Below are 70684 nucleotides of genomic sequence, written 5' to 3' on the forward strand. Positions count from 1 at the left end.
TCACAGCCTGGCTCTCAGTTTCGATTCAGGCCTTACCCAGGTAAATCTCTCAGTGAAATCAAGGGAAGGATGCCTTGCCTGAGCAGTACTAAATCAAAACTAGGCAGTGATTCAGAGTATGGCCCTCTGCTTGTGGACTGCGGTTGTGTAAATGTGTAGTAATGTGTAAATGGGTTATACTAGCACACTAGAAACATCCATCAATTGCTCTATATGAGCAGGGGCACATTAATATGTGAAATCCAGAAATCACAGGACCATTTTGTAGTTTTCAAATTCACTATGTGCTGCAAATAAGCCTTTTATATGAAGACAATTTGCAACTGCGTGTATTGTTTTTGGGACTAGACATAAATCTGAGGACCTGACAATTTGCAGTTATTAAATGCTGTGACTAGACCTACTCAAAATTTTTAATTAAAAAGGGACATTTTTGCAAAAATCTAGAAATTTTGGACTTTTTTATAAGAATAGGATTATAATTAAGATGTCCTGGTAGGAATAATTATATTTCACCTACCATTCCTCTTGTATTGTCAAGCGAGGCAGTCATCACTTCTCATGAACTCTTGTGTAGTATTGCTCTGTTCGGTGCTACAGTTGCTGTGTTTTTCCCCAGAGGTGGCTGCACCTCAGTGGTAGGCAAAGTGCTGTCTAATGGCATATGTACTTTTAAAACTCTATAGTAGTGCAGCTGCCCCAGAGGTCACCCAATAAAATTAATAGCAGGTTTAAAACAAAAGGAAGTCCTACTTCACACAACACATAGTCAACCTGTGCAACTCTTTGCCAGGGGATGCTGTGAAGGCCAAAACTATAATAGGGTTTAAAAAAACCCAACCAACTAGATAAGTTCCTGGAGGATAGGTCCATCAATAGCTATTAGCCAGCATGGGCAGGGTGTCCACATGCCCTGGGTGTCCCTAGCCTCTGTTTGCCAGAAGCTGGGAATAGATTGTGATTGCCTGTTCTGTTCATTACCTCTGAAGAACCTGGCACTGGTCACTGTCAGAAGACAGGATACAGGCCTAGATGGACCTTGGCCTGACCCAGTAGGGATGTTATGAAAACACAAAACCACTGTAAGACCGTTCTCATTACAGAAGACATGAATTTTAAAGATTTTAGTCAGCACAGAGCTCCACAGATACAATTCACTTCCAGTTAATCAATTACCCTTGTGCTTTGCAATCATATACATTATTTTACTATCTAACCTCATTTAACTGGAGTCATTTTGACACATGCACAAAACTGGCCATAAAGCACCTATATTATTTTTTTAATTCTAATGTTCAGTATTCTGGACATTTTAGTATTGACTATCCCTTACTTTCTTGTCTCTCCCTATATCTGCCCTCCCAATGTGCAAGAGCTATAAACAGTTTGATATAAAAATCTGTATGGAATTACTACTTTTTGCCCTTTGCACCTTTGCCAGGCTTTTCTTTCCCCTTTTCTTTTCCTTTCTTATCTTTCTTTCCTTTCTTTAACAGTTTTTGAAGCTCAGCAAAAATTCCAAGCCCCTTCTGCACCATCTGTCCACGCCACCAAGCCTGGATCTGAAAGAGAGGATGGAACAATATTGTTACCTCGAGGAGAAGAGGGTGACTTCAAACAATTGAATTGAGCACTATGTCGGCTAGTATTGATGCAAAAAGCTGAATACATTGGGGTCTGCTGGAGTAAACTGGGGTTAAATTCCTGATTAGACTAAATTAATTTAAATTAAGAGGACCTGCCAACCAACTAAATTATATTTTTCAGATTATTTCCATGTGGTATTTTAAAATTAAACTAAAATTTCTCTAAGGGAGGGAACACTGTCGTTGTTCTCTCAACTCTTTGGTCCAGGCAAGGACTTCAAGTGAAGAGAAGTCATCTTCCCAACTTCAGATGTCCCTATTTGGCTGTTACGTTAGCCCATGTACCCACAGCCAATTTGGACCTAGCTAATTGTCCTACATTGGGCCCCATAAAAGGGAAGTTGTTTCCTTTCGGATGTTGGGTAGCAATGTGTTAGAAATAAGAGACAATAACTGTGGGAAGGGAAGAATTTGAAGTACAGGAAAATCAGGGAAGGGAGGACCTGCCCTTTGTTCCTCATCCCCATTTTTTGAGCAGAATGACTTTACTGCCCACTGGTACTGTAGACTGAGCTTCTAATAACCATCTAGGACAGTGATACTCAAACCACAGTGGTTCAGGAGCCAAATTAGCAATCATCATTACCCAAAAGAGCCACAGTAATTCATTGTTTCTTTTTCTCTCTCTCATTTATATTATATAATTAGAATCTCACAACAAAATGACTGACCAAGTATTCTACAATTGGCTAATAACATAGTAAAAGCATCCTGATTGGTTGTTAATTATCATTGTTTTAATATGTGCTACAAAGAGCTGCAGGAGACATACTAAAGAGCCACTTGCAGCTCCTGAGCCTCAGTCTGAGTATCACTGATCTAGGGCTGTTCCAGGCTGAATCTCTGTGCCCCCAGGCTCTACAGTCTTGGGACTAGAGGCTGCAGCTTACAGCTTCTTTCCCAAGCAGGGATTTGGCTTAATGGATCTGCACTGTGCATGGACCCAGTGGCCATCCCCCTGCCAAGCCCACATTCCCCATTTGGCAATGAGATAGATACCTCATTGTGTGCAATGGAGTGTCTGCTGCTTTACTGCCCCACCATAGCTGACACAGAATTTTTAAGATACTTCAGGGCCTTGCATAGCATGCCCTGTAGAATGTTGTGTCAAACACTGAATTATTAATAATGCAGTTTGTGCAGTGTAGTAGATCTCTTATGCCTTGTACCTTTGTAGCCTTGGCCTTTTGATGCCTCTTTTCCCGTAAATACTCCCAGATAGCCAAGTTCCCCTGGCTGCACACCTCAACTGGGGGGTCTGTCATAGGGTTCCCATCCAGCAAGACAAGCTGCAACTTCTGAAGATTGTCCAAGTTTTCTGGGAGTTGGAACAACTGATTGTTCTGAACAAGCAACCTTTGCAAACCTAAACAAATAAAATCACAAAACTGCAATGCACAGACTAATAATAATCTGGAGTGTTTCCCTGGGTATGTTTACAATAAAACAATGTATTGCTGGGGTGTGAAATATTTACTGTGTGTATATAAATATTTCCCAGTACATCAATATATTATTTCATTCTATAGTACAAAGGGCCTAGTTCCCAAACATGGAGAGATTTTTCACAGGACTTCAGTAACACCAATATGTTTGTTCTAATGGTGTGATCAATTTTTTTTTCTACAAAAATATCAACAAGAAGGTTGTTACTGCTGTTGTGCCTTTCTACTTCCACAGCCCTGAGTTATGAGCTTTTAGGCTTAGGCTCAAGGTAATTGCAAGAATACAAAATTGTTTTTCCCCCAAAATAAGAACTAGAGTGAAGCACTCAACAGAAAGCTTCATTTTCTAAATGATATGCCACACCCTGAGGTGGGTCACTGGCAATGAGAACTAGACTTGGGAGCTGGGGATCTTAAAGTATGATCCTCTAAGCTTAAAAGACACCTGTCTGTTAGCCAAGGCTGAAATCAGGCTTATTGACCTCTATTTGTGGCCCAACCATCATTAGGGGAGGAGAGAAGGCCACACTGAGTGGGTGTGGGTTACATAAACACCACCTACACACTGCATCTGTGCCTCATACTCAGGGGAGTTTTGTGAGGCAGCAAAATGCTTTCTTGGTAAGAAAGCTGCAAGAATTGTTAACTGTTCTACTTTGTTATCGACCAATTTAAAAAAACAATGCTATATTGCATCTAAATCTATTAAATAGGGGAAAGTCTTCAACAGATCATCAGACAATAAGAATTTTTAATAATACAGATTACTCTACCTAGTCTCTCATTTGGACCAGGAAAGGTGTCTGGGTGAGAAGAGGAAGACTTTTGAACTCTGAAATCTCTGCTTAAACTTGTGCCCTTACAGACACAAATGCATATGATGTTTTTTCACCTTGTACTTGACATATGGAGTCTGGGAGTTCTTTAAGGAGGTTGTTGTGACAGTCAACTATTTCTAGGTTGCTCAGCAAGCCGATGGAAGGTGGCAGGTACTCCAGACAATTGTTCTCTAGGTACAGCTCTTTCAGATTCTGGAAAAAAATGTGCATGATTTTCTATTTAAAAAAGGATTTGTTTCCTTAGGGAGATCATTGAACAATGCACAACTGAACATCGGCAAAAGCAAAACATACGACTGGGGAGATAGCATTGTTAGGTGCTCAGATACTATGGTAATGAGTGTGATATAACTGGATAAACGTACCCAGCAGTGTTCTCTGAGTTTGAGCATCCCTTTAAAGTGCCGCATGACCTATCAAGGCTTGAGAATTTTCTTCCTTTGCCTTGGTTCATAGTCATGTACATGCACTATGTGGTCCTGTCACTCCTGCATGCTAGCAACCTCTTGAAAGGTATAGCAACTGCTCTGTAGGCAGGCAAAGAGAAGGGAAAACATGAATTCCATCAGCAATTGGAAAGTGGCTTATTGCCTAGGCCTTGGGGGTGATTGAGCACCCAGTAAAACACGGGTTTAACAATGCTACAGCCCTGGTGTAGAGGCCCAACACATTTTATGGGATCAGAAAGATAAACATACATAACCTATTCCACATAAGGAGAAGGAAATAATAGAGAATCTATGTGAAATAGGTTATATATAATATAGATAGATAGAGATACCTAAGTCTTGGGTCCATCAACTTTAACAAGACCTGTTTGTTACAAATGTTTTACCCAATCCTGCCAGACCTCAATGGACCCAGTTCTGCAAGGTGCTGTGTCCCATTGAATTAAATGGGACTTCAGTGTGCTCAGCACCTGCTGTTTCCAGGCCCTGTACACCAAATCCCACTGAAGTCCATGGAAGGTGCACTTGTGGAAGGCCTGTGGGATTGGGATTCATTCTCTTCAAACAGCTTACTTCTTCTGTGCTTCTTTGTGGTACCAGGCAGAGTTATTATTGAGCTCCTCTCCCTCCTCTTTTTCTTACCTGCAGTTTGCTGATGTCTCTTGGAAGAGTCATGAATTTGATCCCTTTATCTTGTCCCAGATATAATTTCTCTAATGACTGAAGGAGAAAAACTTCCTCTGGAAAAACACTGAATCTGTTTCCAGTCAGACCAAGGCATTTTAAGTTAGAGAGTCCCGTCACCTCTGGAGGTATCTAGGCATGTTCCAAAACATACATTTTAAAAAAATACATTTATTTCCGTTAAATAGCTATGTTTGGTTATTTGTTGTTTGCAGTTCTGGGAAATACTCTCTCACATTACTACAGATCAATGAAGAATATCATGCTGGCCACATTCTATTACATTGCCATATTATGGCTGAAATTTTTGCAACATTTCCCTGCCATATTCCGTGACTGAAAGGTGTCTCCATGTAAACTTTATCTGAATTAGGCTATTTCTTAGCATATATGTTCCTTCCAGAAGAGGCTACCTGGAGAATGAAATGTAAGAACAGTTCCTGTGCTTCCCAATTCCTCTGACAGTATCTGTGTATTATAAGATAATTTACGTAAATTAAAATGTTAAATTGGATCATTTGCATATATTACCACTTCCACAAATTTAGCTTTCAAGGGAAAAAAAATAACACAAATCATGATCTCCTGGCAGAAGATGGGGAGGATTGCATTATATCACAAAAGGGAAATGTGTTTGATGCCCTAAGAGCAAGACACCCATTACTGTTGTTCATGTATTGACAGATTTCAGCTGTATAATTGTCCCCTAGGCTAGAGTAAGATAATGGATCTAAAAGCATTAACAATTTGTACATCCATTGTAAACTTGCCTCCTGCTCTGTTTCAAATAGTATGTCACATTTACTGATACTAGGCAAGTGCAATTATCAGACCGTTACTTCAGAAAAAGAGAGGAATAAATGGAGCCAGGCCCTTTTAGCATCTAATCTCTGCTATTCAAAGCAGGTTACCATGTCACTTTTTAGTGGTTTGGTTTTGGTTCCTTTTTTCCTGGCTGAATATCTGCTTGTCAGTGGCAGTTGGTTACAGGGGGTAGTGAGGCTGTCATGCACATCAGCATTAGGAAAGAAACGTTCTGAACATAATAACTATCCGTAGTTTTATTAACTGCAATTTTAATTAAGCTACCGTCACTCATCCGCTCCAATGGCTTTAAGAATGGGTTATTCTAGCACCTTGCTGCCTTTGGGTAGCGTATAGCCGTGTCTCATATCACAAACAGCTTGTACATAATGCCTTATAACAGGGGTGGCCAAACCGCCTCTTGCGAGCTGCATGTAGTTCTTTTATAGTTAAAGTGCAGCTTGTGGAATCCACCATGTCATCCCTCACATTTTCCACTGGGTGTGGGGAGCTCAGGGTTTCAGCCCCACAGTGCAGTGGTCAGGTTAGGAGCGTCTACCCAGCGGGAAGCGGGGTCTCGGGGCATCAGCCCCACAGGAAGCACCTGCAGGAGCTTCAACAGGAGCAGGGCAGAAGCCCCGAGCCTCGGCAGACGCCTCTCCAGGCAGAAGCCCCAAGTCTTGGCAGGCACCTCCTGCAGGGCAGAAGCCTCGAGACCCCCACCGCCCTGCTGCAGGGCAGAAGCCCCAACTCCTGGCAGGCCTGCTAGGTTCTCAAACTTCTGAAGATTATCATCTGCAGCTCCCAGGGTCAGTAAATTTGGCCACCCCGCCTTATAATGAACACTGCACAAGCATCAAAGAAAATATCCTTCAAGTAAAGCACCGAAGTACAATTCTTCCATATCATATCATTCTTGGGCAATCTAGGCTCCCATCCTTTATGAAGCTCATGTTTTGCACCCCAGTACCTGCAAGGACCTTATTACAGGATTGGGGCCATCAAGTACTTAGAGGTGAAAGAATTCTTGATGCCTTGGGATATAGTTTCAAGACTCCCATTAATGTTAAAGGAAAACAATGAATAATTAGAATACCTTAGATAGCTCAATGCCATCCTATACACATGTGTTAAAGAAGAGCGAGCTCTAGCTATCTGAATAGATTAAAAATTAAGTTGCAGGCCAGCTTTGGTATTGACACTCATTGAATGTGGCTAGCAGTGACAGTGAGAACTGCCAGGTTACTGATACCTAACTCCACTGCGTGGTGGAGGGTAGACTGAATCATGATAAACCGGCTCTGAATTGCAATGGAGGAGAAATGAAAAAGGGAAGGTAAATTATATTGCTTCTACCGCTGCCCTCATCCAGTGACTAATGTGGATGAGACCACTCCAGCAAAAGGCATGTCCCTAAATTGGGAAGAGAGAAGAGAAATTACAGTAGGAAGTCTCACTGTATGGGAAGTTGGAAACATTTTGGCTTCTGCATTGGGTAGACCTCTTCCCTGTAAAATAATATTCAACAGTTATAGTGGTGCTTTCCAGCCAAAAATCTCAGAGCCCTTTGCAAAGGAAAGTAAGTATTACCAGTTCTGTTTTAGAGATTGAGAGACTGAGGCAAAGAGGTGAAGTGACCTGCCCAGGATCACACAGCTGGACAATGGCAGAGCCAGGAACAGAATCTTTTGTTTCCTGCTTCCCCAATTAGTGGCATCTCTATGTGGCTGTGCTGCCTGGCATAAGGATTGCTGGTGTTTGCATACCTTAGAGTCTTACATATTCTTGAGTCTCACGTCCTTGAAGTCAGGCTTGTATTATTATTACTATTTATTATTTTAGCATCTAGGAACACCAGTGATGGGCCAAGACCACATTGTGCCAGGTGCTGTACAAACACAGAACAAAAAGATGGATCCTGCCCCAAAAGACCGTGCATATGATTATCTCCCTATGTTGTAGAGTTAAGTGGCTCATACTATTACATTTGAGATGCATATTAGCCTAGTGAATTTGAAGTGTATCTAGAATCCCACGCCAAAAATAAATAAATCAATACCTCATGTATTTGATTGTCATCCAGTGACAATATTTCCAGATTTTCCATAGCACAAATCTCTTTAGGGAATTCATCAAAGAAATTTTCACTGAGATCTAATATCTTGATACAGGTTAATCTGGTAAAGGAAGATGGTAGCATTTGCAAGCCAGTGTTTTTCAAATAAATGAGGCAAAGGGACATCCAGTGGCAAATCTGACGTGGAAACTTTTCCAAGTTGTTACCAGACAGACCAAGCTCGTTCATTTCTGTGAGCTGCTTGAAGCTAGGAGGGAGCCTACGCAGGAGGTTATTAGACAAATCAAGCACAGTCAGTCTCCGGCAGTGATGCAATGTATCAGGGACTGATAACAGGTTATTGAAAGCTAAAAATAGTTTCACTAAGTTTGTTAAAGATACAATCTCTTCCGGGACAAAACTCACTCGATTTTGTTCCAGATCTAGTATTTCCAGGTTAAGAAGGTGACAAAGCTCCAGGGGAAAGCTTTCAAATCTGTTTTTTTGCAGGTAGATCTCTTTAAGTTGTCTCAGATTCACTACTTCTTTAGGCAGATACCTTAGATTATTGCCAGAGAGTCCAAGCAGCTCAACATGATGGAGGCATTTACAGATCTCCACTGGGAACTCATCCAAGTTTACATCATAGAGCCTGAGCTGACGGAGAGCCTGCAGTTTGCTGATTATATGCAGCGAACTGTAAGAGAGTGGATTGCTACTTAAATCTAAGCTCTGAAGATATTTCAGCTCCCCAAGTTCTTCACATACGTTGTGTATGTAGTTCTTATTCAGATAGAGAACTTTCACCTTCTTAAGACGATGGATATCACCTGGGATGTTTTCAATTAAGTTTTTTTCCAAGTGCAATTCTTCCAGATCTTCCAGTTCAAAGATTTGTAAAGGGATAGTTGTCTGTTGCTTATTGGCTAAATCAATAAAAAATATCCGATCTGTGACGTGTACAGGTAGAGCATCCTCCTCTAGTTCTTTAGTCTCTTGTGTTTCCTGTGAAATCTGCAAACTGTCATTCTCAAGAATTGTGGTATCTGCCCTTGAGAAATGAACATTCACTGTGATGGCATCAGGGCTCTGCTGAATCTCAACCATCTGTGCTACTTATTTTTAACTCTAAAGAGAAAACAATAAGGAATCAGTAATACTCCAACTTTAACCCACTTAAATAAATAACAATCAAAGGATGAAATAGTTCAATATTTAGGGGCAGATTCTGACTTCAGATGCACCCATACCACTGAAGCTGATGTTACTCACTGACATCCAAAGCTTGAAAGAATGAAAATAAAGGCATTTTTTGGCCCTTAGTGTATTGGTAAAGGCACAAAGGGCCAAATTCAGTGGATGAAATGCTACTGAAGTCAACAGAGATGCATCTGCTTACACCATGACTGAATTTAGCCCAATGCGCCAGAAAGTCCTAGGTATAAAATTATTTGGACCAAATTTTGTTCTCAGCTACACCAGTGTAAATTTGGAGTAATGTCATTGAAGCTAAAGCAGTTACTGCAATTTATACCAGTGTAACCAAGAGCAGAATTTGGCCCTATATTGTCAAGTGATTTTAAATTGAATAAACAGTTCTTACATAGGTTTCAGAGTAGCAGCCGTGTTAGTCTCTATTCGCAAAAAGAAAAGGAGTACTTGTGGCACCTTAGAGACTAACAAATTTATTTGAGCATGAGCTTTCGTGAGCTACAGCTCACTTCATTGGATGCATTCAGTGTGTTCTGAAATAAATTCAACACCTTTTTTGAAGTAAGTTTTATGTGGCAGATCCTCATTTGGTGTAAATCAGCATAGCTCCATTGAGCTATAAAAGTTTATACCAGCAGAGGAAATGTGCTCATATTCTTAAAATGTTTTCAGTACAGATCAATTTGGATTTCTCCTCCCAAAATTCAGTGTTTTTTTCAAAGTTTCCAGTTTACTGGAGCACCAAACAGTGATACCTCCTGGAAATTAGATCTTTTCTATCATTAAAGTGTCCCGATTTTCATATTCTAGTATTGCTTTGGAATTTTTGCTCAACTGGGGCATGATCTTGATTTCAATGGGAGTTGATGAACCTAAGAAGCATCACGCCTTTATAGGCTCAAAGGCAGCAAAACACTTAATTTAAAGCATGTGCCTATGTGCTTTGCTGAATAGGAACAGGATTATCCACATTCAGGCTAAGGATGTGTTTAAATGCTTTGCTGAATCAGGACCAGAGAGTTGTCCTATGGGTTTTGTGCAACAGGCACCATGTTGGATATAGTTTTATGATTATACTGCCCCTAGCATAATGGCCTCCAGATCTCAGCTCAGGCCTCTGACCACTACTATATTAAATAATAATTCAATAATAGCAGAGTTTTACAAATTATATCACCATTTTACATGACATTTATTACTTCTATAGTTTCTGACCAATATGGACAAGGTACGTGTCATTTGAATCATATGTATATACGCATTTAAAATCCTAGGATTGCAGAATGTTACTGAATAAAGGAAAATAGGGAATAATAGGAAGAGGAGGGGATTAGCTCACTTGCATCTGATGTCTTAAACCTACTGGGGTGGACGTCATGATCCCACAAGTCAATGTTCAAAGAGTAGCAGCAGCAGCAGAGAAAGCAATGGGAGGAAAAACCAAGAGGCTGGTGGCTGACTCATTTACCTCTACATCATAATCTCACTTGAAAGGATGTCATAATCCCAAAGATGAGCTGTTTGCAAGCATCAGCAGAAAGAGAGAGAGGAATGAAAAATATACAAAATAACAAGTGGTATAGAGAAATTGGATTCAGAATGTCTGTTGCCCCATCTCATAAAACAAGAACAAGGGAACAATCAATTAAATTGAAAGGCAGCAAATTCAAAGCTGATAAAAGGAAATACTTTTTCACACAAGCCGTAAATTAGACTGCAGAACTCATTGTCACAGGATGCCCTTGAAGCCAAGAAATTAGCAAGATTCAAAAAGAGATTGGACACTTATAACAAGAATATCAAGAATTATAATAGTAAATGCTAAAAAAAAAAAAAAAAGTTTTGGAAGGCATATAAAATCTCATGACTTGGGATTTAAACCAATCTCTGACTATTAGGGGCTAAGAGGAGAATTTTTAGGGAGCAAATTATCCCTCATCTGCCTACTGCAGCATTTCTTGCATGTTCTTCTGAAGAATCCAGTGCTGGCCACTCCCTCAGCAGGATATTGGACTGGATGGACCACATATCTGATCCAGTATGGTGATTCTTGTGTTCCTATGAATGGAAAAAGAGATGGGGGGGAGAGAGGGAAAGAAGCTCAGATTTGGAGACAAAGCAGTAGCCATCATAACCATGCAGTTTGGGATAAGTTGGAATAGTTCCAAACATGCAGGTTGGAATAGTTTTCTATTTTTGATGTAGAACCAAAGTTCGTGCACTGTCATACACCCTGCTTCTGCCCTGTGAGAGGCAGCAGCACATGTCCTGTATACAAGGGTAATATTAAGACAGTGACAGACAGCAGAAAAATGTATTAAATGAGAGGGACTGATACAGACACCTGTGTGAACAGACTGGTCTGCCCCTTTAAGGATGTCAGGAGGCCTGGGACCAACCTGTCCTGGTCAATCATCAGACACAGTGCAGAAGGGGCAGGAGCTCCTTATAAAGCTCAGCTGGAGGCCTGCAGAGTGTTGGGTGTGGTGGTCATTAGTCCTTCCTAGGTGGGGGAGACAGACCAGTAGCATACATGTGGTGGAGAACACAGGTTGGTGAAGAAGATGGTCCAGGGGTTACAGGACCTTGCTACCTGCTAGTTGTGTGAAGACAATTATTGACTGGTGGTTCTGGACCAATTCTTGGAGATCCTGCCTATGGGAGCCCAAAGTTGGGTCAGGCAGTTTTGGCCATCATCCGGGGAGAGACCTGAACAGAGCGGGAGTGTCCGGGGGGAAGAGCAAGAATGGGAGGTTGGGGGAAGCTCTCAAGGGGTCAGACTCCTGCCTAGCCCTAGATGTAGGGTTTCAGAATGGTTCAGCTCCACAGTGTTGGAGAATTTCCCTTGAGGGGGGAGAAGTCCTGGGGGTAGGTTACTGATCCAGCAAACCTGGGCACATCAAGAGAGATTGCCCAGTAATAACGTGCAATTATGCAGGGTGCTATTTCATCCAAGGGGTAGGGGGTTGGGACTGCCTCCTAGCAATTCCTCCATTAAGCAACATGTAAGGCATCCATTAAAAGGACACACAAAGTGGGTCAGAGCACCAGAAAAAGGAATATTTCCAGTGAAGCCTGTTAGGGGCACCCCTATCAACCCTCCAATTTCATGGTTCTGAGAAATTGATGCCATCACAGGATGAGACTCAACCAATTCCAAGGCTTGTGTGAGGGGGAGAGGGAGGTAGGCAGTTTGTGGCTTTGCAGGGAGGACCCCAATCAAACATCCTCCTGTGGAGGGAACCCCAAGTTTGTGGCTTTTCAGAATGAACTCCTCTGTATGGAGAGGTATTTTCATGGCTGTGTAGGGGGACTCTGCTCCCATATGTTCTTCACGGGGAGGGATCCCCAGGCTCACGGCATTGCAGAGCACCCCAGTTCAGTGCATTCACAGGGCCAGTTTCACCCCGTTGCAGAGCGCCCCTGGGAGGGGTCCCCAGTTTCATGGCGCTCCGGGGATACCCCAAGCTAATGCATGGCATGTCTCGCAAGCGAGGGGCTTTGCTGGCACAGGGAAGGCTCCGCGCCAGCAACCGCTGGGTCTCGGAATCAGCCCGCCCTGCGCGGGGGCGTGCGAGGGTGACCCTCGACCAGGGGCAGGCTCGCTCAGCGCCTTCCCTCGCAGTGCCCGCGGGGGTCGTTCCTTACCTGAGTGGGACGAGGGGACGCAGGCGCACTGGAGAACCTTCCGGCCGCACGAGAAGCGCGTGCGGTCGCTGTCCCCACGGCAACCGCGGCCGGGGACCTGAGCTCGCGGCGGGGGCAGCGCTCGGGAACCCCCATGGCAGCGGCCGCAGGTAGCCACGGGGGGGGGGCTGCCGCGTGCCGCCGGGGCCCCCGGACTCTGACCCCCCAGCCCCGGGGAGCCCCAGGCATTCAGGGCGCAGGGGCCCGCCGGCCGGGGAGACCCCAGCCTGGCGTCACGGGGGCAGGAGGCCCGGTGCGCCGCAGGGGTGGGGGGCTCACGCCGCCGCGTTTCGTGGGAGACCCCGGTGCGTAGGGTGCAGAAGCAAAGGCGGGGGAGGATATTCTCCACGGCGCCTCTGGGCGTGATCGGATCTGCCGCCCCCCTTGCGTGCAGGGGGAGAGACCGGCCAGGTGGGGCACGGCTGGAAAGGACCCACAGGCACGTAGCCCAGGGCCCCATTCTGCCGGCCCAGCGGCGCTTCCTCGTGGGCACAATGGGGCTGCCTCCATCCGCCGTGAAGGCGATGCACGCTCGGCTGGATCGGGCCCCTACCCGGTGAGCTGTGCTTTGCTACGCCTGATTTTTTTTTTTTTTTTAAAAAAACTTCTTTGAAACTAAAACCTGTGAGGCATATCGTTAATGTTTGAAGCATCCACTTGTAATGGGCAAACAAGCGACTCTTACAAGCCCAACAGAAATAAGGGGAAAGCCTTTAGAAGAGATGGGTGTGTGTGTTTGGCTGTTTGTAGAAGGGGAATTGATTTATTTTTTAATATTAGGCTATTCCCCCCCCCATAGTGTGACATCAGAGTTGGCAGTGAGAGCACCTAGAGAGCAGTGTGATTTTTGTGAAATGACAGCTCACTCCTCTGAAGGTAACTTTATTGCTAGAAAAGTTATGCCATAAGTTAATATGTAATTTGTGTTGAAATTCTCCACTGCTGCATATTGACACACATTATTTATTATTTAAGGAAATATCAATATAAGATACAGGCCTTTAAGAGTATAGTCTAATTTAAAAGTAGATTAAAGATGATCAAGTATGTTGGAACAGTGAAATCTATCTCTTGGTTTTGCTTAGTAAAATTCAGTACTCACACCCTTGGGCTTGTTATTTTGCCATGGAGGAAAGAATGTCTGGGTAGTCTACACTGCAGCTGGTCACAGGCAGACACACTTGTGCTAGTCAGGCTTGAGCTATCGCACAAAAAATATCAGTGTGGATTTTGTGGCTTGGGCTCTCAGGCACTCCCAACCCCCTGGATCTTAGCTAGGGTGGCTAGCCTGCCTCTCCACCAGGGCCAACCATGCTGCTATTTTTACATGCTAGTTCAAGCTTAACTAGCATGAGTCTGTCTACCTGCCCTGGGAGGGTAGCTCCCAGCTGCAGTGTAGAAATACCCTATATGTACAATCCTATAGTAAACATTGTGGGAAGATTCTCTCAAGCATCCAAGATTTGTTCAGTGCAGTAGAGCAGAGGAGTGGTTCCTGATTCTGTGGGCTTGTCTGCATCAGCCCCTGTGTGAGTTAGGGCCTTGTCTTCAAGGTCTGACCCGTAGCCTTTAACAGGCCAATCTGTTAATTTATGTAAAAACTCCAAACTGCCTTGTCTTCACTAGAGTTTTACTTCGAGGTAGGAACATGCCATTTTTTCCCCTAGTGAAGACAAGGGCCTGCCTTGAGTGCTCAGGAATGTATGAATAAACATGTACATATGCAAGGACAAAATATAACTCTAAACTGGACGAAGGATGCTTAAGTGGTTGTTTTGCCTTTCATCTGTATTACGCTGTCATTTGCCTGATGCTGAATATTGATTAAAAGTGCCAAGTCTAGAGTCTTTCTACCAAGGTGGTATTTTTTGTCCCCCCCCTCCCCCCAAGTTTGGAGATGGGATCAATCTTGCTATCAGAACTGCTGACTGTTGAACCTCAGCCCAAAAGGGGAAAATTGCTCTGTTGTTTATTTGTCAGCAGAGTTGCAGTTATTTTTAATTGACTTATTTTAAAAGTTTGAGTGTGTCTGCAACGTTCACATCTCAAGCTCACTACATCATTTTGAGGAACTTTTATTTCACTCTCTGAGTATCTGCCTCTCAGGACTGGTCTATACTACAAAGTTAGGTTGATGTAAGTTGCCTTGCATCAACCTAGTTTTGCATGAGATACAAATTTGTCTCCTGCGTATGTAAACACCCTGTTACAGCAACGCAGTAACTCCACCTGCCCAAATGGCATCAAGCCATGGTGGACGTACTGTGGTTGATCGAATACAGTGTAGATACATTGACCCTAACAGTCCTCCAGCAGCTGTCCCACAATGCTTGAAACTCACTGCTTTGGTCAGAAGTGTGAACTCTGCTGCCCAGGGGTTACAGAGATCCGAAGCTACCCACCCACCCTCACTAAAAACCTCACGTGTTTTTGAAATGCCTTTTCCTGATTGCCCAGCTTGTGAACACAGCATGCACATTGTTGTGTGCAACTGCCAAACCGACCATGCTGGCTACATGCTCCAGATGCATTCCTGCCTGGAATAGACAAGAGGCATCAGATCTCCTTGGCCTGTGGGGAAAAGAGGCTGTTGAGGCTTGGAACAGCCACAAAAATGTGACAGATTACATGGGGGATGCAGGTGAAGGGGTATGACAGGAATCAGCAGCGATGACATGTGAAAGCTAAGAAACTGCAGGAGGCATACCAGAAGGCATGGGGACCCAACAGTTGATCTAGTGCTGAGCTACAGACCTGCTGCTGTTACAATAAGCTGCATGCCATACTTGCCGAGGAGCCTGAGAGACAGACCCCCCGCTGTGAACAGTGAGGAGGAGGATGGGGGACATGCGGTCAGGGGTGTCCAACTATGCTGCGAGCCAGGACCCATTGGAGGCTCCACCGCCGTCTAGTCAGTGGCAGCAGCAGAGCTCGGGCGAGTGGGGAAAGGAGCCTCGGGTAAATGTGTGAATGCAGTTCCCATGACAGTGACTAAATGTACAGATGGTGCCTGACCCAGTGCAGCAGGAAGCAGGTATTGACTTTTCATTAATTTACTCCTCCTAGAAGAGGTAGTGGAACATCAAACCAGAGGTAGAGTTATCTAGTTTTCATTTCCTTGTAGAGTCAGGCAAGGGAGGCCATGCAGAGCAGTTTGTTTATGTACACAGGGATGTCCCTTGAATCCTCCTGAGAGATCTCGATGAAACTTTCATACTCCGCAATCCTCTCCCAAAGCTTTCTAGGGATGGCAGTCTCATTTCTTCCTCTGCAGTAGGACACTTTCCCACGCTAGTCTGCAGTGACTTCAGCAGGCACCATGGCGGTAAATAGGCTAGCAGCATATGGGCCCAAGTGGCTTCGGGATGCCAGCAGCAGCTGTGCTCTCTGTGCCTTGGTGAACCTCAGAAGCAAGAGACCAGCTAAAATCACCACTGCCTGTGGAAAATAGTGCCAGTACTCAGCACCATTGCCCTGCATTCATACCCATGGGGGCCAAAATGTTATTGTTTCATCCTACAGAACAATTCCCTCCTCATTTCCCCCATGGCCCTGCTGGGCCATGCTCACCATGGCTGGAGCTGGAGAGCAGTGCTGGGCACAGGCACTCTGGAGCTGAAGTGTCAATAAGCATGTCTTGTTTAAAACTTAAGGAGAGCAACGGAAGGGAGTTCTGAAACTTAACTTTCACTTTATAAATACGATACCGCTGGGTATTTTTTCTGTGTCTGCTACGGTTGTGGCCTGGAGGGGTCCCCCTCCACACTTGTTGAAAGCCTGACCTGGATAAAGAGGAAAAAGAAGATGACTCAGAAGGATATGTTCTCTGAGATCCTGCAAGACAGTGCCGTTTCGGACTGTGAGCAGAGGGGCTGGTGGGTGAATATATCTGACAGCATGGAGAAAGGCCCAGGAGTCCCAGCAGTAAAAGGAGAGGGAGGGAGCTGCACTAGGGCATAATGGGGCTTCTCCAGCAGCAAACACAGATGCTGCAGCCTCTTGATCTACAGGTTCAACAAGCATGGGCTCACCTCCCTTTGCAGTCAATGGAGAACTCCATGTTAGCACCTTCCTAGGCCCCCAACTTTCCATGTGGCATCAGGGGCTGTGTCTCTATGCCTCCCACTCCATGCTGGAGGACAGTAAGAACAGCTTAACATAAACTGACCTGAGAGCGCCCCAGTTGCTGTTTGTGTGGGCAAAATGGACTGAAATGGACATAAACATTCTTTCCCCTTGTAAGTTCTGTTAATTTATTTAGGAATTTTTTACTGTATTTGTTTTTTAATTGCACATAGGTTTTTTGCACTAGTTTTGGGACGCAATAAAATTCTATTTTTTGGCATCTTTATTACTTCACAACATATGCTGCAGAATGTCTGGAACTACTGAAAGCACCCACAACTTCTTATTATACAGAACAACAGAACTCATAGGATCAGTGACAAACATAGTGTAATAATTATAAAGTTACAGCTAGCACTGCATATTAATAGGTGCATTAACAGAGAGTGTTACATTCATAAATGTACATCAACCACCACACAGGACCCCGCAGCCCCCAAAACTTCAGGACCAGGTAGAGAGCACAATCCACAACACCATATTACAGTACTGTGGTTAACTGTTAAAGGGCTCTTTCAAGGCCTCCTTCAGCTGCATAACTCCATGTTGAGCTCTTCTGATAGCTCTTGTGTCTGGCATTCAGCATTCATTCTAATAGCTCTTGTGTCTGGCATTCATTCAAATTCAGCAGACAGCCACTCCACCTCCACCCTGGTGGCAACGTTTCTCCCTTTGCCTCACAGATATTATGCAAGATATGACTGGCAGCTACAACCAGTTGGGATGTTTCTCTTACTGAGATCCAATCATGATAATAAACATGGCCAGATTCCCCTCAATCTATCATAAGCACATTCAGCTGTCATTCTGCACCTGCTTTCCTTGGTGCTTTTGAGATGGCTGGCTTCATAAGCAAGGGGTAGGCTGGGTCCCCCGGGATCACTACTGGCATTTCAGCATCGCCAATGGTAATCTGCTGGTCAGGAAAGAATGTCCTTGGGTGCAACTTTCTTGAACAGTCCTCTGTTCTTAAAGATGTAAGCGTTGTGCATCATCGCTGACCAGCCAATACTGATAGTGGGGAAGTGTCTCGGGTGAGCCCCCAATGCTTGTATTACCATAGAAAAGCTTTTCTGTTGATGTAGTCTTTGGCAAGATGGTCTGTTGCCAAAATAGGGATATACATGCCATCTGTCACCCCACAACAGTTTGGGAACTGCACTGATGCAAATCCATCCATTATGTCATGCACATTACTAAGAGTCCAGTCCTGTGTAGCAGGAGACGATTAATGGCCCTGCACACTTGCATGACAGCTGCCCGCACTGTGGATTTTCCAACTCCAAAATAATTTCCCACTGACTGGTAGCAATCTAGTGTTGCAAGTTTCCACAGTGCGATCACTTCTCAACTGTCCATGCAGCTCTAATTCTGCTGTCCCTGTGCTGGAGGGCTGGGGATTCAGCATACAGATCCAGAAATGTGGCCTTTCACATCAGAAAATTCTGCAGCCAAGCCTTGTCTTCCCAAATCTGCATTAAGATATAATCCCCCAGTTAGTGTTCGTTTCTCGGGCTCAGAAGCAGCATTCCACCATCTGCAGCTGCTCCGTGAACTCCACCAACAACACTGAATTGGTTCTCGCTATGTTCCACAATAATCTGTGCTCCAATAAATGTTTATATCCTCTGCTACTGTAGTTCTTCTTGAAGCTCTGCAAATATCAGAGGATCATACATCCTTGCATTTGCAATGCTCGTGACAAGAGTGTAGAGCTTTGTGGGCTCCATGCTTCAGCGATGGCAGACAGTGAGAAATACTGTGCAGTTTTGTAGGATTTTTTTAAAAGGCACCAAAATGATGGGATATGGATGGCATTATGGGATAGAGAAAGTTGCATGATGAGAACTTGACCCTTTGCTCCCAGTCATCCCTGCACAACTTATTCCTGCCCCACCAGGCACTGCTAGAATTTCCCAAAAGACAGTGTGCTGGATGATGGTGAGTCGCACACTGGAATAACTATGCACGGTGCATTGCTGTGCATCAGTACAAGCACTCCTGGTGAATATGCAGAGCACTGATGCAAGGAGCCAACATAATAACTGTGGCAGCTTTATGCTTGCGTTGACCAAAGTTTGTAGTGTAGACACGGCCGAAAAGTCAAGATGGCTCATAGTCCCAGATCGTAATACTTGACCTTGATGCTCGAAAAGGAGTAGCCTGAAATGCATTTTTCCATCCAGAAATGGCTAAGTGATTGAACTATTCCCCTGTGTTGTGGCCTTATCACAGATATTCATGCATGTGAATCCTCCAGACTGCATTATTGCAACACACACTCTTACCTGCTGTTAACGCTAAAGATCACTCTGGGCTTGTCTGTATGGAGAGTTAGTGCGTGGGAAATAGTGTAAATCTACAGTGCTCTAGCCTGCCATGTACTAACTGGCCATATGGAAACTCCTGTAGCACACTAAAAGTCTGTAGCGTGCTTTGACTTACTGCTGTCTCTCAGTTTTGTAGAGGCCCCAGATTCTATATGATGGGCACATTAGAAATGCATAAAACTGTCTACTAAATTGCTTTTATTTTCAAGCTGTCATGTCAACTCATCTAAGTCTCCATAAACAGTATTTGCAAGCCTGCCAAGAGTCGAGCCAACCAGAAAACCCTTTCATTGCACACATGCTTGAAGAAGCTGAGAAAGCAGATATAACGTAAGGAAATAATAAATAGCATTTTTTAAATACTTCTGAAAGCTTTGGACAGTGTAACAGGACCAGGAGTGGAATGATGAAAAAGGACAGTTCTCTGGAGTTTAAATACAAATCACCCTTTTTGGGTTTAGGTTTTATTGCAGGAGTTCTGGTTTAATTCAAGTTGACAACAGCTTGGCAAAAGTCTGTAGCTGCATATTCCTTCCAGGCAGAAAACTTAAAATGTACAAAACATTTAGGGCAGTGGTTTCCAAACTACGGAAGCTCTCATCAACAGGTACCTGAGAAAAATCCTGTAATGGCGGACAACACATTTTATTTAGTACAGAGGTTCTCAAACTGGAGCATGCCCTGGAGGAATGTTCAGGGTGGGGGAGTGCGAGCAGCGACGCCAGGTGGCTTGGGCCGGCCCAAAGTGGTGGGGCTCAGGGAGGGACTCCCACCTCCACTGCCTGACTCACCGGGGGCCAGCCCCAGGCAGCGGCGCTTGGTGGGTGGGGGGAGCGCCACCTCCACCCTGACTCACCTCAGCAAGCCACCCAAATTTGAGCTGAGCCTCCCCTTTGAGTTACAATTTTTGGATGTGCTCCCCAACCCAGACAGACCTGGCGTTGCCGCTCACCCCTCTGAACGTTCTCTGCCCCCCACGGTTTGAAAACCTTTAGAAGCTGTTGCTAAATGGAAAGCAGAAATCTGGAGGGACATGTGACCCCATGTGCCCCTTCCGCCATGCATCACCTCTGATCCCAGAAGGGGGGACATGGAGGACTACATTATTTGGAAAGGGTATGCAGCCTAAAAAGTTTGAAAACCATTGATTTAGGGTAACACCTCTGTTTTTCCTGGAGCAGTCTCTCCTGGCTTCTGATTAAGACATACCCCTTTTTATCCCTCTCTCCATACAGTTTATGCCCTTCTTTGTTGAGCCTAAGGCTATGTCTGCACTAGGACTTTTGGCAGTCAGGGGTGTGAAAAAAACACACCCTGACTGACAAAATTTTCACCGACAAAAGCTACTGCCACTTGTTGGGGTGGTTTAATTATGTTGGCAGGAGAGGTCTCTTCCGCTGGCACAGAGTGGCTACGCGGGTCCATAGTGTAGATATAGCCTTAATAGGTTCAACTGCACCTGATTAGCTACAGTTGGTTCGCTGAGCCATTCCTTTCTGGGAATTAAACACTAAATTCTAGCCCATTGTCTGACTTGATAGAGCTTCCTCCTAGGAACACCACTGGGGCAAGAGATAACTACCCTTTAGGCAGAGAAGTATGCAGTGTAGTTGTAGCCATGTTGGTCCCAGGATATTAGAGAGACAAAGTGGGTGAGGTAATATATTTTATTGGACCAACTTCTGTTGGTGAGAGAGACAAGATTTCGAGTCACGCAGAGCTCTTCAGGTTCTGGTGGGAAAGGTATTTCAAGTAACACAGCTAAATGCAAGATGGAACCGACTATTTAACATAAGTACTCAGCACATGTTCTAAGCGATCATTCAAGGTAGAGTCGCTCGTTAACACCTCTGCAGTCATCGGATAAAAAGAAAGGGTTAGTGGGTAACAGATGGTTGTAATAAGCCATAAATCCACTGTCTCTGATTTTTGATATCTGACAGAGTAATGAATTTAAGCTCCAAGGCTCATCTTTTGAAAGCAGGTTTTCTTTGAGGATGAGGACTGATATGTCAGATATAGCGTGACTGTTTTGTGAAAAGTGTTCACCCACAGGTGATAGGGTGTTTTTGTCCTTTATCATTTCTCTGTGTGAGTTCATTCGAGAGCATAGTGATTGTCTGGTTTCACACATGTAATTGTTATTTGAGCATTTAGTGCACTGGATGATTTGATGGGCATGTATAGGACCCATGGATCTTGAAAGGTGTGTTGATTATTGTGGCAGTGGAAATATCTCTGCAGGTTTTGCATCTGTTGTTCTGGCAGGATCTGGTACTGCTTTGAGTTGGTGTATCCTGGTCTGTGGAGAGTTTGCTTCTGATGATGAGCTTGGAGAGGTTGGGGGCATAGGCGCCGACTCCGTGGGTGCTCTGGAGCTGGAGCACCCATGGGGAAAAATTGTTGGGTGCTCTGCACCCACCGGCAGCTCCCCGCCCCAGCTCACCTCCGCCCTGCCTCCTCCCCTGAGCGTGCCACCGCGTCCTGCTTCTTCCCCCTCCCTCCCAGCGCTTGCGCCGTGAAACAGCTGTTTCGTGCGGCAAGCACTGGGAGGGAGGGGGGAGGAGGAGGAACGCGGTGCACTTGCTTGGGGGAAGAGGCAGGGCCAGCGCACGGATTTGGGGAGCAGTCCAATAGGGCAGGGAGAGGGTAGAGTCGGGGTGGCGGGGCCCCCACCGGTGCCAACAAAAGTTGGCTCCTGTGGTTGGGGGGTAGTTTGAAGGCCAGAAGTGGAAGTTCAGGAAAGATTTCTTTCAGGATGCGGGGGTCCCAATTGAGTCTGGGTTGTGGTTGTTTGATGGCACTGTGTATGGGTTCCAGTGTGGGTGCAGGAGGACAAGTAGGGGTGTGTTGTCAGACAGGGTTTTATTTCCGCATTGAAGCAGGTTCTCTTGGGGTATTTGGGTGGTCCGTTCCATGACTTGATCTACTTTGGTGGAGTTTCCCTTGTTTGGTGAAGGCAGTTTTAAGTGTGCTAAGGTGTGTATCCAGGACTTTCTCCTTGGAGCATATTCTGTGTCATCTGAGTGCCTGGCTATAGATAACAGATTTCTTCCGTGTTTGGGGAGGTCTGAGGAAAGATGATGTAGAGAAAATGGAAAGAAGAATTGCTTTCTTCTGTGCTCAATTATTGAGAGTGGAGTGGAATAAAACAAAGGAAAGGGGATAAGGAAAAAGGTGAGAATGAACCTTTCAGAATAAGCTCCTGAATCATTTTGCTGCTAAAATTCTAAGTGGGATCTTGTGGCAGTACAGTGTATCAAGCCGCCAAAATGAACAATTATGAATTACAGCTAGTATAGCATAGTGCTCCATGGATTTTTTTGATCCAGATTTCACAATCCTGATAAATATACTAGTGGAGGGAAAGCACCATTGCATCTCAGTCCCGTGATACATATAGAACTAATACTTTTGTATAGTGTTTCTTTCTCCTGCCATCCTTATGTTTCAAAGTATTACTACATTACAACAGATTGACAAAAGGGATCACATTAAAAATAGCTGGAAATAACCGCTTGCTGCCAGTACAGAAGGTTACGGATGAGGATTTTCGAATGCTTGCCTGCATCTTAAGCAATAACACATTTGTTACAGGTAAGTTGTCTCATTACTTCATATCTCTTTATAAATTGGAAACAAGAAACATTTTTGAGTATTGGTTCTTTCTTCTTACCTTTCATGTGGAGATCAATTAGTTATTAATAAGTGTTGTTAGTCTTATTTATTTCTGTATTCTTTGCCTTTCAGGGCTGGACCTTAGATATAATGTATTAACTGATGATGGAGCAGAGCATGCTGCAAAATTCCTTCAGGTAGTTTTCTCTGTGCCAAAATATTTGATTTTTACCTCAAGTTTGTGGTTTCATTGGCCATGATAACATTTATGTACAATATATTGGTGACAGTATGTGTGGTTTTGGAAAAATTCCAGAAATCTTGGCTTTTCATATCCAAATCCATGAATTTAGAATATCAGATTGCATTCATCATAACATTTTTGCAGTTGTTTCAATATATGTGGTTTTTACAGTACAGTCTGCAAAAGAGGCATTTGTATAGCATTTTGGTAGTATATTGTGCATGACAAAAAATTAACAGAAATGGACAAAAACATAATGTATATCCTTAGTATGTATGGAAACTTAAAACATAGGCTTCTGGTGCCATCTAGAAGCAAGCTATATATAGAAATCCCTGTAGTCTGCAACTCCACATCTATGGAGTCAGCTCATCGCTGCAGAATCATGCTCCGAACCTAAACTTTCATTTTTAAAAGAAAATGTATGTTTCTAGCTCTAATAGTTGTGTAGAAAATCTTGAAAATGTGATCAGTGTAAACCAATGCAATATTGCTTTCCTGAGTCTGCTGACAGCCTGAAACAGTACCTCTGAGGCACATACTATCCCAGTCTTTTCCCGGGGCTTTGAACTGAAACCTAAGGATGACAATTTAACTATCAACACTATTAACTTTATTACTGATAGTCATTTTAGTAGTATTTTAGCACCAGTATCCCCCGTCCCGAGCTTCCTCCCACACCTCCCCAAGTATCAAAACAAATACTTTCCCACTTGCCTAAACCTCCGATTTGCCCCTTGTCATTTTCTGTGATGAGGTTATTTGTTGTAGGTACAAAAACCTTTGGCATGTTGAAAACTGAATATGCAAATGATAGCAGTTTGAAGCTGGTCTATTGGTTAATAAGGATATTTGTTAGTTTTTGGTTAATCACTACTGTGTTCATTTTTGTGTTACAGTTGTTTTTAAAGGTTTATGCTCAGTACATTAATTATGGAGAAAACTGTTTCTAAATAAAATGTCTTTCAAAACGGTGTGAGGCATCAGCTGTTTAAAATGAAAAATTTCTCTGTAAAATGTATTTTTGAGTTTGGCGTCGGTTTCCTGTTTGTGTACTGCAGGAAAACGCAACCCTGTGCTACTTCAATCTGATGTTTAATGATATTGGCACCAATGGAGCCGAATTGATAGCTAAAGCATTGCATGTAAGTATTAATCGATATACTATAGTAATTTTGACAATAGCATCTGATTTGATATTCTATTTTCTGATGGACAAAACTAACTCTCTCATCAGCATCAAAGTTAATCTAAAAAATCCCTTTTGTCCCCTTATATACAGTATTTTTTGTAACAAAGAGATTGCTTGTCTTCTCAAGACAGACTGTTTCTCTGCTACTTTTAGATCATCTTTCAGAAGAAGAGAAAATTGCCCTCTTCAGCCATTGATATTTATTGATTTCAACTATAAAATAGCTGGATATCTCTTTGTGAAAATTATGAAACTGAAAAATAAAACCAAAATGTCATGTATTTCACCAAAATTTGATGGGGCAAAATTTCATACAAATCCATACATAGCCAAGATTTTTTTTATTTTATTTTTCCATTATGTTCTGAAACTTGCTATTGGATTACTATTATTTTCCTGTTTTTGTTTTTAAATTTTCCTTTTTTATGGTCACCTGATTAGCCTTCACATCAGTTTGTTAAGGACGTCACTGTATAACCTCACATATCAGCGTATAAAATGTGGTTTTTGTAATTTCATATTTAAATTGCTCAGAATGGATTTTTCAGCACAATTTCTGTTACAGTGGCACTGAGGAATTGAAAAGTGAAAATTATTGTGTATACACTACAGCTAGGGCCTGATCCAATGCCCACTGAAGTCTTGTCTACAGTGGACTTTGGATCAAGCCCTTAGTTTGCCAAAAAAGAGGCCAATCTTGCAAAGATCTGCACACAAGCTTAACTGTCTACACATGAGGAATTCCACTGAAGTCAGTTGACTTCAGTGGGATTTGATTACTCATGGGATAAAGGCAGATGAAAGACCTGCAAAATTCTAGTTTTCTACATTACAAAATTCAGCTATTAGCTAAATATGTGAAAAGACAGACATTATAATAAACTATAATGATGAATGGATTTAACTCTATTTTTAAGCAGTTTGTGTCTATGCTATCAATTTAGACACAAATATCAGTCTGGAATTCTTTAATAAACATATGAAAATTGGGAGATTACACTGGAAGCACAGATACCCATAAATAATTCAGAGCCCTCCCACCCTTGCAAACCCTTATGCTCTTGGTAGACTTTACTCAGGCAACTAGTCCCAGTGAAAAGATAGGCAGCTAACTTACTGTTAACAATTGGCTGTGTTCCTTACAGAAGATGACATTCTGTAAGTATGCCACAATTAAAAAATTGGTAGTTAAATGTATAATATCACAGCTTAGATCATTTCAGGAAAATCCTTTTAAACTTTCTTTACTAGAGGAATGAAACGCTCCAACACTTGAGAATGACTGGCAACAAAATTGAAAACAAAGGTGGGATGTACTTTGCTTCAATGCTGCAAATTAATTCGACCTTAGAGAAGTTAGATCTTGGAGACTGTGATTTGGTGAGTAAAGTAAAATTATCAACTTAAACTGCAAACTAATAGCCTTTCAAGTGTATTATAAAGGTCCTGTGGTTAAATTAGTGGAAGATGCCATCTGTTGCCCTTGTTTTATATACTGTGATATCTTCAACTATCACAAAATGTCCTGTTGCAACTAACAAGATGCACTTGGAAGGGCCTGTAGCATAGTGTGTTTATAGGAATATGTGATGTACTACATTATAGCCTCTAACGGTCAGTTCCTTTACAGCCAAAGAGAAAAGAGTCTAATATTTTTTGAGATTCAGTATGTGTTATATACGTCATATCATCTAGAGCTCATCTAATTCATGTAAGAAAGAGATTCCTTATTCTCTAAGGGCTCTTTTCATTCTAAAGAGGCTTCTGGAGGGGTATGAAGCGTTGAAAGGTGCACTCCCTTTCAAGAAGTGCTCTCCTCTCATTATCAGCCACATTGTGTCAAAAGCAATGTTGTGTTAATGTCCATGGGTGCCCCCAGCTTCCCCTAGGTGCACTCACAGACTACCCAGTCTAGTTGTCAGGCCATCCGTATAATGGCAGTGGGTTCTTCCTTGGAGAACAAGGTTGCTAATATAAGTAACGAAAGTTTCTAGTGCAGGGTACTGTCTGAGTGAAGAAACCTATGGAGAATGAGGTTTCATTCTCATAATATTTCTGGTGCTCCCAAACTGGAAGGTGAAAATGCCTTTAAAAATTAAAGGCATTACAAGCATGTATTACTGGGAAGATATAGTCACCACAGATAAACACAGCTCTTAGAAGCTTTGGATAATTGTATTTCTATGCTTGAGTAAAATCAGTTTAAGGGAGTGTCTCCTGCTTCACTATGTGATTATAAAAACAGGAGCATAACCAACTGGCTTGTCAAAAGACAGTGTTCCTTTGACAGTTCAGCGTGTTACAGAAGTATGACTGAGGCGAAAGGAATAAAAGATCAGAACTGGCATCTACAGTAGAACCTCACTAATTTGACTTCACTGATTCACACACTTCATAATTTTCCTGTGGAAGATAATGCATATCCACTTAATATGAAGATAATTAATAGAAGAGTGTTAGCTTTAGTGAGTTCTCATCTACCCTGCCCCTCACCCTTGGCCTGGGGAGCCACGCATACCCACAATCCCCACCTTACCCCAGGGAGCTCTACCCTCCAAAACCCTAGCTAGAGAGGCCAACCCACCTCAATTCCAGCCTTATCTTAGGGACCCCCTACCCATGCTATCCTTTCCCTAAGGGCTATACCTTCCACAACGCCTACCCTAACCCAAGCCGGGGAGCCCCACTCTCTACAACCCTAGTCCGGAGAGGCCTGTTCACTTGAACACTAACCCTGGACCAAGGAGCCCAGTCCTAACGCTAGCCTAGGAGCCCTACCCACCAGAACCCTACCCCTAGCTTTAGGAGTCCTACACTCTTAACCACTAAACTTAGCTGAGAACCCTACACTCCACAACGCTAACCCTAGTGCAGCGACGGCTACTGACCTGAAAGCTCACCTTAGCTCCACATCCCTAATACTAGCCCATTTTAGACATATGCACCTGAACACTAACTCTAGCTCTGGGAAGCCTACCCTCCACAGTCATAGTCCTAGCTGAAGAAGGCTTACTCACCTGAACCCTAACCCTCACCTGGAGAGCCCTGCCCTCCACAACCCTCACCCTAGCTCAGTGAGGCCCACCTACCTGAATCCTAACCTTAGACCAGATAGCCCTGCATTCCATAACCCTATCCCGAACCCGGGGAGCTCTGCCCCCCTACACCCGTGATATTACTAACAGTTTTACCCCATGCATTGCGAAAAATTCTTCTTCTCTAGTTTATCAGATTCTGTTTATTTTTAGCAGGTCTCATAGTAATTCGTGCCTATTAGTTCAGTTCCACTCTCTTAACATCCTTTGCCTGCTGGTATTTCCAGGAAATGTTTGTATGTATTGCAATACTGCAGAGGCAGATGACTACTGAATATCTCCAAAACACATGGAGCTAAAAATAACAGTATTTCTAACTCATGTCAATTTGATATTTATGATCTTCTAAAAATACATCCTGTAAGAAGGCATGGTATCTTTGGTATGTTGCTTTATTTATATATTGAACAGGTTTCCCTAAAGAGTTTATCTGTTTTTGTTTTCAGGGTACACAAAGTCTAATAGCAATAGCAACAGTTATGAGCCATAACAAAGCGATGAAAGCCCTAAACCTAAATCGTCCTATACTGTATAGCCAAGAGGTATGTGTATATACTGTAGGGTCAGTTCAATTAAACAGATATATGCATACATAGACTCAATATTGATAGCTTTATGGAGGCCGATAGTGGTCTTGGACAGCGTGACTCTCTGGGGCTTCTTTATATGCTTGTGTGATAGCTGCCAGAGTTGTTTTTTAAGTCTTTCTGCCCAAGGAAGAGAGAACACCAACAAAAAGGATTGTAGACTCAGACTCAGGGGCCAAGATTTTCATACCTCCTTACCTAGAGTTATGCTCCTGAACCATAATTTAGGCACATGAAGAAACAGCCTTCTTTTCAAAGTGCTCAGTTCTTGACCTCAATAGAAGCAGTTGGATGATCAGCACTTATTTAGGGGTTGTCTAAATGGGAATTGCAGAGTAAGAATGGCTTTTTTTGTTTAGCTTAAACTCCTTCCTAAGTGACATAAACAGAACCAAAGAAATGTCACTCTTAAAATGAGATAAGTGTCCATTTGGGGGGTTCTGACAGTATAACTGCATCAGTTTAAATTCACACCTTGGCTTTTACTGAAAAAACTTTCCTGTGTAGACAAGACCAAAGGTGCCTAATCATGGATTTAGGAGCCTAATTTTAGGCTCCTGCTTTTGAAAAAATCTGAACCAGAATAAACACCATGCTATATTAAGGGCCCAATCCGACACCAATTGAAGATTATGGGAGTCTTCCCATTTGTCACTCCTCTCTGGTCTGTAGGCTTCTCCATTGTGTCTACCTGACTGAAGCCCCTTATAAATTATTGTTTTAACCACAGGTGATAACTTTAAAACCAATTCACTGCCTCTTATAGAGGCAGGATATATGTTTTTTTCTATACTTAATCCCTCTTTCAAAGACTTCTGCTCTTCATAAAATAATTGTTGATACGTATTTCTGTCACACCATTGACGTCAATGGGAACTGGATCAAGTCCTAAAACACTGTGTCATGGAAATTTGGAAAAGAAATGATCAAGGTAGATGAGAGAACTAGTAGTTGTTAGAGTATCGACTTGCCTGAGATTTACACTGCGGGGATATACAGTTCTGTAAATCTGCAGCCACATTTTGGTAATTCATTATTTTCCCAGTGATCACAATAAGAAATTGTTTCCTGACTTTTTGTATATCAATTTGTAATACATCAGAAGGAAGATGAGTTAAGGTCATATTCTGCTCTCGGATATGTGTAAACATCTACCATTGACTGCAGGGAAAGTTGTACTTGTTCCTGGGGCCAAACATCAAAGAGCGGTGTTTGGCCCTAAAAACTGATGGGATGTTAAAATTATAGTTTAACTGAGATTTTATTTTTAGGAAGAGTCCACAGTTCATATATCTCTAATGATGAAAAATAATTCTTGTCTTATGGAACTGCATTTGTGCAAACATGAAATGAAGAACTTCGGTGTGGAGCGACTGTGTGATGCATTGTATGAAAACCGCAGCCTGCGATATCTTGACCTCAGTTGGTAAAAGATTCACCCTCTGATTTTGTTTAAACTACACAAATATAGAGTATATTGTTGCTGGTGAAAACTGTGCACCATGCAATATCAGTATAGCAGTATTGTATGGTACTTGCTACCGTTCCCTCCAGAAAAAATGTGATTTTTCTAGGTGAGATGGAGAGTTGAGGTGGAAGCCATAGTTGGAGGGAATGCAACATTACTAAGGGATAAATTAGTATTTAGCCACAGCTGTGGGGGTGGTGCAGGGCTATGCCACCACAGAAGGAGCACAGAAGGAGAAAACATTCTGCCTCAGGGAGGTGCAATGCCCACTGTGTATATGGAGGAGCAACTGACAACACCCCTTTAAGGAGTGCAGCATCTTCCACCCTCCCCAGCCTGGCTGGTCAACTCTGCTATGACTCTGGCCACAGAAGGAGGGGAAGAGAGGTCTCCCTCTCGCCCCTCCCCCCTCTGCTTAAGGGCTATGCCATAGTCTAATCCTAAATTTACAAGCTTCAGCCTACGTGGTCAGCTATACCTCATTAAATCATTTCCCTGCCTTACAGGGGCCTCAGGCCTGAGTGCATTTCAGTCCCTCCTTCTCTTCTACCCATTGTCACGCAATAGTTTAGTCTCCTGCGGGTTTTAATAGTTTGGTCTAATTCTTGTTGAGGTTGGTGTGGAGGTAGGGTAGCTGGGTGGTGTTGGTGGCCTGTAATATAGAGGATGTTAGACTAGATAATCTGATGGTCCCTTCTGGCCTTAAATTCTGTAGTACTGTACACTTCAGTGAAGAAAGGTTTCAGAGTAACAGCCGTGTTAGTCTGTATTCGCAAAAAGAAAAGGAGTACTTGTGGCACCTTAGAGACTAACCAATTTATTTGAGCATAAGCTTTCGTGAGCTACAGCTCACTTCATCGGATGCATACCGTGGAAACTGCAGCAGACTTCATATATACACAGAGAATGTGAAACAATACCTCCTCCCACCCCACTGTCCTGCTGGTAATAGCTTATCTAAAGTGATCATCAGGTGGGCCATTTCCAGCACAAATCCAGGTTTTCTCACCAGCAGGAGAGTGAATTTGTGTGGGGGGGGGGTGGAGGGTGAGAAAACCTGGATTTGTGCTGGAAATGGCCCACCTGATGATCACTTTAGATAAGCTATTACCAGCAGGACAGTGGGGTGGAAGGAGGTATTGTTTCACATTCTCTGTGTATATATGAAGTCTGCTGCAGTTTCCACGGTATGCATCCGATGAAGTGAGCTGTAGCTCACGAAAGCTTATGCTCAAATAAATTGGTTAGTCTCTAAGGTGCCACAAGTACTCCTTTTCTTTCAGTGAAGAAAGAGCACTTACTCTACAGTACATACTAATCAGACAGTGTCAAATTATGCCACTTTACAGAAGATGTAAAAAATCAAAATTGGAAGAATACAAAAAAAGACATTTAGGACCTGAACCTGTTACCCAGCAACTATTGGAAGTGCCTGCACATGGATTGCAAGAATGGGTTCTAAAAATCCCATTAATCTATTAGCTTGTGTTAATAGGTGCTAGTTTGAGTAAAAATCCAGTTAAAGTATATGTGTTGTAGATTGCTTCAACAGCTGTAAATTTCAGAACAGTTTATTCAGCAGCCTGAGGGGTGTTTTCTGCCTCGGAAGCCGTACTGAAGGTTTCTCAGTAAGATCCCCCCTTTTAAAAAAAATATTTCTCTTTCAGTAATAAAATAACTCGTGATGGTGTGAAATTTCTGGGAGAACTGCTGAAACGGAACCAAATTCTGGAAATCCTAGATCTTAATTCAAACCGGATAGAAGATGATGGAGCCATCTACCTGAGTGAAGCCCTGGCTTTGTACAACAGGACTCTTCAAGCGTTAGTATAGCTAAATCTCCCCAAAAGAGATTGCAGATGTAACTATTGGAAAATCAGAAAATGTGACACAGCAGTATATGAGTTGGTATTGTAGTACATCACTTTTTTATGCTAGTGATCCAAACTGCAAAGTCAAAGAGTTTCCAAAATCACACATGGATGGGGACAGCTGGGGACACTGATGATGACAGACCCATGGTTTCACCTGGGCTCTGGCAGAACCAGTGAAATGCAAGTCCAAGGAATGCTCCCCACTCAGCAAAGCAAACCTGAGTGTCTGGACTGGCTGGGTTGAACTGCTGGGTCAATCTGTGGGAGGGAAGTCACATGGACTCTCCTCTTTTGGGAGAACGGATGCTAGGAACAAGAAAGGCTAGGGGCAGAGGGAAGAGAGGGAGAAACATGAAGAGCTTTGGTATGAAACTGCAGAAAAACCTGAGAGTCTCTGGATTAAGTTTAGAAGTGTGAGCAACAAGGGTGATGTCATGGTGGGAGTCTGCTATAGACTATCAGACCAGGGGGATGAGGTGGACAAGGCTTTCTTCCGGCAACTAATGGACGTTACTAGATTGCAGGCCCTGGTTCTCCTGGGAGACTTCAATCACTCTGATATCCGCTGGGAGAGCAATACAGTGGTGCACAGACAATCCAAGACGTTTTCGGAAAGTGTAGGGGACAATTTCCTGGTGCAAGTGCTCGAGGAACCAACTAGGGGCAGAGCTCTTCTTGACCTGCTGCTCACAAATTGGGAAGAATTTAGTAGGGGAAGCAAAAGTGGATGGGAACCTGGGAGGCAGTGACCATAAGATGGTCGAGTTCAGAATCCTGACACAAGGAAGAAAGGAGAGCAGCAGAATATGGACCCTGGACTTCAGAAAAGCAGACTTTGACTCCCTCAGGTAACTGATGGGCAGGATCCCGTGGGAGAATAGCATGAGGGGGAAAGGGGTCCAGAGAGCTAGCTGTATTTTAAAGAATCCTTATTGAGGTTACAGGAACAAACTATCCCGATGTGTAGAAAGAATAGTAAATATAACAGGCGACCAGCTTGGCTTAACAGTGAAATCCTTGCTGATCTTAAACACAAAAAAGAAGCTTACAAGAAGTGGAAGATTGGACAAATGACCAGGGAGGAGTATAAAAATATTGCTCAGGAATGCAGGAGTGAAATCAGGAAGGCCAAATCACACTTGGACTTGCAGCGAGCAAGAGATGTTAAGAGTAACAAGAAGGGTTTCTTCAGGTATGTTAGCAACAAGAAGAAAGCCAAGGAAAGTATGGGCCCCTTACTGAATAAGGGAGGCAACGTAGTGACAGAGGATGTGGAAAAAGCTAATGTACTCAATGCTTTTTTTGCCTCTGTCTTCACGAACAAGGTCAACTCCCAGACTACTGCACTGGGCAGCACAGCATGGGGAGGAGGCGACCAGCCCTCTGTGGAGAAAGAAGTGGTTCGGGACAATTTAGGAAAGCTGGACGAGCGCAAGTCCATGGGGCTGGATACACTGCATCCGAGGGTGCTAAAGGAGTTGGCGGATGTGATTGCAGAGCCATTGGACATTACCTTTGAAAACTCATGGCGATCGGGGGAGGTCCTGGATGACTGGAAAAAGGCTAATGTAGTGCCCATCTTTAAAAAAGGGAAGGAGGAGGATCCAGGGAACTACAGGCCAGTCAGCCTCACCTCAGTCCCTGGAAAAATCATGGAGCAGGTCCTCAAGGAATCAATTCTGAAGCACTTAGAGGAGAGGAAAGTGATCCGGAACAGTCAGCATGGATTCACCAAGGGCAAGTCATGCCTGACTAATCTAATTGCCTTCTATGATGAGATAACTGGCTCTGTGGATGAGGTGAAAGCAGTGGACGTGTTCTTCCTTGACTTTAGCAAAGCTTTTGACACGGTCTCCCACAGTATTCTTGCCAGCAAGTTAAAGAAGTATGGGCTGGATGAATGGACTATAAGGTGGATAGAAAGCTGGTTAGATCGTTGGGCTCAACGGGTAGCGATCAATGGTTCCATGTCTAGTTGGCAGCCGCTATCAAGCAGAGTGCCCCAAGGGTCAGTCCTGGGGCCAGTTTTGTTCAATATCTTCATTAATGATCTGGAGGATGGCATGGACTGCACCCTCAGCAAGTTTGCAGATTACAGTAAACTGGGAGGAGTGGTAGATACATTGGAGGGTAGGGATGGGATACAGAGGGCCCTAGACAAATTAGAGGATTGGGCCAAAAGAAATCTAATGAAGTTCAACAAAGACAAGTGCAGAGTCAAGCACTTAGGATGGAAGAATCCCACGCACTGCTACAGACTAGGGACCGAATGGCTAGGCAGCAGTTCTGCAAAAAAGGACCTGGGGTTACAGTGGATGAGAAGCTGGATATGAGTCAACAGTGTGCCCTTGTTGCCAAGAAGGCTAACGGCATTTTGGGCTGTATAAGTAGGGGCATTGCCAGCAGATCGAGGGACGTGATCGTTCCTCTCTATTCGACATTGGTGAGGCCTCTTCTGGAGTACTGTGTCCAGTTTTGGGCCCCACATTACAAGAAGGATGTGGAAAAATTGGAAAGCATCCAGCAGAGGGCAACAAAAATGATTAGGGGACTGGAACACATGACTTCTGAGGAGAGGCTGAGAGAACTGGGATTGCTTAAGTCTGCAGAAGAGAAGAAAGAGGGGGGATTTGATAGTTGCTTTCAGCTACCTGAAAGGGGGTTCCAAAGAAGACGGATTTAGACTGTTCTCCGTGGTAGCAGATGACAGAACAAAGCGTAATCGTCTCAAGTTGCAGTGGGGGAGGTTTAGGTTGGATATTGGGAAAAACTTTTTCACTAGGAGGGTGGTGAAGCACTGGAATGTGTTACCTAGGGTGGTGGTGGAATCTCCTTCCTTTGAGGTTTTTTAGGTCATGCTTGACAAAGCCCTGGCTGGGATGATTTAGTTGAGGATTGGTCCTGCTCTGAGCAGGAGTTTGGACTAGATGACCTCCTGAGGTCCCTTCCAACCCTGATATTCTATGGAGATGCTCCCTTCCCACCAGCGACAAAGCCCTAGTAGTTTCCCTACCCAGCTTCTGACCCCTAAATTTGATCATCCACCTGACAAAAGGAGGCCAAACTTTACCTCGTCAGTGACTAAACCCTGGAACACTACTGCTGCCAAGCCCTTCCCTTTATGGCAAAAGTCCTAAACTCTCCTCCCTCCACCAGGCACACTTCCAAGCTGCTAAATTTTCTGGTTTACCCTTCCTACGGCCAATTCTACTAAAAGCCCTTTAAACTTTTTTCCATTTTACTTGTCCCCCCCCCCCTTGGTTTAAGTAATTTGTTGCTATAGAACAGTAGTTTCTCTTCCAAGTGTTTTTGCTGCTTGTTCTCATACTTGTGATATTTTAGCAAGTTCTTCTTTTTCCCTTATGGATGAATCTAAAATTAATTTGATAGTATTTTCCTCTGTATTATATTTGGTTCACAGTACACATCTCGAGTCACTCTAATGAACATATGGCTGTCAGATCTGGTTCTCGATTCATTTTAGTATCTTGACTGTTTAGGCCCTTTCCTGTAAAATGTTTTGCAAACAAAATTCCTAATTGCTGCATGGAGTGCCATTTAAGTCAGCATGACACATTGCAAGAATAAGGGTCTTCTTGTTTCAGGCCTTAAAAATAATTTTTCTTGAAGCCTTTTTATAGTTTATTTCAAGTTCACCAGGAGATTGTCTAATCTCTCCTACAGGATATATTTTATGTCTTGCAGAAAACCATACCTTTGGCTGGAGGTAAGCTCTGATCATAGGTGTTGCCTGAAGCCATTAGTTTTGGGGAGTAAAGATCAAAGGGTCTGCTAGATGCCTCTGAAAAACTCTCAGGTTCACCAATACAAACATACCTCTCCCAGCTCCAGGATCAAAGTTTAACTTGGCTAGAAACCAAGGCCATGCTTTAAAACAGACTAAATATGAGAGCTAGCCACCAAGCATAGGGTCACCTGCTTAGAAGAAATGAATTGTCAAAGTCTTTGGCAACCAAATCAAGGAAGTGCCTTGAGGAATATTAGAATTATATAGGACTTAGTAACAGATTTGAGCTATAAAAATAGTTTTTGTTGCTGATTTGTTCGAAATACTGTACTTAAGTGGTAGGAATCAAATGGCTTGGAATTTACTTATATAATTTGTTTTATTTCTTCTGTTTACTAGGTTAGCAGTAACGAGCAACAATATAAGTGGAAAAGGACTTGTTGCTCTTTCGGATTCAATGAAAACAAACATGGTGCTTTCCTACATTTATATTTGGGGAAACAAACTGGATGAGGCCACCTGTGTCGTAAGTGTTTTCTTCATCACTGATCTTTTCCACAGTTTATCTTCATTTTATACTAGCGCGCTCAGGAAAACTATTTGTAAGACTGATGTGTAGTTCATTACATTTTATTTTATTGTAAAATTATGGTAGTTGTGGCGTAGTCTTCTCATGCCAAACAATTACGGGACAGGAAAAGTATACAAGCGATTAAAATGCCATTTAGTGCTGACCTAGTCTGTATCATCTTCTACTGTTCTGCTTTGCACTTTCTAAGCCTCTGGCAGGCAGAACGTGTTAGAAGAATGTTAAATTTAAATCCTTTGCATTTGTTCATTTCAGGCATTTTCAGACTTAATTAAAACTGGCCGCTTGAAACCAAATTGTACAGACGTGGATCCGTATGAAGTGGATGGGCATGAATATCTTGCAGAACTCTCTCATGGCCTTAAAAGGCATTACTACTGGACACCAAGTTATGGGGAGGTTGATAACAAAGATGCTAATGCCAGTCTTGCAATAGGAGCAGTTGCGGAACATTTGTGAACAAGGTAACAACTTGATGCATTTATATCTATCAGCTTGAGGGTTTTTCTGGCTTATTTCTTTGTAAATCAAAATGATAGTATGTAGTTTCTTGAGGAAGTTATTTTGGAGTGTGCCAATATAAGTTTGAAAAGTACTAGAGATAAAACCAACTCAAACTGAGTCCAACGTGAGCTTTTTAACAAAGTATATATTGTTGCTGTAGGCAGTGGTTCTCAACCTATTTAGCATGGTGGGCCACATATAACACAGAAAGAACTGCATGTGGGCCGCATCCACACAATATACATACTACCTCTATGCCCCTGAGGATGTCATATGGGCCACAGCTGTGTGCTGATGGGGCTGTGGGTTGAGAACCACTGCTGTAGGTAAACAGAAGTTTGGTAAATGATACCCAGACTATGATTAAAGGACTCTTATGATGAAAGTGCATGGATTTAATTGCATTCATTTTTTATATAAGGAGAGAGGACAGTCTCTGTTACAGACTATTGTCTCAAGCTTCTGTCTTTTTCTCTGCCCGCTCATTTAGTCAATATGATCCACCCTCTAACAGAGGAAGAGCAACCAACGGTGATAGCAGTACTTTGCACTAGTATCTTCCCAACGTTCAGCACAAAGTTGGGGGGTTTTTTAAGTGACAGCTTATAATGCCCTTAAATAGAAAGTGTACACTGGCAAGAAAATCAGGCTTCTAAAATAAAGCAAAATTGTCAAGTAGCTACAGCAATGCACTTAGAGAGCAACTATGCAAGAATTATTGTTCGTTTGACTCTTAGTGCCACAACGTTGCTCTCCTAGCGCTTTGGGCCTACTTAGGGCTCCGCTGTATGAGGCAGAAATATCCAAGAGGGTATTGGTACTGATTGTGTGTGCTCACTTAGAATTTACTCTTTGAGTTGCTCTCAAAAATAGTTACACTCATAAGGGGAAGTAACCAAATCTGACTGACGAGATACTAACTAGCCAGTTGCTGTAGAACTATGTGTTACCAAGCAATCGCTAAGCTAATACGGCAAGCTCAGAGGACGGCTTGGGCTTGTCACTCTGTGCTGAGCCAAAACTACTCCTCCTTTTAAGGGTCTTCAAAAAAAGATGAAGGCTAAGATAAAATAGGAAGAATTGGGATGATTTGGTTACATTAGATGGTCATATACTAGCTATGTGGACAAATAACCAAGTTCAAGAATAACCTTGGTTCTCTGTCATTTTAGATTAAGAGAACTGGGGCAGGAGAAACTTATAAATATTCTATCCTGTAAACCAGCTTCTCATTTTCTCTGCAAGACTGTAAATAACTTCAGTACACTTCTTCATTGTTTTTCACATTGAAAGGGTTGGGAAAGCTCATTAAAAATATTTAGCACATTTTATTCAACTTTTTCCCTTTCGTAAAACTTAAGTACTTCAGAACAGAGATGGCCCTACTTAAATATCATAAACATACTTGTTGAGGTTGGACCAAATCAGTTTTACTTCATCTTCCAGACAATAACCACGTATTATCTTGCATTTTATAGAAAGGAGAATGCAATGGAACTTAAAGAATAATTATACAAAACTTACCATTATTTAATAGCATATAAATGATTCTGAAGCAAAGGTGATAAGAGACTGTACTTTAACAGAGAATAGATGCTGTTAGAGTTTGGGACCTGGAAACTGCACCCTCTTTATAATCCCCCAAGATAACAGCTTTACAGGAATAATGCAGCTGGATAGACCTAGGTTCCAACTATCACTCTGAATAGAACACTCAGTGGTGTAGACCCTGGCTGTGGAGTTCCTTGTCAGAGATCAGTATGAGCCCAACCAGTTCATGCCAAGGCATAAAATATGCCTTTTCAATACAGTTTTCCTTCAACACAATTAAAAAAAAAAAGCCATGCACAAAGTTAGCCTTAGCCCTGGAAGTGGAGAGAGACACGTTGGGCTTTTGTGCCTGTTAGATACCATGCAGCTCAGAATCACTGTAATGACTTAGGCCAGTGATTGATCTACTCCAGTATCCTGTCTCCCAGTGTCAATGAGAAAGATGCATGTTGGCCCATAACAGACAGCTATGGAATAGCCTGCTTCCAGATAACATTTCTTCCTATTGCTAGGTAGGCCTGGTCTACACCAGAGTTAGGTTGACGTAAAGCACCTTACGTCAACCTAATTATGTCAGTGTCTACCCTACAGCCTTGCTCCCGCCGATGTAAGTGCCCTACTACACGAACATAATAAGTCCACCTCCACAAGAGGTATAGGGCTTATGTTGGTGTAGTTAGGGTGATGCAGTGTCTGTTACTTACATAGGCTGTTGGCTGTCTTGTCAGTTTCATGGCACGGCCGTGAAATTGACAAGAAAGCGTAGCTAGAGCCCAGCTGTCACCCATCTCCCTGGAGAGCTGGGCATCTGGACCCCACTTCCGGCTGGGAGCCAGGGCCTGAAGCCTAGCGGGCGGGAGGCAAGCCAGGCTCCCAGCAGGGAGCTGCCAGCAGAGTTGAGAGACTGGGCTTCCCACACTGCCCCTCTTAGGTCGGTGGAAGCACTCCTGGTGCGCCACCAACACAAGCAGGGTAGTGTGGACAGGCACCACCAGAATAATTACCATGGTGGCTGTAAGTAGACATAATATAGGTCAACTTAAGTTTCTAGTGTAGACATACCCTTAGTGGTAGGTTTATTTTAGAAGCATGATAGTGTGTTTATATTCTTTGTCAAAATTTAAGGTAGATCATCCTCCCCTTTTGCTGCACATTTATGTTCAAACTACTTCTAATGATTAAATTAACAACTTACGGATTGTTATATAATGATTAATGCTAATGATGGATAATTTTATTCATAAAAGTAATGTAAGCTTAAAATAGGCTGTGATAAGTAACCATGACTCTGCCAAAAGCAGTGTTTTAATTTTAATTGGTTTGATGAGAGCAATAACATCACAAACAAAATGTGAAAGGATAAATGGCATCCAGTTTGAAAATAAGTGATGTGTATTTTCAAAGAACACCTTCACTACACCTCATTATTTAACAGTAAGAGCTTTAGCCTGTGACAGCATTCTGTTCCATTGACATTATCCGCAAAAGTTGTCCACATATCTAACACCACTAATTCCTTCACATACTTTTTATCAGAGAGTGCTATAAGATGACTACTTCTAAATCTGTTACAGTACTTATTTCAGCAGGTTTCTTCAAATTAAAATAGTCAAAATCACAAATTCTGTCCAAGGACTAAGTTATCTTGTATATTTCTGAATAAAAAAATTACTATAGGCAAGAAACTACTACTTTATTCCTGTGAATAAACTGTAATAGCTAAAATGATACCTAGTTCTCATCTTCGGCACTCCAAGCACTTTACAAGGGGAAACTGAGGCACGGGGACGGGCTATGATTTGCCCAAGGTTACTGAGCAAGTCAGTAGCACAGTGCTTTAGCCAACAGGCTCTACTGTCTCCATAGAAAGAAATACAAGTGATTTTTTAAAAAAAATTAAGATATCCTTTGTAGAAGACATTCACTGCAAAGTAGTTTATATCTGCTTTAAAACATGGGGGTAAACTTACATTGTTTTGCACACTGCTTTGCATCTTTCAGTGCTCAAAAATAATTATAGTAAGTAGTATTTAGAACAAATTTTTTGTTCCTTTACACCCAAAATATTGCCTTGTAGCAAGGGACTTGGGTGGTTTTTTTTCTGTTGGAAGGAAAATGTAATGAATGATGCTGTTCCCAAATAACTCCTATACAACTGTATACAATGCTAAGGGCTGTCTCTGAGCCCTCTCTGATGCTAGTGTAGTGTGTTGTGATAGTGGTTATGTTAGACTGCTTCCCTCCTCCTTTAATTACTACCCTTTGTAATTACAAACACCAGACACCAGCTGAGGGAAAATTACAAAACAAGTTTATTAAAGCCTAACATAAACACTGCAACCTAAGTATGTACACCCCCCCGCCCATGGGATTATAAAAAAAGAATTGAACTATATACACATAGCAGAAGGAAAAACACTTTGTATATACAGGAAAAATACTTCAAAAATAACTTAACCCAAATCGATTACTAGTTCTTATCTAGACCTATTTCTGTAAGTCTTACCAACGGCGTCTCAAAGTCCAGTCTTGTAATCCTTACTCTGGGCTTTTCTACACTTGGAACTTACCAAAAAAATTATTGCAGAATAGCTATTCTGGTATAACTCCCCATTCTGGAATAGCTAGCTATTTTGGTAAATTTCCAAGAGTAGACAAGCCCTCAGGCAAAACTTCAATTGAAGTTAGTGGACTTGCTGAGATTTGGATCACACTTGAGATCGTCTTTAGAAGTCTTTTTCAAGATTTTAAAGAAATTTTAATGGTCCCGCTTTCATTTTTCAGAAAGGAGAACTTTGGTTAACTATTAACGGCATTTGACTATTTAAGACGTCCACGTTTTCCCCCATTCACTCTTTACATGGACCATCAATCCTCTTGATATAACTTCCAGCTCCTAATTGAACTTGAGAGCAGTAAGCTGCCACATAAGAGGCATGGAAAGTACTCCAGGCATTGCCACAGATATGCAGGACAGCTCTCTCTCTCAAAGTTCTTCAGCACCCAGCTGGAACACTCCTACACATTTTTTTAAATTATATGTTATATTAAATTAATATATTTAAGGGAAATCAACTCAGCAGCTGAGTCATTTTCATCAAAGTTGAGGATAAGAATTGGTACTCAAGAGTACAGCTCATTAAATTATTGCTGCAAGAGAACAACTTTATCAGAACCTGTGTATTCTGTGAAGAGAGGTTTAAAACCGTTGTCTTGTAAAAATGATGATCCTCCTGTGTATAAAGAAAACTAAATGAGTAATATAAAGCAAATGTCACCTCTATAAATATCTAAACTGGATCCAGTATAAATCTAAGCACTGTTGTTGTTTTTTTTTAAGTCTGACATGTAAGAATACTGTAGTAATCTAAAATTTTAGAAATATAAGAACAGTTGAAACAAACATTCTTATGGAATGCATATTCTACACAGGAATGTGTTTTTCAGAGTTAGTTTGCTCTTCTGGTAACATATGCGTTACTCAGTAATTCTGAACAAGTTAAACTTTTTTTTTAAAAAAGCAGTAAGGACATCAGAAGAGATGTACTTTAGTACATTTAAAGATGAACTTGCCAAAGAGCAGTGTAACCATATAAGTTGGCAGAGCACTTAAGATGGCTTTTCTTTTGTGCAATACTAATTATTGAAACTGCATTCATCTTTATACCTTTGCTGTATTTTTGGTAGAAAATGCAGCCTTAGATCTGGTCACAAGGAGTGGACCTTTGTCACTTATATTCAAGGCCCTGCTTTTTGGTGCGATTCTTCAGTCACAGAATTACCAGTTGGACACGGAATCCTTGAAAGATTACGAGGGAAAAAACAAAGATTTCAAAAGAATGAAAAAAGCCACACTGCACCACTGAAAACCCAAAATGATTCGTCCAATGTCCTACACCCGTGTGCTGAAGGATAGTAGATGCTGGCAAATGCTGTGGCATAGACATGATGGAGACAAGCAAATACTGCGAAGGTCAGGAAGCAATGACAAGGATTGGCTTTACTGCAGTGAGAAGACTCTTGGGAGACTTAGTTGTACTTCATAATGTCCAGTAACCCTCAACAGCAAATTGACCGCACGTAATTAAGAATTAAACAATCAAAAACAGTATTACACATGTCACATTTAAAATGATAAACAACAAAAGATGAAAGGTCTATTTAATTTAAAAGGTACAGACAAAGAGTAAAAACAAACACATGGATAAAGAAAGCAACAAATAAAAGACAGAGCCATGCCCAGGATTCAGGGTTCCATTTGCAGAGGATAAATCCACTAAGAAATTTTTCACAAAGCCCTTTTAATTAAGGTAAAGATGAGTTTTAGGGAGTAGAGTAGGAATTATATTAATAGGTATCTTCTATGCTCTTCTGTTTACCAAGGCCTAGACCCTAGGCACCAATGCAGATAAAATGATATCAACAAATAAACAACCAGCAAAGAATGCACTTAAAAATATCACAGATGCTGTTTTTGACTGGAGAAAACATGCCTCTGTGGCTCTTTATTTGATTATTCTTGACAGTTCTAAGATTGGCTTGGTGAGGCATAAAAACACTCCCACTAATCACAATGGAGCTTAAGCAGTGACACTGTCAGACACCAGAAACGCTGCTTGTTAAAGAAAAAGCTAATATAAACTCCTTGGGTCCGGCTTACAGACAATGTGGTTCAAGCTGCAGTAGCCACATTTGGATATCAAAGGAAAACTCCTGAATGCTAAAACCAACCAGAGTATTGGAAAAAGCAGAGGAGTGCATGAAAGCAGATAGAGCGGTGAAAAGCAACACAAGGGCAGATCAATGAAGAAACATTGAAGATCTAGCAGCTGAAGCTGCTGCTATTATGGATGTCAGGGCTATTTACCAAGTGATTAAAATCCTGTGTGTCAATTTCAGAATAGGACATGGGCCAATAAAAAGCAAAGATGGAAAAATGCTTACAACTAAGGTAGAATAGAAAAATAAATGGGCAAAGCATTCACAGAAGTCCTCAACAGACCAAGGCCGACTTCAGCACCAGACTTCCATTTAAACATGCAAACCTGACCAACGTGACGTTACCATCAGTCCAAGAGAGATGACAGAAGTACAGGCCACAATCAGGAAGCTGAAAAAAATAACAAAGCAGCAGGAGATGATCAAATCACTGCAGAAATGCTAAAAGCATTTGATACTATCACCTTAATGAAACTGACAGAGCTGTCCCATAAAGTTTGGGAGAAAGAGAAGCCTCCTGACGAATGGAAACATGGAATCATTGTCAGAATGTCCAAAAGGGGTGATCTTATTGACTGTAACAACTGGAGAGGAGTTACACTACTCTCTTGCAGGGAAAACCTTCGGTAGTGTGATTCTAAACAGGAAGAAAGAGGCAGTGGATGCAAAGCATAGAAAACAGGCTGGATTCAGGCCCAAGAGATTCTGTGTAGACCAAATATTCAGTTAAGGACCACCACAGAAGAAAGTATAGAATGGCAAGGTCCCCTCAACAATTTCACTGATTTTTTTTTTTTTCAAAGATAGACCTACATTATGGACTATTCATTCTTCACTCCTATGGAATCCCAGCTAAAGTTGTAATCATCATCAAGGCCATGTACAGAGATGTGAAGTGTTCTGCAAAGGTGGACACCCAGACAACTGAATGGTTCAGTATGGACACTAACGTGAAACAGGGCTGCATTTTATTGCTGCTGCTGTTTGGCACTGCCATAGACTGAATATTGAAGAAGTGTATTAGCAATACTAACACTGGTATAGCGTGGGGGAGTTGACAAATGTCTAGAAGGCCTAGACTTTGCTGATGATATCATGCTGAATGACACCCATGAAAAGTTACTAATAAAGACAGACAACCTTGCAAAGAACAACCTTTGCCTATCTTTGTTAAGTTCTTCTAGTACGGCAGTTCTCAACTGGGGGTCCACGGCCCCCTGGGGTTCCATGAACCCTTTCAGGGGGGCCGTGGAGCCCTAGCACAAACAAACCTAAACCAAACATCTTTGAAACCTAGATTTCAAGCAGTAATATTAGATGGCAAAAATATCAAGAAAGTAAACCCATTCATCTACCTTGGCAGCACCATACTGACCACTACACATCACAAGAAGGAAGTGACATCAAGAATAGGAAAGGCACCCACAGCATTTACTAACCTTAATATGGAAATCAATGAGAGATAGAGCATCAGACCAAAACTGAGAATTTTCAATTCTAATGTAATCTCAGTGCTAACATATGGCTGTGACAGATGGAGATCTACCAATGGTTAGACAGAAAACTAGACACCATTGAAAATAAGTGCCTATGAAAGATTCTGGACAGTGAGAAAGACTTCATTACTAATTAAGAGATCCATGAAATCATCAATCAGCAACTCATTTCCACCAGACTCAGAAGGAAGCCCTGAACATATCTGGGGAATGTACTCTGGATGTCAACACAAAGACTCCACATGAAAACTGTTCAGTGGAAACCAACTGGTGTGAGGAAATAAGGAGTCCAAGAGAAACCTTAAGAAGAACACTTAGCAGAGAGGACAGAGTAGTTTGTCTCAGCACCATAGAGCAGACAGAAGCAGCAGCAAAAGACAGAGGAATTGAAGACCCTAATTTCTGCCCTGTGTGCCAACCCTTGCACAAGAATGTTAAAAAAAACAAAGAAAACAGAACACCACCACACATTGTGGCATAAAAAACAAACCATTTTCACATGGGTCTTGCTACAAACCACAGCAACTGCCTAAAACTGCACTACTGACATGGGAAATAAAGCAGTAGATAAACACTGCATTTATTTTTAAGGAAATGTTTTTCTATTATGCCCTCCTGAATTCTGGCATGGAATAGTAAGAGCTTATTGTGGGCAACCCCAAAGTTTAGGGCCTTGGATCAATCTTCTTTACTAAAACACCCCCATCTTTAGCTTTCACTTAATTTTTTTAGAGTAAATTTATTGCTCATTTATTGTAAACTCTTCAGGGCAGGAACTGATGTGTCTGTACAGTGCTTAACCCAAAAGGGCTCTGATCCTGACTGGGAGTTCTAGGTGCTACTGTAATATTAGTAACTATGATGATGAAAGTCAGACATTTGCTAGCCATGTCTCCTCACAGCTAACGCAATATAACTTCTTACTTAAAATAATCTTAATCCAATCTGACCTACACCATTCATCATATTCCATCTTTTGACCTCTCTTGAGCAGAAGACTGTCACTTCTGTCAAACTACGAGATGTTTGGGGGATGTGGATAGATGACAGCTAGGATCAAACTCATGTTTGTCACATCTGAATGTGAATCCAGGCCTTGGAAAGGGAAAGGCTATGTGCTATCTAGCCTCTAAATCATTGCTCAAGGAAAAAGCCTCCCTCACCTGTCATGGCATTTGCCCAAAGCTTTCCATCTAGTCTGACTGGCAAACAGCTGCTTCTGATTAACACCAGTAATGCTTCAAAAACATTTCACCAAAGAACTGGCCCAGTTGCCATCATATACTCCTCTTACATTGGCCTGGAGTTGGGAGCCTGTGTTTAATAAATTCGTCATGCAATTTTTTTTTTTTTTATACAAGGCTGTGTACAAGGACCACACCTGTGAGTTAAGGTATTTAAAGTAAATTAACTTACAAAAATATGGCTTGAAAGTCTGCTCACAAATGACACTAACATGTTAGCTCTGTATGAGCATTGGAGGAGATCTCCAGAGTACAGTTACGTATCTATTTAGCACACGTTTCTTAAGGCAGGTGCTCTGGAAAAGTATTTCCTCCTAGGAAAAGTCAGTGGTCAATTACAATGATAAATATGATTCCGGATTAGCAAAATTTAACAAGAAATGAGAAACAGCACTGCACAGTGTAGATACATTACCAAATGTCTTCACTTAAAAGAATGAGAAAGAGTAAGTCCAACAGCTTGGACGATTATGTTCACCTTACCAATAATGTGTGTGTTCACTACCAGGATTGTCTTGTTGGTTCCCATATTGCACAGAGTCAGTACAACTGCTGCAGGAAAATAAACTGAGGTTCTGAATATCCAGTCACAGCAGACCTCAGCAATGTGTCTGAGGAAGGAGACTGATTACCAGTTATAGGCAGCAGCATCTGATGGTCTTCAGTCCCAATGGGAAGAGGAAGTGATAAAGACATCTCAGAAGGCTTCACATCTGCAGACTCTGACAAAGGGCTTTTTTGATTTTGAATGGATTCTTGCTCATTGTAGGAATTATCAACTGTGTTAGAATCAAGGGTAGTTTCAGATCCTCAAAACAAAACAAACAAAATTTATAACACATTCATTCATGAGGAAAAAGTAAAATGCCTGCAATTAATGTAAGGAAAAGTACACTTGTGACAGGAAAAACCATTGAGTGGGTGAGGTAAATTAAGAGATTAACCTTTTTTATCCCTCAAAAAACCTCAACAGTTCCCCACCCTCAAATTATAGAATCATAGAAATGCAGGAGTGGAAGGAAACTCGAGAAGTCATCTAGTCCAGTCTCCCTCTCCCCCAACCCTGGAAGCAGGAACAAGTACACCTAGTTCAGTTCCCTTAAAACGCTTTGTTACAACTATTCTTTTCTAGGGAACAAAGACTGGATAGAGAATTGCTCAAAATTTATCAAGGGTACTCTGTAGCACTGCAAAGCTATCCTTTTAATCCAGCTGGCTGGTAGGCTTAAAAAAAAGAGTTCTTTAAGTGTAAGCATTTGGAGTGTCTGAGAATGACACTGCCTGAAACTCAGCCACCAAGCCAGTCTGAGCTTAGTCTGAGCTTTAAGTATCAAGTCCCTGGTGCCCGTGTCCAGGTCATGATGGCTCGAGAAATGATACATCACAACAGAGCCTCTGTTATCTGGGCCACAGTAGAGTAACAAATCCTTAAGGTCACAGTTTATGGGGAAAATCAACAGGGATTCCTTGAAATATTCTAGCAGTGGGCTGTAGAACAATGGGCATGTCAGGCATCATCTCTTTCAATTAACACAGTGCTAGGAAGAACAGAACTTTTGCAGAAGAAGGTTATTTTTACACAGTCACTTTCTAGAGTACAAGTGCACTTGAAAAATCAGTTTTAATCAGGTCTCAGCTGAAATGGGTGACAGTGGACCGTTCATTAAAAACTTTCACGTCTCCCCCACCCCAAATCCTTGTAGGGCGTTGATTCAGGCCCTGCTGAGGCTGGATAAGGATATTAATTAGTCGTGCCATGCTAATACAATATTATGGTAGCATGCAAGGGCCACACACTAAGCAAAGGTTTGCAGTTCTCCTGTTTATGCTACTTTAACTCCCTTCTCTCTCTGCCACCACTTCTGCTTCTTTCTCACCTCATCGTCCATGTCTCCACATACCCAGCCTGCACCACATTCCAGCTCCCCCAGCCTGGCCCCCCTTTGCTTGGCAGCCTCTATGTCCCTTTCCCAACCTGTCTCTTCACTATTCTTCCAGCTACACTTCCAACAAACCTTCCCCAGCAGCTTACAGCTTGTCTCTCCCTGACACTCCCTTCTGTTATCTTCCTGCTTTACTAGATCCTCCCCACCCATCCTCTACATGCAGTTTCACCAGTCCATGATCCTCAAAGCTGCCACGGCATGTTACTTCTCCTTTCATTCTGCTAGTCTCTCCCCTGCACTGTCTGGGCCAGCCCCCGTGATTTCTTTTTTTATACAACTAGAGGTAAGGGAGTTATGGACTTAATGCACTTAAGTATGGACAGATGTGATCCACTGTAAGAAGGCATGCAGAGCCAGTCTGGAGGGAGGTTGTTTACATTATCATCTTAACTGCCCACATACAACTCCTCCATGCTCAGTACTGTAAGCTATCTGTATACCAAAGTTACTGCCATTCAAACACTTGCATGTAAATCTAGGAAGAACAGGACTAGGTATAAATGAGAAATCTTTTTTAGGATAGAATTCCTAATTGTAAGTGTTGCACCAGCTGTCTATCTGAGCTTGTGTGCCTGTTAATCCAGCTCAGACATGGATTAACTTTGACTATATAAAAAAAACCTGAACAAACTCACCATCTTTAATTATTGCATAAAGGAACATCTGGGCCTACAAAGAATCAGGAAGAGTAATTCCTGGAACTGGTGTGAATCATTCACCTCAAATCTATACCTGTGAGAGCCATCAGATGTGGGGTAGAGCCATACTGAATAGGATTCACAAAATTCTTTTGTGACCCAGATGACTTTCACAGCTGTCTTAGAGCAGAAATCTTTCACAGTTTTATTAGATGAGACCAGATTTTTTAATGTTAATAGTCTTGTCAGCAGCCCCCCACTCCCTATTGACAATAGTGGCTTAACACTGTAGTAGTCACTGCATTTTCTTTTTTAACATCTCCCCAGGACCTTCCATTTTAAAGCCTGCTTTTTCCAATCCTTATCTGAAAGATTTGGGTGCCATTAGAGCAGATATTCTAGGCATTAAACAGACCTCTTTTCTTATCTAATTTTATGTTACATTTAAAAACACTAAAGCAGAATTGTTATTCTTTGACCCCAAAAATTCATTTTTACAAGACTAATACTTACCTGTGTGAACTTTTGTTTTGTGCTTTTTTAAATTTTTTATATCGGTGTAAGAATTTCCACACAGTTCACAGATAAATGGCCTTTCACCTGAAAAATGGTTTGACAGTTAGAATTGCAGAACAGAGAAAAACTATTTCTTAAGCTGTCTATAGGACAAAAGGCAAAATAACTGCAATGAAAATTACTTTAACAGCTTTATGACCTAAACCCATCTAAAAACAGTATCCAGAAGGAAAACATTCAAAAAAAGACAAGATGAAAATGGTGACTACAGGACTGACTGCTTCATTTGAAGCAGATCAGACACCCAACTTGTCTTTGTACTAATGTTTATCTGAAAATTAATACTACAACGTGAATATTTTCTTTAATATTTAAATAATTCCCATGTTACTCTATATTACAATGCTTTACAAATAGACCACACTTTATAATCCAAGGAATGGATAAAAAAGTATAATCTCTATTTTACAGTTGAGAAAACAGAGACACCAAGAGGTTAAGTGACATGCTGACTCGCACAGAGAAAGTTTAGCATCGGAGTTCCTGATTCCCTACTCTGCTGAAGTCTTGTTATTTTAGATTTACAACAACAATTTAGATTTATTTAAAGAAAAACTATCTAATCAATTTTTAAATGAGTTAACACAGATACAGTGTGTCCTCTTAATTTGTCTCAATTATAGCATAGTACATAATTTTAAATGCAAAAGATCATACTGAAAAAAATTTACAACACAGGAAGTGGCCTATCCAGAAACTGACCTGTATGAGACCGAAAATGTTTGTTGAGCTCTCCTGAGGAAATAAAACTTTTGCCACAAATACCACATATATATGGTTTCTCTCCTGAAGGGTACACAAGGCGGTTAGTATTTCAATATACAGATGTGTATGTAAAATGCATATTAAACAGAGTCAGTGTACAATGGTGTGAAGAGCTCCCCAAACCCCAATAAAAATTCAGATTTGCACCACTAAGCAACCCTCAAGGAAAAGCCCAAGGAAAGAGCCAACACAACTCTGGTCCTTTCTCCTATACAGAGTCCATACCCACTAATGCAGACTCCATTACTCCACTCCCTCCCCAAATCCTGCTCTTTAGACTCCATTATCACTAATTGCTCCCTTCACCTCTTCCGCTGCAGCCAACCCTCTCCAAGATGGATCCCCAATTTACATCAGCTCACTCAGCAGCCCACTTATCCTCACCTGTATGTTTTCGTGAATGAGTGATAAGAGAACTGGATACTGCAAATGCTTTTCCACATGTATCACACACATACGGCTTTTCTCCTGTATGGCGACGAACATGGTACGTCAGCGTACTGGCCTGAGCAAACCTCTGCCCACACCTATCACACACGTAAGGCTTCTCACCACTGTGCTTCCTAGTAAGAAACACACACCTTAGAGAATCCCACACAAGGGAGAAGAGGACACAAGATGAAAGGAACTTTGTGTTACACCAGTTAATATCTTATATCTGGCCTCACTATGGTGATATTTTGTGGCCTAACAGGAGTAAGATTAAAGTCTAGTTTTCAGATGGAAGTTTCTCACCCTCAGGGACTGCTCCAATTCCCAAAGTCAATGGAAAGAGTCCCACTGACCTCAGTGGCTGTTGGATCAGGCTAAGGGCATTGCACAGGCAATAGGTCAACCCTGAGAAGTAAGCAAGACTTGTGTCACTCTAGTATGAAAGCTGACTACCAACAACGCTGACAGCTACTGCAGAGAGACACATTGTACTCTCCCCTGCCAGAGAATATAAATGGACTCATCCCTTCACCAAAACAACAATGGCAGAGTAGTTCTCTTCTCTCAGTATGGTTAGAAAGGGAAGAAATTACCAAATGCAACAGGGGTGCTAGGATGAATGTTCCCACATGGACTGCTGTTCCAAATCACTACCTTGGGTGGAAGAAGCAGGCCGAGTACATACATTAGTCTGCAATGAAGACCTGGAGCTGAAAGTAGGGAAGGACTGGGAATGACAAAAACAAGTACAACATTTATTTAGGCCTGATCCTGCAAGTGCACACACACACTGAACTTCCTGAGCAAGTAGTTGTTTAAGTCAACTATTCTCATACATGAAACTAAGCTTGTGCATAAGTGTTTGCAGGATCAGGGCTTTAGTTAGTACTTTCACTCACCTGGCATGGATCTTCAGATTGCTTGAAGTTGCAAACTGCAGATTACATACATCACATTTATATGGTTTCTCTTCTCCATGATGCATACGACTGTGGAAAACTAGCTGGCATTTCTGGGCAAAGCCTTTGTCGCACAATTCACATTTATATGGCTTCTCCCCTGGGAAAGAGATAAACTGTTACCTTTCCACTGTCTTGGTGTCTATGTAAGAAAGCCTTCAGTTAAGTTAGTTGACCCAAACTCAGGAGTTGACCCTAGTACTTCTTGTTTAGTGATGCCACATAGCACCCAACAATCAAGCAGTTGAGCCTGCACGTTATCAGAACTGCAGCAGATAATTTTTTTAAAGCATCACCATTTGAAAATTCTCCGGTAATTAACTATTAGTTTTAATAAAATCTATTCTTCACAATTAATACTAGCACTGCATTGTCAGTAGGCACAGAATCGTTTTAACTTATGCAAAATCCTAGATATTAGAGCTGGAGAAGACCTATTAAGTCGTCTGGTCTGTCCAACTAGTATGTTCTTCTGCTCTTGCTAATATTTCTGCTGCAGCATGCTAACAGCGGTTCCCTGACCATCCACTATTTTTTAATAGATATTATGGTATTCTCTAATAAATATGTGCTAAGTACTATTCCTAGGTCTCATGTGACTGTATCGTAGGAGAACATGAGTTTATATTACTATAGTAGTGCAGAATCTGTTAGTAGGCAGAGGTTTCAGAGATCCTCAAATTTAATACATAATGCCATAGATCAAGGCTTGACAAAAAAATAAATTACCAGACACCTGCTCTCTAGAGGACTAAATCTGCCATCGAGTGGCTGATGCAAGTGATAAGGTTTCCTACCCGTCCATGCGAAGTCCAGGTGCAAGAACCAGAAAAGGGAAATGCACTGCTGATGTTTCTACCAAAAACACTGTCCTTGGACCCTTCTCAGGGGCTCCAATTTTCATATTAGACTCTGGCTAGTCAGCATCTGGTAGATTTGAAGCCTTCCCCCTTGACTACTGGAAGGGAAAGGAGTTCTTCATCTGCCCATCCTTACACCCTCTTATTTCCTCCTACTCTAACTCCTTCCTGAGATTCCTGGAAATAGCTCCACTGCTTGAATCTGCCCAAACGGGAGCATAATGAAAGTGACATCATTTCTGGATGTCCTAGAGTCCTGAATAACAGCAGTAAAAGGCACCTGTGTGTAGACAATTTTACTCTGTCACCTACTGAGAAGGCTATGAGCAGCAGCAGCAAAAGCACTGGGGCTCTCTGCAGACAGCATCAATTCACATTTGGAAAGTTATTCTCATAACCATGTGCTATAAACTTTTTGTAATTAAATTAAAGCTCAGATTTTGTAATAATGTATGGCTTAGCCATGCACTATAACAAAATATCATTGTCGAAGTTTCCTACTTGCCACCGGAGATTGGATTTTTCAACCCGAGATGTTATCAAACTCATTCTGGTACATCAAGACTTGACAGACATAAATAGCTGCACAAATTACTATATTGTGTACATGATGGAAATCTGAAAGACAGTGAACTAATAAATTATAAATGCCATTAATATGACATAGCTTGAAAGGATAGTCTGATCTCTTGTATATCAGTCAGACATTTTCTGCATTGCACTCCACTTATTTACCTTACAAGGATAAAGGACTGAATCAGATCTGCTGGGACTTCAGGAAGTCACGGTATTCCCTACAGGGTGCTTTAACTGCAATGCTATCCTTTCTAGCTCTACTATTTTTCTAGACACATTCATAGTTTGTATTTTAAAATATTACAGACTGGTGGAATGCAATTAGCACTGACCAGCAGTAACCATCCAAATATACAGAACATCAGCATGAAGATTTGAAGCTTCTGAAACAACATATTAGAAGAAAATAGGGCTCCTTTCTAGTTATTCTTCCCCATGCTATCATTAAAAACAAAAGAAGCCCTTATAAACAAGACGACAGCTTACCTGTGTGCGTTCTGACATGTGTTTTCAGCTGATTACACTGTGTAAATGCTTTCCCGCAGAGTTGACACACATAAGGCTTTACTCCTTTGTGTATTCTCATGTGTCGTCGTAGACTACTGGCTTCTGAAAATATTTTCCCGCAAGTGTTGCATACTGGCTTGGCCTTGGAGTATTTCTGATCTAGTTCTTCTCCGGCGCTCTCCAGTTGGTAAGAGTTCTTTTCACTAGCTATATTAGACATACTGTGTTCTTTCAATGCACAGTTCTGCTGTGGCTTCCCCCGTTTTTGTTTCACTGTAATAGTCTGAATCAAAACATCTTGTGCTGCAAAAGTTTCACTTTCCACCACAGACGCTAGCTGTAGTTCTGAGTTATCGCTGCCTTGGGCAGCTTGTTCCGTTATCTGTGTGGCCAGTTTATTTGCATCTAAAAACATATCGACTGATGAGTTCTCAATTATGTCATTCTGATATTGCACTGGTTTATTCTTCATGTTTTTCTGAGAGTTAAAAGTCTTTTTTCGCTTCCTGGTCTGAGCAGATTTCTTTTCTAAACCCACTTTTTTTGCTTGTGGCTGAACTGAGTCTGCAGAAGGGGCATCTGATTTCTCTCTATTATTGTAATCTCGAAGAGTGAGGAGGCAAGTTTGTTGGTTCAGTTCAATGTTTCCCGTAATACTAGAAATCTCTGTAGAGGAGGGATTAGCAATAAAAGCAAAGTCTTCCATTTTTATTTTACATTTAGTGACCACCTCCTCCACTTTGAGATAGTCAGCAGCCTGGTGAATTTCTTTAACATTCCAACTGCAAGGAAACAAGGCTAAATGACAATATTCTGGACAAAGAAAACCTGTGTCACTGAGAATCTATATAAATAAATACTAAGACTTTTACAGGTTTCAGAGTAGCAGCCATGTTAGTCTGTATTCGCAAAAAGAGACTAAGACTTTTTTTTTTTTTAAGACTTTTACATGGCTGTTCTCTTATTTAAAAATAGTTTCATGGTTAAAAATTATAACTGTCAGGAGAATCTAACAAAATCTAACTTTATATCTTTGATATTTTGAGATTATTTAACACTGATATATGATAGGAGACATATAAGCTGACAAAAATAATAATTCTATAGTGGTTTCATTCAAGAATCTCAAAGCATTTCACAGACAATGAATAAAACCTCAACACCTCTGTGAAGTATGTATTAACCCCGTTTTACAGACAGAATTGTTTTCAAATGGTCATTACTGTGGATCAGTGGCAAAGACAGGAGTAAAACCCAGGAAGTATAGCTTTAGGACACTATACTTTTGTTATACCTGAACAGAGGTCAACCTATAATGATTTAAAAAAAAAAACCTTCTAAAAATATGTGTTATACAGTATTCTAACAAATAATTATCTCTGGAGCTTACAATGCTTGGAAACAAAATCAGTGGTAAACAAAGTGATTTTATTATGGTAATAGGTTCCCCAAAGGACAGATTTTAAATAACAAAGCTATTCTCCATCAACACAATATATAAAGCAATTACTTTCAGTACAATAAAATGATTAAGAATGATACAGATCACTTTGGTCTAAGCTTATATGGATTCAGTATAAATGCAAAAGGGAAAAAATTATGATTAAAAAAAAGAAAAGTAGTAAAGTGCAGAAAGTCAGCCCAAGTTTTGATATTCTGAATATTCCTTCATGTGAAATAATATCCAATACTAAAGTGAGTAAAACAGAATTTACCACAAGTGTTCTTTCACCCCCTTTTTTCTTTTCTCCTTCCCATTCTCCTTTCTTGTCTTATCTGTCTTTCTTTCCTGCCTTTCTTCTTGTCCATCTATTTTCTCCTCCTCTTCCACTCTCTTTACCTCTCTTCATTAAGGGCAAGGCCGGCCGTTACAGAAGCATTCTAAGGATGCTGCAGTGGTTTGTAAAAGCACTTTCTTAAAGAAAAACTGCAGTAATTGGTTTTAATAGCTTAGAAAGATAAATATTAACTACAGAATAGTATCTTGAACACAAACCCCGAAGTTAGTTCAGCATTAGGGTTGCACAGTTCAAATCATAACAAGCTAGGAAATACAAAACTAAGGTTCCATCTATTGCATTAACTTGTCCACACTGCTGATGGAACATTAAATTTTATTATATATAAGGTACATGATTTTACCACAAAAATATATATCTTAAAGATACACAAAGAATAGAAAATACCGTGGAAACTATTAAAAACTAGACATTTATCATGGTACATGAGCTATATCCTGGTCTAATAGGGACTACCAAAAATACAACGGTATAAAAAGTAAATACAGTGGTGCTGTAAAAAATCCACATTTTTAATAACGCCCACTGTACTACATATGTACAGTGTGGCAGAACTAATGATGCTCTTACATTGTCTGACTTTTTGTCATTTTATTTGTGCAACCAAGATGCTGTACTGACAGTTTCACATTCAATTTCTGCCAGAGTGGATCCAATTGCAGGATCAGAGCCTAAATAACTAAAACCTGCTATTTTTGGTACTCAGAGGTAGTGATTAGAATACCTTGTATTATATAAATTTTCCTCTCAAGCACTGATTGCAGAGTGAAGTTGTCTGTGGCTCCAATCTTTTAACTACTTCTGCATGGAAGCAATTGTTTTCTTACCCCACACAAACAAGAAAAACTGACTACACACAAAGTGATGTAAAGTGCACAAAGTTAATAACGAAAAAGATGGAGAAATATTTGTTCTCTAACCACTTTTGGGTACAGTAATAAGACGTGTTACTTGTAACAGTAACAGGTAAAACAAATTCATACAGAAGTCTAATTTTTGAATTGATGGTGTCCCTAAACTATCTATCACAAGGTGAATAGTCCCTTTAAGAGGAAATGGATCCAGTTCACCTGTGACTAGTTAGCTGCCTCCCAACAGGACCTGACAGAAGGCACCTTGCCTCTATACAGACCATGGCAACAGTTGAGAAAAGGGAGCATGTAAGAGTTACTAGGAGAGTGCTACATAAGACAGTGATAGTTGGGAGCTTCTTGTGAAGAGAAAGAAATGCAGAAAACTGTTGGGAGAGTGAAGCAGATGGGAGCTATTGGAAAGAACTAGTCAGATGAGGAAACCCTGAGAAATAGAAGCCTCAAGGTAAAGGGGAAGAACTAGCTCAGTCAGCGTAGGCCAATCCCATGAACTAGAGAACTGATTCTAGAGGGAGGTTCCCATAAGAAGGGGTAGGACTTGCAAGAAAGGAGCCTGGGGAATGAAATACTGTGGAGAGTCCTCCAGAGATGTGGCAGCCTGGGCATAGGAATTAGAGAAGAGGGACTGTTTACTCTTGGGTGGGCAGCCAAGTGTGGAGCTGGAGGATTGCTGTATTTCAACCTGCCTTATTTTGGGGTTTTTGAGAACTGTATTTCTCAGAGGGACTTGCTGAAGGTTGGAATTCTATTAATAAATTATACCTAGAAGCAGAGCTTCACTTGGACATAGGAAAGGAATGTTGTCCTTCTGGGTGAGGAAAGGTGACCTTCAGGGTGATCCATGGAGGAAAAGATGGGCAACTCACTCAGCCCCAGAGATTGTAGGAGAAATTGAGGGAGGACTAGCCCTGACCCATCATGGTTGCTTACATCTGGTGAGCCCTGTTACATCTTCTCTCAAACTTTGGTATTTGCCTTTCCTGCTTATGCAGCTAGGTCTGGTCTATGTATATAAGGAAAAATGGGCTCCTGTACAACCAACATTACTGTGGGGGTTATCCTTCTCCTCCCAGAAATTAAGTAGGATATATTTTTAATCTCAATCCAGAGAGCCAGAGTCACAAATATGAAAACTCCTACCAGCAAGTCATTTGACCAAATATAGTTTGAAGATTTATATAGACACTATGGAAAGTTGATTGTAGTTAGAGAACATATGCCTCTTAATATGGATGTGAATTGTCTGAATTGTCACAGACACACTCTAAATGGCATCTGGATGGCTTACACAAATTAAGTTTTATTTTTTTAAAAATATATATATATATATACACACACACCTAATATAACACGTGAGATCAGGGTAGCCAAGGTGAGTCTGGTATGCACATAGAAAAAGGCTTTGGTGTAGAAATTAAGTAGATGACTGGGAGAAGAGACAGAGAACTACAGCAACTCAATCTGAAAAATAATTAGGTGACAGCAATTGTATAGCCTAATAATGGGTTTAGATACCTTAGCAAGAGAAAATAGGAAACAAATTTCAGGTCTAGACACTATCACACACTTTGAATAGAAAATAATAATAGTGTTCCTTTTGGTTCATATGTAGTATTATACATGCATTTTAAAAGCCATGTAGACAGCTGACCTTTATTCTTTGGTATGTACTGTATCTGAAATTAAACGTGTTCTTCCATAATTTATGGCAAAGAAATCAGTACTGAATCTCTTTAACTCAACCTTTATTTAAAAAAAAAAAAAAAAAAAGTATGTTACCTGTCAAGGTTTAAGTTTCCTGTGTATATAAACTCCAGGAGTTTCTGAAATCCATCAGCCTTCACTTGAGTCTGATCCAAAACCACATTATTGTCAGAGGCATCCCTGTAAAATGCACCAAAGTACTCGCTGAAGGAGGCAAGCACATTTCTGTGAGCTTTGAACTGGAATTCACCAATAACTACCGTGCAGTCACAAAGGAAGCCTGCCTCTCGCTGCTTGTTCAGCCTCTCTAGAAGGTGCTCACAGTGATGGGAATACTGCATTTTGGTAGGGGGATGGAGTGTCTTGGCCTAAAGAAGCAAAGAAACTTGTTAACGTACTGTGTTTTGAAAGACATGAAATTACAGTTGTAAAGTGGGACACTGTCCAATACTGTTCCCATGATCATTGCAGTGCAACTCACTTTAATATAGTGTCCTTTGAGCAAAATATAAAAAACAGCGAGAAACAGAGCACTGGATCCCTCTCAGTGTGGGACCGGTTAGTCTTAATGCATATAGAGACAAGGTGTGGGAGGGAAAAGGACACATTGTGCATGTGGGGACACATTTTCCCCTGCCCCCAAAATCTGAATACTAGGTGAATCGTTCATTGGTCCAAGTCTATCAGCCTGATGCTTTTATAGAAATGGTCCTGTAAAATGAATGTTAAAGTTTCTAATCAGTGGAGTATCTCCTGACAGAAACAGATTTTTTCCATTGAACAGATCATGGGAGCAGTTACTAGGAAACTACTGAGTTCTCGTGCAACTGTGTGGCAGTTGGCAAGATGCAACCTCTTTGTGCATAACTTTCTCTAGGTATACAAGGGGGATAATGTTTACTTACAGCCATGTCACAGGAGTGCTGTGAAGATCAGGGATCCTATCAACCTTTTTTTTTTTAATCACTTTCCCTGGCTATACCTGAGTGCCCTGGCTAGGCACTCTTCGTACTTGGCTGTCAGTAGCCACTGTCTGTGTGGGTCATTAACACAGCAACGAGAGAGAGGGGGGAAACATCTGTATAAAGCCAGCACATTTGCCAGGTGGGCTGGGCAGCACCTCGCCCTGGGCTGCACTAGGCACGCCTGCCTCGACCCAGCGGCAGGGAATGAGAGTAAAGTGCCCAGCGTAGACAGAGGCCCAGGGCTGCTGCTGTTTGTTTCTATGGCAGCGTGTCAGAGGCACCTACCCCCGCTCCTCAGTTAGCTGCCTGGGGCGGTTCCTTTGCCCAATCCCCGTCCCCACAGTTACTTGGTTCGGTCCGGTTCCCCCCCGTTCTCCCGCCAGATGGTTTTGTCGCATCCCCAATTCTCCCATCACGTCAGCCCCCGCCCGACTCCGAGCCGGCTGGCTCGGCCCAGTCAGTCCCCTCCGAGGAGCGGCTAACGCGGCTCTGTCTACACCCACGTATACCCCGGGGGTGGTTGGTTCCGTCCCGTCTGCCGCTGCCACCACCCCTCCGGAGCTGGGCGATTTAGTCCCGTCCGCTCCCACAGCCCCCCAAGACTGTTCGATTCGGTCCCGCCTGCCCAATCCCCAAGCGGCGGAGCCAGCTGAGTGAGGCCCAGCTCGGGTGGGGGAAAACTGTACACACACCTGAGGAAGGGGAAACCGAGTCCGTTCCCCTCAGGCCGCCATTTTATGATGACAGCACACGCACCGCTTGTCCGTTTCCGGAATATCACTTCCGGTCCCAGCCTGGGAGGTCTCTGCCCCCATCCACATTGGAGCCAACCAGGCTCCACGTTACGTCGCTAACAGGACCTGCCTCCCACAGTGGCACGGCGTCATCCTCCGGTCTCGGTCTTGTGGGGCTGCGGGGGACGGTGGAACAGAGGCGGTGGGCAGGGCGTGGACAACAATTCCCATCGTGCACTGCAGCACCGCGAGCGGGAGCCCCGATTCAGCGTGGAGCAGTGCACGATGGGAGATGTAGTCCCGGTAAGGCTGCCCCTCTACTCAGTGCGGGTGGCGGGTCATGTGGCTGCCAGAAATAGGCCTCCAACGCCGAGGTCTGGCAGCTCGTGTTACAAAGTCTGGGCCGCTCTTTCCCGTGAATCCCACGTGTGATTTACAGAGGGGTAGGGGCCCAAGCTGCGGATGACCTTGACTAGGTGGGATAGTTTACCAGTTACACAATATAGCCATACTGGTATAGCCCCCTGCAGGGATACTCTTATTCTGTTGTCCCAGTGGCTTTTTCAGGTTAGCTTAAACTTCTTCCCAAGCAACACACAAAAGTGGCTGTCTGTAAGTTATGTAACACATTTTTGGGTTGTTGTTGTTTTTTCCAAGACCCACCTATCCCCTTGTACCACTGAAACAAACACTGCGTCAGGCAAAGTTAAGGGCCTGCCTAGCCTACCCGCCTCCTCTCCAGTGCATTACATAATTTATCAGCAGCCCCAAAATGGCAGCTTCATAGCAGAATTGGGAAGCCTATATGGGGGGATTAAAATGATATAATTATATTGGTACCAATTATAGGAAAAACTGATGGAAACGACTTAGGTGGTTTGGGTACAGGAAAAGAAGATTGTGGAAGAATATATAGGACACAGGGTGTTACCCTCCACTTCCTCAATGTAAGAGAACGTTTGGAAGCCTGCAAACTAGGTGGACTGATGTCATACAAAAGAATTTGATTAGCTGCAGAGTTTCTGAGGAACTGCTTCAAGACAGACTGGAATGGAGAAAAAGGATTCAAAGAGGTGACCCATATAGATGGTACTAAGACTGGAAGAAGAAAAACTATACTGGTTTAAGTTCACACCTTTGCCTTAAACTGGTGTGGGAGCAGGGCCCTTGCTGTGTAGACATGGCCTCTTAAAGCAAGGAGCCAACCTTGAACTTAAGATCCATATCTCAAGCCATGATTCAGCGAGTCTGGTTCCAGGTGGTTGGTTTAAACCTTTTTCCAGCAAAAACATACAGAACTCTTTAAACATAGTTTCTGGATGTAGATTCCAGTGTGAAATATGTACTCTGAGACACACAGTCACATGCATACATATATTCAAACCAGAACATGGAGAGGCACACAGCCATGCACAGAGAACGATGCACAGAGAACCATGTGCACGCACTCTCACAGATAACTGTTACAGTTTGATAGTAAGATCTGATTAGTTAGTTAGATCTTCTCAGATGATTGTGCAGCCTTCTTGGCTTCCTTTGCCTCATCTAGAAAGGGAAATTGAAGGTCTTTATTTTTTACTTTATGCTACCTCTCAGCTATCTTATCTGTAAATGATGGGAATGCTGGTTGCTTCTCTCCACACTAGTGTTATGAGGCCATGGTCAATAATTAAGGTTGTGAAGTGTACAGAAATATTAAATGCAGTCAGCTGATGAAGAGACGAGCTTCTGGGTGTCAACCTGGTGCCCGTTCCCCTAAAGAGTACTTTATCAGAAAGATGTGCACTTGTGCTCTCAGATCTCTACCTCTCATCTCTACCTGAGAGTGGTGGGCAGGAATATGGACCAGTCTGTACAGTTGTGAATAACTTCCTATTGACTAGTAGTTTGATCTTGGTACAGACACATTGCATTTAATTGGGGGTATTCAAGTGATATATTTCATGTGGATTTTTAACTCCTTTCCCCCCACCCCACTCACTTTTCCAAATTTGTGCACAAAAATCATTATAGTTATGACTTTAAAAAAAATAGGTTACTGGAGGGAGGGGAAGAGCTATGTCTTGGAAACCTCTTGATCAAATGAGGTTGAATTTGCACCATAAACTACCCTGGTTCCTTAATTGGTTGGCTCTATCATTTTCAAACGGATATGATGATGTATGTGGATTTTAGCAAAGTTCTGCTTTAAACAAAAACTACATTTCAACTGTCACAGTAACTGCACTAAATGCATATCTGACTCCTCTTAGACTCATTGAGTGCACCCCTCTTAGATCTTGTGCCTCACGCCATCACCTTCCTTGGATTAGAATCATGGGGTTCTTCCACTCTACTGCCCTGGCTGCAGTCCCTGGTTGTTGTGATTACCTCAGACTTACGTTCAGCACAGCTTTCTTACCTCTAGGAGCAATGACCATGGTAACCAGTGACAAGACAGCCTTCTGAAAGCAAAGTATTATTTAAACATGAATGTTTTCTCTGAAATGCTCTATTAAAACTATAGACTGTATGTATGTCTAGCTAAACAGGCATCTAATAATTTCCTATATGGAGGACCTAGTAATTCTAACTTCCTACAGACTCTTCTTCAGACCCTCTCTCTGTGTCACCTTGTTTTCCTCGGCAGCTCCTGGAACTGACCCCTTTCCTCTCACCTTTTAACTGTTCAGACCTGGTCTACATAGCAAGTTAGGTCAGTTTAACTACATCAGTTAGGAGTATGAAAAATCCTACCTAAGGGCACGTCTTCACTAGCAACGCTAAAGTGCTGCTGTGGCAGCGTTTTAGCGTTGCTTGTGTAGTCGTGGCAGAGTGCTGGGAGACAGCACTAAAAAACCGCCTCCACGAGGGGAATAGCTACCAGTGCTGGGAGCATGGCTCCCAGTGCTGGTGCACTGTCTACACTGGTGCTTTACAGCGCTGAAACTTCCTGCCCTCGGGGGTGTTTTTCCCCCGTGTAGACGGGGGAAGAATTCTTCCATTGACCTAGCTACTGCCTCTCAGGGAGGTGGATAACCTACACCAACGGGAGAACCACTCCCATCATCATAGTTAGTGTCTACACTCAAGTGCTCAGTGGCACCACTGTAGCTTTTTAAGTGTAGACAAGACCTTTGTGTTCTTTTGATCGCTAAGCTCCCAACATGGAAAAACAACTGTACCATATCAAACTGGTGTCTGGAATTACACCATTCTGTTGGGACTGCCCCCCCCACCATGTTTGCTGGGAAATTATTTATCTGGATCCATTGTATTGCTTTAAGCTTGTTTTTCCCAGAGCCCCTTATTAAGTTAGAATAATACATTCAAACAGGAAATCTGAATAACCCAACATAATTCTACAGTAACTTTATCTTACTGACCAGGTCACATAAAGTGTTTATAAAATTATTACATCTCAGTATCTTTAGCTTATTATAACATAGCATCTTCAAGGCTGTCACAGCAACTATAACTAAAGTGCATCTGTGGCTGACCCATAAATAGGAAAAAGCTTTCACAGATCCATTAAGGGAATGTTAATTGGTACAGTCTGGAGTTAATGCAGATAATTAAATATTTAATTAAGATAGTAGAATACGCTAACGGTTCTGTTTTACTAGATGAACTAAATTAAAATCAGTTTTATTTGCTGTTAAAAATTTTGAGCTGCCTGGTGTGTCTTCTTTGGTTCCGTTGCTTTTGTTACCAATGTCCCTACATTTCACATATCAATAATATGAATGAAAGTGACAATATTACAATAGTTATTTATCAGCACTAATATTGCCTGTCAAAGGTTCAGACAATGCATTTCAGGCTAATTGACAAAGATAGCAAGATATGTAAGCCCCCATCTACCCTTTAAATAGATGCACACAATTACAATTTCTTGTTGAAAATCTAATGGCCAATTGTATTATCACAATATATATGTTTTAACAATTGTTTCCATTATTACCATTGCAAAGTGACCTATTTGCTACATTCGTTTTATTATTGCTTGCTCTATTATTATTTGTTGTTTACTGAGGACCATCAGTATGCTTTGCACCATTTCATTACACATAGGAAAATATGGTCCTTGCCCAAAACAGCATACATGCTAAGGCCCCAATCCTGCAATCCTTTATGCACATGAGCAATTTTATTTGAACTCAATGGTACTATTCAGAGGAATAAAGCTACCTGTGTAAATGTTTGCATGGTCAGAGCATGTATTAGAAATACAGTTAAAACAAAGAATGTACCAGCTTTTTCTTTCTTTCTTTCTTGAACATTGAAAGTCTTTGCAAAAGAAGTGTTTCTTAAGGAATTATTTGAATAATTAATATCAGAATAATAAAAATAACATAATAATTAATACTGTATGCTAATTTTTATTTTGTTATCCATGGAGATCACGGGATGGTACAGAAGGCGTCAACTTTAATGTTAGACAAATTTCATTGTTAACAAAGAAAAACTAGCAAAATAATAAGCTGCTTAATATTATTCACTATTTTCAGGGCTTTGATATTGCCCTTTGGCTCTTCTCATATACCAGATATGATTTCATTACAAAATACACATAACTGAAACCTAAAACAGTGCTCAAAACTTTTAACAACTTCAAATTGTGTATTTTTGCACTCATTTAAACTGCTGTTTAAAAAGAATCTAACAAAACTATTAATTTGAAACAGATTCCACTAGTGTACATTCAAGTATGAATTATTAAACAAAAACAAAACCGGAGAGCTGGCTGGTCAATGCTATAAAGCACTTTACTTTTTCGAAGATCTCATCCTGACAAAATGAAAGGATTAAAATGGTACCAGTCAAAGAGATTTTAAACTGCCCCTTTTGGAAATGTATTTTTTTTTTTCCCTAATGCAACAGTATTCAGTATAGTACAATGTATTTAAAAGAAGTCTTAAAACACAGATTTAGGGACAAAACTGTTTCCGCCCGGTTTCGAACCGGGGACCTTTCGCGTGTTAGGCGAACGTGATAACCACTACACTACGGAAACTTGCCTGTTCAACAGCTTTGAAACTGTCTCTTTTATGAATGTGCTGGAGGACCCTGAGTGTTCTAATAAGAGCTGCAATGTGCAGGACCTTTATTTACAACGTTAGCGCCATTTTCCGGAGAAGCAACCCCTGCCTAGATTCAGGTGGACGACACTTGCATCTGACCAGGTCTCCAGGCACTCAGTGGAGCGCCTAACACAAACATGGGTTAGACTGACGCACAAATTGCTTGAAACACCACAGTGACAACAGTTGGGGGGGGGGGAGCTGTCCCCGGGCCACTGCAACGGGGCTCCACGCGACTGCGCTTCTGGAGCATGCACGGCCCCCCGTGACTATGGACTGACCCCTCTGCTCCCAGCACCGCATCCCACCCACCCATCAGGCATGGCACCCTAGCGCCCAGCAGGGGCGGCACTGAGGACTGCAACACATCACTGGGCAGCACCCACCTCCGAGGATACAATTAATCGATTCGCCACGGAGTAGGCATCAATGTATGCCTCCCCTCCCCCCACGCGACTTTCCCGGGCGTCACGTGCACAACAGAGCCCCCACTCCAGGCGCCCCCCAGGCCCGGGGCAGGGGCAGGCGCAGCGCACCCCCCCCCGCGGGTGAGGGCTGCGTACGGTATGTATCCCATACCCCCCGCCTCCGCGGCGTGCGCAGCACCGCCCCGCAGTACGCATGACCCTGGGGAGCGTGCATAATAACTCCGGGTTCCCTCCCTAAACCGGGTCTGCCTCGTGTGTCCCTTCGCAGCCTGGCCCGTGCCCGGCTCTGGGGACTGTAGAGCAGGCAGAGCTGCATAGGAGCGCCTACAACGTTCACATCGGGCCTCAGAGGAGCAGCCGCGTTAGTCTGTATTCGCAAAAAGACAAGGGGGACTTGTGGCACCTTAGAGACTAACCAATTTATTTGAGCATGAGCTTTGGTGGATTCCACTGAATGCATCCGATGAAGTGAGCTGTAGCTCAACACGAAAGCTTATGCTCAGATAAATTGGTTAGTCTCTAAGGTGCCACTAGTCCTCCTTTTCCTTTTACCTTGGGCCTGTGGCTAAGCCGCAGTCGCCCCCTTTTGACACCTACCCAGCCCCAAGCGTCAATCTACTCTCTCCAGTGCTTGGTGCAAAGACTAGGGGCAGGGCTCAAGAAGGACATAATGTTCCTTTTTGGCATTTTCAAAGGCTACCTGTTTGAAACAGATACACAGTGCGGGTGGGAGGAGCTTTAATTTCGTGATCAACTTTGTGTTCCTAAGTAGTTAAGCATGATACACATAGTTTGACTTTCTTTTGAGTCACACACATGCTCCCCTCCCCCCCCACTGGCATACCACCATTTATGTTTATTTTTTCCTTTTCTAGATTGGATGGTTGGTGGAAGATATTCCTTCAACAACTAGAGTGTATTAAAATTAATATCTGAATTCTAATAAACTATTATTCCTGTAGATTAAGTGACTCAATATTTGTTTAGTACTGTAGTATTAAAGGGAGCTCAGTTTTGGACTAAAATTTAAATGTTGTTAAAATAACTTAACCAAAAATCAGTCAAATATTTAAAATAAATAAATAGATAAATTTGTTAGTCTCTAAGGTGCCACAAGGACTCCTCGTTATTTTTGCTGATACAGACTAACACAGCTATCACTCTGAAACCTGCCAAATATTTCTGTTAATTTAAAAAACAAGGACAGTAAAAGCAGGATTTTTTGAAATCAGAAAGCAAACAGTCCCCCACTGATGTTTGTATCTAAACAATGCAGCATTGTGATAGTAAATAGTGGAAGTTATGGCTCTGATCCTACAATTGGATGCACGTGGCTGGACCCCAATAGCCACCTACACAGACCCAGTTACAAAATCCTGGCCTTAATTTGTAGGACCAAGAAAAAAAGAACATTATAGCAACACTGAAGAGGGTAAAATTTCTCATAAAAAGCTGAAAAGAGCTATAAGAAGAAAAGTAAATGTTGTATTTATATTAGCAATAACATATACCTACGGTGTCTTTAATCCCAAAGAATAACAAATCCCTTTACAAATTTAACAAATTGACAGGCAAACTATATATATATATATATGAATCACTTCATTCACCTCAGAAATGTTAACATCTTTGGAATGAAATTCAGCCACTATTTAACAATACCACTCAGTTTAGAGAAAGTAAAGAAGACTGTGCCCAATTAAAACTATTTTGGGAACCTAGACTGCAAAATACAATTGCCTGAGTTGGAATTTGTCTTGGACACAATGGTTAACAGCTTAACTCTTACAAAAAGTGTCTTGCACTCTTTAATGACCTCAAATCATCAAGACCTCATATCCCATATATTAAATTAAGCTGCTAGGACCTGTCTTAGGCAAAAGCAAAATAGGCATCTACTGAGACTTGTGTATTGGAAAGCCAGAGAACTAATTCAGTACTCTGTGGATCTGTCCAGCCTCCCTTTCAAGCAACAGACTAAGGAGAGATTCCTCACCATTGTCCAGAGCAAAGCTTGGGTCTGACCACATGATTATGGCAGGCTTGCCAGTCTCAAGGTGCTGCCTGCCCTAAAGGTGTGTTAGAAAATTTCATTACTGACTGAGAGGGAAAAGTCCTACCACCAGAATTAACACCATCAATTCCCAGTGGCAACTTGCAGATCTTGGGCCTCCCTAGCAGATTATTCTAATTATTTTTAAAGTATGTTAATCAAATTTAAAAAAGAAAAACCCTACCCCAATCAAATATTTTATCCTAAAAAAGAGGGAGCCCCAGGAATGTTGTTATTGCTATTAGTTTTCATATGGAAGGCAATGAGGCACTCAGCTACTACAGGTTTCAGAGTAACAGCCGTGTTAGTCTGTATTCGCAAAAAGAAAAGGAGTACTTGTGGCACCTTAGAGACTAACCAATTTATTTGAGCATGAGCTAGCTACAGCTCACTTCGTCGGATGCATACCGTGGAAACTGCAGAAGACATTATATACACACAGAGACCATGAAACAATACCTCCTCCCGCCCTACTGTCCTGCTGGTAATAGCTTATCTAAAGTGATCATCAAGTTGGGCCATTTCCAGCACAAATCCAGGTTTTCTCCCCCCCCCCCCAAACTCACTCTCCTGCTGGTAATAGCCCATCCAAAGTGACCACTCTCTTCACAATGTGTATGATAATCAAGGTGGGCCATTTCCTGCACAAATCCAGGTTCTCTCACTCCCTCACCCCCCTCCAAAAACCACACACACAGCTACTACAGTGACAGGTAGCAAGTTAAATCATGGGGCTCCAAGCCAGCTCCTCCAGCAATCAGGGAGTTTCCCATGCAGGTAGTGAACAGTTGGACTTTTCTTAGCTTGATAAGAGCTGAGGGGGTGTCTTAGCAACCAGGGCACTACTCCTGTATGTGCCTCTGTCATAATAGGAGGGGATTATCTCATGAAGGGGAAGTTGCTGGCCCTCACCACTCCCCAGTGGCCTGTGCGGGAAGTGGCAGGTGGAAAACCACATCCTGGGATGGGGGATCTGTTATCGGCTGTGGTTATAGACAATGGCTCGGGCCTGATCAAGGCAGGCATAGCTGGGGACAAGGAACCACGTTTCACCTACAGCAACATAACAGGCCGGCCTAAAGCCAAGGCTGTGATGCTGGGAGCAGGCCAGAAGGACCTCTATATTGGGGATGAGGCACAAGCCAAGCGTGGGATCCTCTCCATCAGGTATCAGAGAATGGTGGGGGCTAGGCCTGGGGAAATGAGGAGAGCAGGCGAAGGAGTGGGTTCTCTCCACCTGGTCTAAAGAGGGGGACATGGAAAGATGGAAAGTGGGTGGGGAGCAGGCCAAGTGGGGGGGTCCTCTTCATTGGGTACCAGGTAGGAAAGGAGATGACAGGGGCCCCTGCCCAAGGTGGAGAGGCAGGTTGCTTTAATGAAGAATGTGTCCATCAGGTACTGAGGAGGGAGGAGGAGCTATCCCTGCTCATCAGGTACCATTAGCCTTGTGGGAGGAATGTTGTGAAGCAGCAGTTAGGTGGATGCAGGGTGAGCTGGGACAGGAGGGCTGGCATCTGAACAAGGAAGGAGCATTGCCTCAGACAGCAGTCTCTTTTGGAGGCCTCTCCTCATGGAGAGAGTTTGGTACAGGAGGAAGAGTTTTCCTCTGTACTAGTCACTTAGATGTTTGATCATGGAAGGGGCTGCAGAAGGAAACTGTTGAAGAACCTGCAGGGCCTTTTCCAAATGAAAGGCTGTTGCTATTGGCTTTTGCTCTGCACAGACTGATACAAGCATCCCAAAGGTAAACATGAGACAAGGCCAAACAAGGTCAAAAAGTGGGAGGGAGAGCAAAACAAGGAAGAAAGAATAGAGACTAACAGAGGAGGCTGGAAGTGTGGAAAAGAAGGGAAGGGGGCCACAGAAACAAAGAAAGAGAGGGTAGAGACAGAGAAAGATGCATCTAAAATTCTGTGCAGTTTGACTGCTACATCTTTATGAACTTTTGCAGCTGGTGTGAAGGTTTCCAAAGGGCATGGGGAGGTGTGCAAAACAATTTCATCTGCCATGTAGCTATGTTAGTGCATTTGGGTATAAAAGAGACATTACAAACACCTTTCAGAGTAACAGCCATGTTAGTCTGTATTTGCAAAAAGAAAAGGAGTACTTGTGGCACCTTAGAGACTAACCAATTTATTTGAGCATAAGCTTTCATGAGCTCCAGCTCACTTCATCGGATGCATACTATGGAAAATACAGAAGATGTTTTTATACACACAGACCATGAAAAAATGGGTGTTTATCACTACAAAAGGTTTTCTCTCCCCGCACCCACTCTCCTGTTGGTAATAGCTTATCTAAAGTGATCGCTCTCCTTACAATGTGTGTGATAATCAAGGTGGGCCATTTCCAGCACAAATCCAGGGTTTAACAAGAACGTCTGAGGAACAGTGGGGGGGTGGAGGGGGAAGGAATAAACAAGGGGAAATAGGTTACTTTTTATAATTACAACCATTCCCAGTCTCTATTCAAGCCTAAGTTAATTGTATCTAGTTCGAAGGTAGCTGGGAGTGCTGGTAGCGTAGGGCCTGAGGAGGGCCCATTATCCTTGAAACACACCTCATGTCGACACACAAAAGCAGTTGCAGGAGTGCACTGCTGCAGTTGTCCTTCCCGAGCACCATTGTATCCTGCATCACCCTGCCCCACTGCAGTGCTAATGTAGACAGAAAATGCTGTAATTGCAGCTGCACCTTTTCATAGGCCTAGACTGCAGCTACACACAATAATACGCTACTGCTCTTGTAATCTCTTTAGCAGTTGCAATGTACATTGTCTCTTGTATTTCAGACTACATTCCTGTGATAAATTACTGAAGCATCTATTATTTTTACACATTAGAGTTTTCTGTTTAATAAGGTGTGATGCATGCAGTTTTCGGGGTTTTCTTCTTTAAAAAAAATAGAGAAGCTTCCATAAAGCATGTGCTACTTTGTATATTGAAATACACTGCATTATACAGTTCCAGTTTTCTTTTAAATGGTATAGCACTTCTCCAGTTGTGGATAACTCCTACAAAACACTGCTTTAGGGACCTGTGCTGGAAACATTGCACCCATTTTACATTAGAAGTACAATGATTGGAAAGAGTGGTGTGACATGCTGAATAGTTTTATATTAGCCAAGATGGCTAGTTTGTGGACACACCGCACCATTACAATTTACAGCAGTTTCACAGGAACCACTATAAAATATAATGGTGCTTTTCTTTGATGTAGATAAAGCTATTGATTGACAATGCACCTACAAATAGGTGGGAAGGTTGTGTAGGGAGTAGTAGCAGGGAGAGGAATTAGAGGAGGGAATAGGAAAAGCTCTGGGTTAGGAAAAGTGGAATTCAAGGGATCTGGTGGAGAAAAGGAAGCACTAAAAGAAGAAAAAGAAAAACTGGAGAGAGTGAAAAGAAGAAGAGACTGGAAAATTGTACACAACAAAGAGTAAAAAAGGAGACAGAAAAAGGGAAAACAAATACATAGATCTCTCAGGGCTTGTCTAGACTAGCATACCAATTAGTTCAGATTAGCAAATGTGAGTGTAAAGTGCTAAACTAGATACTCCACAGACATTTTTTTTTGGATACAACACACACACACACATAGAATCATAGAATATCAGGGTTGGAAGGGACCCCAGAAGGTCATCTAGTCCAACCCCCTGCTCGAAGCAGGACCAATTCCTGGGTGACAGATGCTGGGAGCGGGTATGGGGAGCTGCTGGGGAGCTGCTGACATATTAATGTGGCTCTTTGGCAATGTACACTGGTAAATTCTGGCTCCTTCTCAGCCTCAGGTTGGCCACCCTGCTTTACACTCTCTATACTTGTTGAGTGTTATCAGAGAGTAAGGTAAATCTTCTAGCTACTAATCTACTGGATGAATTTTTGAGGTTTTGCAGAAGAAATACTCCCACAATAATGTTTAATAAACATACATTATCAATATGAAATTAATAAATTGTAAAAGATTCATATTGGACTTTTCAGTAATATTTTAAAAATCATGTTTACATACTTTTTAAAATGTAGGTCCTAATCCTGCAACGTGCTATATCCCTTCTTAGGTGCATTGAGAGTTAAGGATGTTCAGCAGCTCTAGGAGGCAATCACCAACTTTCTTGAGCACAGGCCATTATTCATTTTATTTTTCAAGTAAACACTTGTGACTTAAGAGTTTTATATACAATACACTTCATGAAATGCTATACTTGGGAATCACCAGACAAGGTGAACCTGGTAAATGGTGAATGCTGGGGTTATGGACATGGTGATTTTGTTAGGAAAATGTTGCCTTTGTTTTTCATCTGTTTGAACCACATGTAGGTACCCAGTGGAACATGGAATTGTCACATCTTGGGCGGACATGGAGGCTGTGTGGAAGAATGTCTATGACCATGACCTGAAGATGAAGGCAAGTGAGCGGCCAGCACTGTTCACCGAGGCACCGCTCAACCCACTGGTCAATCGAGAACATATGACAAAGGTTCTCTTTGAGCGCTTTGAGGTACCAGCCCTTTATGTGGCCATCCAGGCCGTACTGGCACTCTATGCATCAGGCCTTACCACGGGCTGTGTGATGGACTCTGGTGATGGCGTTACCCACACT

The 70684-nt window shown here is 42.2% G+C and overlaps 4 protein-coding genes across 15 annotated transcripts in view; 2 read left to right on the forward strand and 2 right to left on the reverse strand.

Moving 5' to 3' along the window:
- Nucleotides 1-1133: 1133 nt before the first annotated feature.
- On the reverse strand, nt 1134-12873 carry LRRIQ4 (leucine rich repeats and IQ motif containing 4). Of its 3 annotated transcripts, XM_084639605.1 has the most exons (7): nt 12784-12861; nt 11083-11193; nt 7927-9051; nt 5022-5195; nt 3984-4122; nt 2816-3012; nt 1134-1562 (listed from the first exon to the last, which is right to left on the reverse strand). In XM_084639605.1, the coding sequence occupies exons 3-7, from the start codon at nt 9028-9030 to the stop codon at nt 1413-1415; spliced, it is 1764 nt and encodes a 587-aa protein (XP_084495731.1). In that variant the 5' UTR covers nt 9031-9051; nt 11083-11193; nt 12784-12861; the 3' UTR covers nt 1134-1412. The 3 variants fall into 3 exon arrangements, with proteins under 3 accessions (XP_084495731.1, XP_084495733.1, XP_084495732.1); XM_084639607.1 differs by lacking the exon at nt 11083-11193 and having other exon boundaries at nt 12784-12873; XM_084639606.1 differs by lacking the exons at nt 11083-11193; nt 12784-12861 and adding an exon at nt 10475-10905.
- Nucleotides 12785-49000, forward strand: LRRC34 (leucine rich repeat containing 34). Of its 6 annotated transcripts, XM_084639613.1 has the most exons (13): nt 12790-12932; nt 13622-13698; nt 19487-19607; nt 22753-22874; nt 23028-23092; nt 24201-24284; nt 25583-25711; nt 27873-27968; nt 29285-29439; nt 31149-31304; nt 35503-35629; nt 35948-36156; nt 48778-49000. In XM_084639613.1, exons 2-12 carry the CDS (start codon nt 13677-13679, stop codon nt 36149-36151), a joined length of 1281 nt encoding a protein of 426 aa, XP_084495739.1. In that variant the 5' UTR covers nt 12790-12932; nt 13622-13676; the 3' UTR covers nt 36152-36156; nt 48778-49000. The 6 variants fall into 6 exon arrangements, with proteins under 6 accessions (XP_084495735.1, XP_084495739.1, XP_084495736.1 ...); XM_084639609.1 differs by lacking the exon at nt 13622-13698 and having other exon boundaries at nt 12785-12932; XM_084639610.1 differs by lacking the exon at nt 13622-13698 and having other exon boundaries at nt 12833-12932; nt 19522-19607; nt 48778-48998.
- MYNN (myoneurin) lies at nt 40037-58706 on the reverse strand. 4 transcript variants are annotated; one of them, XR_014713035.1, is made up of 9 exons: nt 58498-58706; nt 56916-57208; nt 52445-53247; nt 50463-50622; nt 49516-49694; nt 49069-49152; nt 48304-48390; nt 45690-46015; nt 40037-40980 (listed from the first exon to the last, which is right to left on the reverse strand). XR_014713035.1 is itself a non-coding variant. In XM_084639604.1 (8 exons), the coding sequence occupies exons 2-8, from the start codon at nt 57179-57181 to the stop codon at nt 45747-45749; spliced, it is 1848 nt and encodes a 615-aa protein (XP_084495730.1). In that variant the 5' UTR covers nt 57182-57208; nt 58498-58706; the 3' UTR covers nt 40997-45746. The 4 variants fall into 4 exon arrangements, 1 of the variants encoding a protein (XP_084495730.1); XR_014713036.1 differs by having other exon boundaries at nt 41415-46015; XR_014713037.1 differs by lacking the exon at nt 40037-40980 and adding an exon at nt 40997-41546.
- Nucleotides 58707-67047: 8341 nt separating this feature from the next.
- The window catches only part of ACTRT3 (actin related protein T3), a gene marked incomplete at its 5' end in the record, with an annotated part of 4274 nt that continues 637 nt past the window's right edge, over nt 67048-70684 (forward strand). The window contains 2 exons of one of the 2 annotated variants that reach the window (XM_084639830.1): nt 67048-67250; nt 70402-70684. The exon at nt 70402-70684 is cut by the window's right edge and continues 637 nt beyond it. In XM_084639830.1, the coding sequence (XP_084495956.1) occupies nt 67048-67250; nt 70402-70684 (486 nt within the window). Of the gene's footprint in view, nt 67251-67742; nt 67828-70401 lie in introns of those variants that run through there. The other variant, XM_084639831.1, reaches the window with a different exon arrangement.

Source organism: Lepidochelys olivacea (assembly GCF_965140295.1).
Source record: "Lepidochelys olivacea isolate rLepOli2 genome assembly, chromosome: 9".
NCBI lineage: Eukaryota > Metazoa > Chordata > Testudines > Cheloniidae > Lepidochelys > Lepidochelys olivacea.

Excerpts from the sequence above, each read along its gene's own strand:
- LRRC34 (XM_084639613.1), top strand. The coding sequence starts at position 13,677 with ATGACAGCTCACTCCTCTGAAG. Across the intron at positions 23,093-24,200 it reads ATGCTGCAAAATTCCTTCAG|GAAAACGCAACCCTGTGCTA; the intron begins GTAGTTTTCTCT and ends TGTGTACTGCAG. Across the intron at positions 35,630-35,947 it reads TGGATGAGGCCACCTGTGTC|GCATTTTCAGACTTAATTAA; the intron begins GTAAGTGTTTTC and ends TGTTCATTTCAG.
- MYNN (XM_084639604.1), bottom strand. The coding sequence starts at position 57,181 with ATGCAGTATTCCCATCACTGTGAGCACCTTCTAGAGAGGCTGAACAAG. Across the intron at positions 53,248-56,915 it reads GGAAACTTAAACCTTGACAG|TTGGAATGTTAAAGAAATTC; the intron begins GTAACATACTTT and ends GTTTCCTTGCAG. Across the intron at positions 46,016-48,303 it reads CAAAACAAAAGTTCACACAG|GATCTGAAACTACCCTTGAT; the intron begins GTAAGTATTAGT and ends TTTTGTTTTGAG.
- LRRIQ4 (XM_084639607.1), bottom strand. The coding sequence starts at position 9,030 with ATGGTTGAGATTCAGCAGAGCCCTGATGCCATCACAGTGAATGTTCAT. Across the intron at positions 4,123-5,021 it reads GAGACATCAGCAAACTGCAG|AATCTGAAAGAGCTGTACCT; the intron begins GTAAGAAAAAGA and ends ATTTTTTTCCAG. Across the intron at positions 3,013-3,983 it reads CTCCATATGTCAAGTACAAG|GTTTGCAAAGGTTGCTTGTT; the intron begins GTGAAAAAACAT and ends TTATTTGTTTAG.